Source organism: Tachypleus tridentatus, chromosome 10 (assembly GCF_004210375.1).
Source record: "Tachypleus tridentatus isolate NWPU-2018 chromosome 10, ASM421037v1, whole genome shotgun sequence".
Taxonomy (NCBI): Eukaryota; Metazoa; Arthropoda; class Merostomata; order Xiphosura; family Limulidae; genus Tachypleus; species Tachypleus tridentatus.
The window spans coordinates 37652633-37724721 of record NC_134834.1 but is presented as its reverse complement, the minus strand read 5'-3'; the positions used below and the strand labels follow the sequence as shown (position 1 = coordinate 37724721).

The 72089-nt window shown below is 33.1% G+C and overlaps 1 protein-coding gene across 1 annotated transcript; it reads left to right on the top strand.

Moving 5' to 3' along the window:
- The first annotated feature begins 40883 nt into the window (after positions 1–40883).
- Positions 40884–71807, top strand: LOC143228047 (zwei Ig domain protein zig-2-like). The gene is made up of 8 exons (XM_076459389.1): positions 40884–41018; positions 59567–59696; positions 62067–62103; positions 63932–64077; positions 65950–66193; positions 68278–68435; positions 70933–71055; positions 71440–71807. Exons 2-8 carry the CDS (start codon positions 59613–59615, stop codon positions 71443–71445), a joined length of 798 nt encoding a protein of 265 aa, XP_076315504.1. The 5' UTR covers positions 40884–41018; positions 59567–59612; the 3' UTR covers positions 71446–71807.
- The last annotated feature ends 282 nt before the right edge of the window (positions 71808–72089 follow it).

Sequence of the window (72089 nt, the reverse complement as noted above, 5' to 3'; positions counted from 1 at the left end):
CCTGTTGAGATACATTGATCAACTTCGTGGACGTCATTATCTCTGACGTCATCTCTGCTCGTCATCGATGCCTAGCAAGACTCCTTCTAGTTCATCTTCTTGAAAATATGACGCTTTGTCTGCCTGTCATGGCAGCTTAGCAACGTACCCTCTCTGGTGACGACACTTTACGGCAACATAGCTCTCATGGCCCGGCATGGCCAAGCGTGTTAAGGCGTTCGACTCGTAATCCGAGGGTCGCAGGTTCGAATCTCGGTCGCACAAAACATGCTCGCCCTTTCAGGCGTGGGGGCGTTATAATGTGACGGTCAATCCTACTATTCGTTGGTAAAAGAGTAGCCCAAGAGTTGGCGGTGGGTGGCGATGACTAGCTGCCTTCCCTCTAGCCTTACACTGCTAAAGTAGGGACGGCTAGCGCGGATAGCCTTCGAGTAGCTTTGCGCGAAATTCTAAAACAAACAAACAAGACATAGCCCTGTGATGACGGTTCGTGGATGCAATTGTTTCTAACACTTCCCTCTTACCTATTGCCTGAGGTCGATAAACGTGTTGCGCCTTATAGCGGCAGTTTCTGCCATAAGTATTTGTATAAGAACCTATTTCGTGTTTATAAATAACCTTATATAATAAACGCTTGACCAAACATACTATGTAAATCATTTTACACTTACCATATGGCAAACAATCCAACGAATTATATATATGTTTGCCTCCAAAATGTTTCTGGTGGGAGACAAAATTACAGGCAAAAAGAAACGTAATAAAGAAATATCCGTGCTGTTATTTTAAAATTCGAAAAAAACACACTATAATTAATAAAACAACTTCGGTAGAAAAAGTTAATATATTCAAAGACGTTTTTAAAAATTAGTTGTTTGTTTTTGGATTTCACGCAAAGCTACATGAGGGCTATCTGTGCTAGCCGTCTCTAATTTTGCAGTGTAAGACTAGAGGGAAGGCAGCTAGTTATCACCACCCACTGCTAACTCTTGGGCTACTCTTTTACCACTGAATAGTGGGATTGGCCGTTACATTATAACGCCCCCATTGCTGAAAGGACGAGTATATGTGGTGTGACGGGGATTCGAACCTGGTATCCTTAGATTAGGAGTCGAGTGCCTTAACCACCTGAGTTAAAAAAGAGTTTATTAAACTCTTTTCTATGTCCATATCTTAGTAAAATATCTAAAAATAAAATTCGTCCTGCGTTTTGCATCTACATTTAATCTATTTCTGAAATTATCAGCTATTCTATAAGAAAGTCATCTAAATAATGTGTCTTAGAAGTATTATTTCATTAAGTCATACAGGTTTTCGTCTGTTTTTCAACAATTCTATTTAGACTGACAATTTTTAGTTTAAAACTTGAGTGAGAAAAAAATTAAAAAGCAACTCAGAGAGAATAAGACGCTGATTTGTTTAAACACAGTAGAGGGAAATATCGTTCATAGAGAAGAAGTTCCGAATAGAGTCTTAGCTTGTTTGAGAGTAAATAATTCCGACGAACTGAAAGTACGTTAGCGCAAAGAAATAAAAGACAAATTACTCAGAGTTCTGTGGCGGCAAATAGCTCAAAGAAATTAAGGGTAATAATGGACAGATACGAAAGTTTTGGAATGTAGATAAGAAACAACAACTAATAAATACATATAGGCACAACTACTAGGAATACCTTTATTTAAGTTACTACAAAAATATTTTACTGTTTGGATCAATTTAGCAATTCAGCTTGTTTGTTTGTTTGTTAATTTTTTTAATTTCGCGCAAAGCCACACTAGGGCTATCTGAGGTAGCCGTCCCTAATTTAGCAGTATAAGATTAGAGGAAAGGCAGCTAGTCATCACCACTCACCGCCAACTCTTGAACTACTCTTTTACCAACGAATATTGGGATTGACCGTCACATTATAACGCGTCCACAGCTGAAAGAATGAGCATGTTTGGTGCAACGGGCATTCGAACCCGCGACTCTCAGATTACGAGTCGAACGCCTTAACATACCTGGCCATGCCGGGCCCGAAATCGGCAAAAAGATATTTATATTTGAGAAGGATCGAATTTCTAATTTATGCTTTCCGTTTTTTTTTGTTTTTTTTTAATTCGGCATGGCCAGGTGGTTAAGGCACTCGACTCGTAATCCGATGGTCGCGGATTCAAATCCCGTCACACCAAACATGCTCGCCCTTTCAGCCGTGGGAGCGTTATAATGTGATGGTCAATCCCACTAGTTGTTGGTTAAAGAGTAGCCCAACAGTTGGCGGTGGGTAGTGATAACTAGCCTACTTCTCTCTAGTCTTACACTGCTAAATTAGGGACGGCTAGCGCAGATAGTCCTCGTTTAGGTTTGTGCAAAATTCAACAAACAAACTGAGATGTCTTCTATTCTGATTATTTTTTCTTATTATTGTTTTACTTTTATTTATAATGAACAGCCACTTCCCCCACTTGTCGCAGACAGCGAAAGACGGTAAAGATGTGGAACTTTGTGGACTACCATGCCCACATCTTGGCCAGGTGGTTAAGGCGCTCAACCCATAATCTGAGGGTCGCGGGTTCGAATACCCGTCACACCAAACATGCTCGCCCTTTCAGCTGCAGGAGCGTTATAACGTGACGGTCAATCAAAATATTTGTTGGTAAAAGAGTATCCCAAGAGTTGGCGGTGGATAGTGATGACTAGCTGCTTTTCCTCTAGTCTTACACAGCTAAATTAGGGACGGCTAGCGCAGATAGCCCTTAGCTTTGCGCGAAATTAAAAACAAACCCAAACCTTTTTTTTCTCAAATCTAAGCGAACAATTTGTCGACGAAGGTTTAATTGATGAAAGTAACCTCCAGGATCCATATTGTTTCAGTATTTACGTGTTTTAGGAGTTATATTCCCTGACACGGAGTTAATCGCGAACATCAAAGTTTTGATCATTGATCAGAAGCTGACATTACATTAAAACTTTACAAGCGCTGTTATACCTCAAGAGCCAGAAGTGACGCATAAAGAAACTTAAATAATAGGCCATTTATTGTATTATCAATGTCTATGATTAATTCGCCACATACATCTATCTTTAATAGATGATTTATCTTATTTTATTACAGTTTTAATGAATTTGAAGATATTTAACAAATTCAATATAAGGAACTTGTGTTTTTCCGTTCCATCTTGTTTTGCTTTCCGGTGTGTTAGCAGTAAATTTGTTTGATTGTTGAACAAAGCTACTTCATACCAGCTATCTCTGTGTTGCAAGTGATAGACTAGAAAGAAGGCAGCTAGTCAACATCGCCCATCTTCATATATTGTTTACCAATAAGCAGCTAGTCAACATCGCCCATCTTCATATATTGTTTACCAATGAAGTTAGGTTGCTGACATATTATAATGTCCCCACTGCTGAAAAGTCAAACATGTTCAGTGACGGGATCCGAATCTGCGACCCACAAATTGCTAGCTGTGTACTCTAATTAACAGGCCATGCCAGACCCGTGATATGTTCAGACTTGCAGTAGAAAAGCTCGGAATTCGATTCTCCGTAGTGAACAGATTTTACTAAGAGAACAATAATAGCCTGTTTCATCTTAATGAAGTAATGGTGTGAACGAGCTCTTGGCTGTGTTATATTATAAAATCATTTTCTAATTATAAGTATCTAATAGTGTTACATTCTTTTTTGTAAACAGCTGGTTTTCTAGGAATTACATAAAAGAACAATAATTATCAGAGTAAAAATTTTGAAATCGTATAATATTTGCAAAATATTTCAACATTGTCATCTTGCGTGTGTTTATTTTATTCCTTGTCGTACAGTTACGTCAACACTTAAAAAAAGCTGCCGTCAAACCGATTATTACGTTTAAAGTAATATTCTGCAGTTTAGTATCCTTAACTTTTGTAAGGTTTACATACTTGAACATCGACATACCATTTATTCTAAACTTGTGTTGCAGATTTCTCGCGTCTGAATTTCTAAGAACGCTGAACTTATTATCTTGATTGTCAGTTCTCTCAGTTATATTAAATGAAATATCGATTGATCGCGCTTTTGGTTGAACTTCGAGCATTTCTGAGAAAGTTTGGAGGCTTAGAAGCCAGCTTTAAGAAAATATATATGCTGATTTTTTTCCTTCTTACTTTTAAACGCACACTTGTAGTCAACTAATTTATCTTTTCTTACTTTTAATATTGTACAATATTACCTGTGTGCAATCTCTTTTTACGATACTAAAAATGGAAGTAAACACGGTGACCAATTTAAATAAGATTAGATAAATTTAATAAAACAGAGAAATTTGAAAATATGTAAATGTTACATACACAACCTCGTATGTAGAAATAGTTATTTCTATAAAACATCAACATAATAATGTCACAAAAAATTCATATACTCTTTTCGTCAATTTGTCTCAGCAGTAAGTGTCTTATTCAATACTTGATTGACATTCACAGAAGCAAGGTTTTGATGACATTTTACGAATTCTGTAATGGTTATGGACTAGTTCCAAAGGATGGATACGTTTGCTACGTATAAGCTCAGCACTTTTTAGCATCTAAAAATCTACCTACACTGGAAAATAATAGAAAAAAACAGTTCTAATGTATATTGGTTCTTCGGGTAATATAAACAACGAGTTTCCAACAAGAGAGAGAACAGATATAGTGATAATAATTTAAGCATACAAGTATGAATATATATATATATCACTGGGCTGTGTCGTAGTAATGAAAATACTTCAGAAAATCAAACCTTTTCTAGAATTAGTGCCACTTGCAGATAAAAAATCTCATTGCGATAAATCTCAGCCGAAGGAATAATCGTTTTTAAGATTCTAAAGAGTTTCCTAAAAATTAGTCTTTCTCTAATAACTTTTACAATTGTATCTCTGCTTGAACATTCATAGAAATCACAGCTTCGTCTTAAAATCTGAAAGTAACTTCCCATGATATATCTAATCAGAGATGTTAGTCAATACGTCATTCACACTTAAAGTACTTACTATCAACGTAACAATCAGCATGTTAGTAAGTAGACAGATTAGGTTTAAAAATGGACGTTCATAGAATGACAGCTGTAGTGAAATTTGAACATCTACGTGCATCTTGTCGATTACTGTACGCATAAAAATTAGTTGTCATAGTTACTTAGATTTATTAGCATTCTTATTAGACTGGACGTGACTGTTAATTAGAAACATAAGGTTATGAGTTATTTAAGTGTGAATGTTAACTCATTCTGAGTAGACCAGTTGAGATTGTTAGTTACAATGGGTAACATTTTAAGTGACTTTTAATTCGATCAATTAAGGTTCTAAATAAGATAAGTGTAGCTGCTAGACAAATTGAGATTCTAATTGAGCTAACTGTGACTATTAATTAAAATTATTAAGATTCTGAATAATCTAGCTATGACTGTTAGCTACATGAATAAAGATTCTAAATGAGGCATATGTGACTGTTAGGCTAATTAAGAATCTGAGTGGGCTAGATATGACTTTTCGTCAGACTAGTTAAAATTATAAGTATTAATAATTATGTTAGATCGCAACTATTTCAACCTCAATATCTGTTTTAGGAAGCAAGAAAATTACATATTAAGCACTTAACAATAATAGAGAATTTGGAGTTAAATTAATACGGTTTGAAACAAAGTAATATTAATCACATTTTAGGACCACTAGTGTTTGCATGTTCTGGCAGTAAAGTACGTTCTATTCTATCTTCAATGTCACTGTCATTAACAGTATTGAGTAGCCTGTTTATTTTTTTGGTAAATTTTAATATAAATATTATATTGTGTAGTAAACTGATATAGACTGACCCAAACTTCCTAAGCTAAAAAGAACCTTGTGGGCTAGTATTGGAATTACGACCGAAAATATCAACAAAAGCGGAAGTAACCAATTGATGAGACAATGCATTCTAATTTTTGTACGCGAGAACATAATATTTAATTAGTTATATTCATTACTGGATGCCCTCCACTAGTACAGCGGTAAGTCTACGGATTTGCGACGCTAAAATCAGCGCGTTCGGAATCAGAAAGGCAAATACTGAAAAATAAATCAATCAAAATTAAACACACTTGCTAACCCAAATGGTTTCGGATTATAGAATTTTTTGCTTTTATAGTAGAGAGAACATGATAACTCCGATATTACCCGTAGTAATGTATAGCATATTTGCGTCATTCCAAGAATTTTCCATTTTAGTCTAAAATATTTTAAGGTTTTCCTTGGTTTGATGACTTACTTTTAATAATTTGTATTAATTTTACCAAATAGTTTCTGACACTGTTTTTGCATCAGATACAGTAAACATGTATTAGTATCAACATTTACGTATTTTTAATTTAAAATAGTTAAGCTTTTCGTTGTTCATTCACAAAAATACTCATAATAAAAAGTGCTTTTGATTTTGTTTCTTGCTTGGTAACTAGAAGAGACTGTAATTAGAAAAGTTCTAATCAATCCTAATCATTAGTAATGGAACTAATGCCGAATTGATTATTTTTACACTGATGTGTTTTGAGCCAGCATACAAAAATAATGTGCTACATAAACTTAAAATAAATTCCTGTTTATGTGTAGTTAAGCACAAAGCTTTTATCTTTACATCATAATATTATTTACATTGGAGACATAAACATTTTGATTTTAAAAATCTTTTAAATTTTGATTAATACCGAACCACAAAATATTATGTTGTTCCTTGCTGGAACAGTTGTTGATTTTCTGTATGAAGGAGTGGTGGCAGAAACGAGTGGTGCAGCTAAAGTTACATAAGCTACACCACATGATTAGCAGTACACCCGAGATCACATGTTATTTTAAACTGGGTTTCAGTTATTAACAAATGATGATTTATCTTTATGGTACTTTACTGCATCAGAATACTTAGTCATTTATAAAATTAAAAAACAAAAATACTTTTGCAAAACCTTTTCAAACCGGTGTACTATTTTTAATTAAAATATCCTAATTTGATAAAATCGTAATTTTATAGAGAAAATGATGTACCCGAAATTCTGCTGAAGCACACTGCTGTTGCTCTTTATAGAGAAGACCCACTGAAGTTTCCAGTGTACGTGACTTGCGTAGGCAAATATTAAACCTTGTAAAAACATTGCATTTATTTTAGACATAACAGCAGCACTCACTAAAAGACTTAGAAAACAGAATACTTGTAAGAGTTCTCAGTAAGACCAACAAGTGATAGTAAAACTTGTACAAAACATAAGAGACCGAGTGACTGATAGTTTAAACCCCTTTAGTGGGCTTTTGATCATAACTCGCTTACATGTGACTCAACAGTAATGTGTGTCTTAGATTTTAAAATATTTTTACACTATACAGTTAAAAGAAGGAAGATATACACACGGGTGACTATCTCGTCGTTTATCTGATGATGAATTTTATAAAGGTTTCGGTGGTAAAAAATATTAAGGGTAATAAATGACAAGGTCGTACACATGAGTTTTGACCATTTCAATTATTAGTGTTAAATTAAGGTTCATGAAATGTTTTGACCATTCTCAACAACCCCCTCAATGTTCATTGAAGTAAATAAGTACATATTACAGCCATATTAAAATTTGTGGACATTTCTGATCATAAATTAAGACTGTATTAGAGTTCATCAAATGAATCTTCCATCACTTTTGAGGTCACAATGAGACTCATGATAATTATTTACTTTTGGGAGCGACAATAAGGTTTATGATAATTACTGTCTACAGTAAGTTCAAGATAAATATTGACCTTTGAGAACCACAATAAGGCTCATGATAATTAGTAACATCTGGGAACCACAATAAGACTCATGATAATTAGTAACATCTGGGAACTACAATAAGGCTCATGATAATTAGTAACATCTGGGAACTACAATAAGGCTCATGATAATTAGTAACATTTGGGAAACAAAATAAGACTCATAGTAGACACTGATTCATGAGATTCACAATAAGGGTCATGACAGGTACTGACTCTTGATATTACAATAATGGTCATGACAGGTACCGACTCTTGATAATTACAATAAGGGTCATGAGATACAGAAATTGTCATAATGATGCTACGTATTATAATTTATCTCAGACGATTGCAAGTAACAGGAACTTTGAATTTAGAAGTTAATTAAATATTAATATGTATTAAATTTGTGATATTTGCTAACAAGATTGATATACATAATTTTCTTTTATTTTTTAACACAAATATATTTTAATATTAAAAAAACATTACAATTTAAAATAACGATTATTACTAATAATCGGTCCGGCATGGCCAGGTGGTTAAGGCACTTGACTCGTAATCCAATGGTTGCGGGTTCGAATCCCCGTCGCATACAACATGCTCGTCCTTTCAGTCGTGAGGGCGTTATAATGTAACGGTCAATCCAACTATTTGTTGGGAAATGAGTAGCCGAAGAGTTGGCGGTGGATGGTGATGACTAGCTGCCTTCCTTTCAGTCTTACACTGTTAAATTAGGGACGGTTAGTGCAGGTAGACCTTGTGTAGCTTTGCGCGAAATTCAAAAACAAACCAAATAAACAATTACTAATAATTATTACAAATGCTGGTTTCTATACAAGATTTTTACAGACTTACAAACAATACTGTGCCTTATATTTGGTCTGGAACTAAATCTTTTATTTACGGAGAACAAATTAATTATTTGTTGTTACACCTGCATACTTCTTTTGACGACTGGCTAAGGTTAAAGCACTCATAAGTTTTCACTAGCGACAGTATCTTATTTCCTCGTACAACTACTAACATACAAAAGTAATTCACTGAAGATGATCAGTTTGTAATGTTCAAAATCTATAAACGTTTCCTGGTACAATTCTGTTGTTTTTCTGATTAATAGGCATTAATCTAATTATAGCTTCCGGGACCTATAACACACTCACTATAGCTAGCTAACAGTTATACGAATCACACGAGCTTCTCAAAGTTTCAACAATGTTCGAAAACGCTTGCGCGTTTTCGTAAAACAAATGTTGTTGATTCTCATTCTCAACAACTTTTTACAAATTTCTAGAACAGGCGGAACTTGCGCAATACCCAGTCAAGAATATAGGTCACATGGAAAAAAGAAAACTATACTGAAACAAACGTTGGTATTAAAATAAACGTATAACGGTAAATCCGTTACAATGGGTACTGACTCTTGAAAGCTATAATAAGGGTCATGATTGGTACAGACTTTTGAGAACCACAATCATGATTCAGCTGAAGACTCAGTAATGGAGCCAACGTTCAATTGTTTATTTTTATGTTGATGTGTTAAGAGTTACCATATGAAAATAATGTGACACATAAGCAGGAAAATTTTTAAGTTTATGTAGCACATTATTTTCATATGGTAACTCTTATGTATAGTTAAGCACAAAACTACATAATGCTCTACTCACCACGGGTCGACAAACCCGGCATTTAGCATTGTATGTCTGCAGACATTCCAATGTGACACTGGGGAGAGGATTCTTTTTTAGTTTACCAGCTTTTGAGTTCTAACTCTATTCCTTTGGTTCTAAAAAAAAATTCATATATATACTTTAAAATGTTTCTTAATAAAGCAAATACAGTTGTGAACTATTTGATCTGGCCATTTAGTAATAAGAGATATTTTAATTAGTCAATTAATGTAGGTGTGTGTATTCTTATGAAACATATGTTCGTCAAGTGTATACAAACAGTGACTATCCAGAATGTTCTTTTGTTTCTACATCATGAAATTATTCACATACATTTTAAACTATTTACAGAAACGTCATAAAGATTTTGATCTCACAATTTTTTTAAATTTTTAAACTTTTATTAATATCGATATGATACGTAAGCCACAAAAATATATGTTGTTCTATTGTTAATATTTTATGTTATACCGCATATATCATTCTCTTATAGTATTTATTTCACATTCACAGAATATTTAGTTTCTTCCAAAGGAGTTGCTGACAAAACCATTTATTCTTATACAAATCAGTTAGCCTTGAGACCAGTCGTGGAAGGTCCCCAAAAACGTATTATTGACAGTAGGGTTAGACTGAGACTTTTGTGAGCAGTTTAAACAGTGAGTCATGCAGATCAGGATCCAAAGCTCCGAAGTATCATGTCAGACAAACCACTCATAATAGTTATAGATGAGACTGCGGTAGATTATCGCTATCTTTGTATGGCTGTTATCTTCACATCAAAAAGGTGCGGAAACAAAGGCTGTGGCAATAAAACCAGAGAAAGAGAGAGAGCAGGGATATCATCTGAAAAATAAAACGTTAATTTGTTAAAAGAAAAATTTTAAACACTGTTGATTTGGGTGAGGAATTTTGGAACGTAGCAGAAAGAGAAACTGAAACTTTTCAGTTGTTACTTAATTTTTGAGTTACACAAAATAAATATTATATACTAGCAGAATATCAACTCTAAAATATTTTTGAGTGAAAAATTGTTGAGATTGAGTTAGAATTATTATTTTTTACTTAGAGTTTAAAACATGATATGCAGATATGTATTCCATAGTCGTTGTATGGTTAAATTAGTGAGTTTTATTCAAAAACAAAAACAATTTTATATGAAGTTTCTTCATGATGTATGAAAGAGCCGAGTATGACTTGTGAAAGTATTTAAGTATAAGGTGAATATTTTAATTAATGCATCAGTTTCCACCATGTAAACAACCATTCTGACCAGACTCTTCCCTTGCAATATGGCAGTAGGTTTGCAGTGAATGAAGAAGTTCGTCTTTACATTACCACTAGCACTATTACTTAACATGCGAAAGTTGTCATCACAGAGTTTTGATTGAATATAAGCGTTTTCTGTTCAGATCCTACAGAAGTTATCTATGAATACATCAAATACACCAAACAAACTGCTGCTGTCTGATGAAAATATAACAAAAACAACAGACTACATAAGGTGCACTTTTTCAGACAATTATCTTTCCGAGGTTGTGGTTTGTAACTGTAGCAAAAAGAAGTAGAGATACTTGCTGAAACAGTTGTTGATTTGCTGTATAAAGGAATGGTGACTGAAACGAGTAGCGTAGTTAATGTTACATAAGCTGCACTGCATCAACATGCAACATACATGATTACCAGCACACCTGACATCACTCATGAACGTTGGGTAGTTTAGGCCGACAGAGAAAACTCGGAAAGTATTGTCAGAATTAACTAATGTATATTTTTTGAAACAGACAATTAGCAAAACTTACCAAACATGACAACATGATATACCAGAGGCCCCTCTCTATAACTTACCACCACAAAAGTTTCTTTGAAGCAGCAGAAATGTAGTTAGCAATGAAATAGATTGATTTATCAAAGAAGTAACCATTTAACCTACAAATGATGTTTAATCATCATCAGCTGTGATTGTATTAGAAAAAACTGTAGCACACCTTAGGTATGCGTGGACTTCGTGTGGGTGAGAGTAGTAACATACATTGATGCATTTCTATTACCAGACACAGAGTAACGTGTTGGTTTGTTGAAAACATCCTGCTCGTTTTGCCCATTAGACTTCATTTCCAACTAATGATAAGTGCCACTACATGACATACATGAAATAGCACTTGATTACGTCTTCATGTATATCTGCCTATTGCAATATGTTTTTGCAGGCTGATAACACATGGTCAAGAGGTTTGTAACAGCTACTTTATGTGGCTTGCAAAGGGAAAAGTGTTTTAATTACAATGATATCATTTTGTTGTTTAGCTACATGTTTCAGACTACGGTTTAAAACCTAGATACAATACTATAAACTATGACCAAGAATGAAGTTTCAAGCTTTCCAGGTTTTGTGCTATATTGCAGACGCTTCTTAACTAACGTTTCTTAAAAGTCTTACTTTGGTCACTTTTCTAGTCTTAGCTTCTAGATGCTGCTAACTGCAACAGTGGAATCAGAGAATGCCATCGCTAATATATGACAGGGTGAAGCATCTTAGAAAAGAGAAACGGTTGTCATTCTAGTATTATGCACTTTTTAAGTGGCTAGTAAACTTTAAAGTGCGATACAACAGTAACTGTTAGGCCCCACTATTTTATTATTTCGATTATACAAAAGTGGACTAATAGATTGTTGTGGATACAGTTCAAATTTAGGAACAACCAAGCTGCTTTCGTTTCGTGAATATCCGAAAAAAATAATAACAAAGAAACAGATTTCTTGTGTTATTGTATGGTAAAAGCTCGTAATATAACTTACTTTAATTCAATAGTCTAACTTGCCCTTCTTTTAACACGCGTAGATACGAAAACAATAAAACTGAATCAAGTGTTAGTGACTCCCACCCTCTCAATGGTTAAGTAAGGAGTCAGCAACTTATGAATTAAAAGTACAAATGACATTGCATCTTATATATAGTTCATCCAGTATGTCTTCTGCTCAATACGATTCTCTTGTTTTTAATTTCTTGTGATACTCGGTAGAATGCCATATGGAATACTGATTATCTTGATGCCTAACAAAGAGAAAGGGCTGATGTTTCGAGCTTAACGTGTTATAGAAAAAGGTACTTTATTTAAGATAACGCAAGAAACTTATATTTCGATCATATATTGTTGTTTTTGAGAAAACTTTAGTGTCAGTTGATTTGAGGGTTTCGACAATCATTTTTATAACGATGCTGAAACTTGGGATCTGGGTCTATTTCAGGACAGGTTGATTGTGCTGACATGACTATTTACATAATTTCTGATTAAACACAAGACACAATTAAAACTACAATTCTTACCTTGGCCTTTATTCTGTTAAGACATTTTCAGACTTTGTGCTCATTTGAAACTCTAATTTTAAAACGATGAAAGAAACAGGAGGATCTCAGGGTTTCCAGCGAACTTCAGTAATTACCAGCAGGGATTGGAGAGTCCAAACATGAATGATACAGGGAAACAGAACTTAGTTATAACCTGTTGCCCGGCATGGCCAGGTGGGCTAGGGCGTTCGACTCGTAATCTGAGAGTTGTGGGTTCGAATCCCCGTCGCACCAAAGATGCTCGCCCTTTCAGCTGTGGGGACGTTATAATGTGACAGGCAATCCCACTATTTGTTGGTAAAAGAGTAAACCAAAACTTGGCGGTGGGTGGTTATGACTAGCTGCCTTCCCTCTAGTCTTACACTGCTAAATTAAAAACGGCTAACGCAAATAGCCCTTGAGTAGCTTTGTGTGAAATTCAAAATCAAACAGTTATAACCTGTTGTCAAAACAACAACTGTGGGCAACAACAATATCTTGAAGTACACCCACCAAAATTCAGCTTAGAAAAACATGCGTGTGTATATATATATCATCTTTCTTTCTATTAAGTTCTGTACACTTTGTTGACGTTGTTATAGAAAGCATACATTTACTTGTTTGTTTTACAAAATATGTTTCTTTACTTTTTATGTTTTCCTCTTTCTTGTGTTTACTTTTATCTATTAGTAAATTGCATGTGACAAAGTTTTTACTTAAATACTTTTAAATAATTCGCTTGTGGTTCCGTTTTAGTTATCTTGAATTTAAATTATATTTTTAATATACATGAATAATAATTCATTATCATTATGTACTGAAAGTCTCATTGCATTTTACTGATTAAGGGAGTTTTCTATTATTTCCCCGAAAGAGACAGAAGACTGTCTAGAGAAGTTACCTATTTTAATCACTCGCAGTAGTGATTACTGTACAGTAGTGTGTTGTCTGTCAATCAGTCAGTAAATAAAATAACGTCACATAAGAGATGCTTGATGTTGTAATTTGTAGTGTCGTGATGTCAATAAAACATGCGCATGCCATGAATCACAAGAAGAATTGTGCACTCTGTAGGATACAACATGGCGTGGCATATGAACTTCAAAAACAAGAATTAAGAATATTTGTACCTCTTAATTTTGGTTTTATTTACTTTTGAAACAGAACACTTTTGAGAAACCTCTAGAAGTACGTCTCTATTATCTAATATCCTTAAATAACTTGTTTATGTGTTCTTGTAAATTTGTAATTTTAAATTTCAAGGGCATATTTTTAACTTTGTTATTAAATAGTTATTGTTGTGTTAACTTAAAGTTTTTGTTACATAATGCTAACTTCTATTTAGATCTGAATTTATGTCCAGTTTAAATATTTTGTTTCAAGTTTTCATTTAACATTTTTCTTTGTTTGTGTTTGATTCTTTCGTTGCATCCAGCATCTAACTAATGTTAAGTTAGAAATGATGTAAAAAACACTGTCATCACCAGTCAATAATAGGTCCAGAAACCAGGTCCCAACAATGATAGTGATTAGCGAAACCTACTATCTCAAAAACAACATTGAGTGGATGAATTGCTAGAGTTTTCCACGCTATAGATAAACACTATGTAGTTTACTCAATTTAAATTTGTAGATTAATTTCTACATTTATTTTACATTTCAGCTTTAACTCACAACACAATGACTCTATCTTTGGCTGATCAGTCATTCTCATGGGTGTTGCTGTTTTTTGTTAGTATAAGTGAGTCTCGTTTCTTTCATTGCACTATAATAAATCATTACATGTCCTCGAACTTTTAAGTACTGTAAAGATCAGGTTATGTGTTAGGCTTATCCTCAAATTATTAATATATTTTCAGAAAAGCTTAGGTAACTGTTCCTAATAATTTAGTCTTAGATATACGTAACATACTGTCACACTAGGAAAACTAAAATATTTGTAACTATATATTTTTCTGCCTCTGTTTCCTGAGGAATCAAACAGTAAACAAAATATACATAAAAACATTGAAGCAAAATATTTATTAATTTTGTTCAGTATTTCGAAAATAAGTCGATCAAGCGAAAAAATAATATTATCATCATTTATGAACAAAAATAACCATAAGAAATTCTAAGAAATTGATGAATAAATCTAAATTGCGAATATTTTTAGTAAAATTAGACAATAAATAACATCCGCATAGATAACACTGTTCACTCTTAAAGACAAAGATTAGTTAACGTTATTGATGAGCTAAGCTGTACTGGACATTTTAAAATATAGTTGAGTAAATATAAATTTCCAATATTTCAAAAGCACGTTTTCAAGAAATATTTCTACTCTGAGGTTTTCTTATCACTGTGTTTTTACGAAATTATAATCTAGTGTTACACTTCAATAAACTAACTAGAAAGTCGACTATCAGAAAACGTATGCATGGAGCGGGTGCGATGGCACCCTCTTAAATCCCATCATATTCAGTACTGAACAAAAGTATAAGGAAAATATAATATTTTGTCATTCTTTCCATTTTATGGAGCTAATTCTTGCATTCCATTTTAGAAAATAAATTTCAACACTAAGGTAATGCTTCACTGATTCCTGTTGACAATTAAATGAGCCAGGGTGAAAATACTTTTCATTCTTTAGAATTAACATATACTTGTACCAAGGGATGTCGTAAGGAATATACTTGAATGACAGCAATGATTAGATTTAGGGTCTGAAATTACTGTCGTTGTACCCCGTGTAGCGTGTTAACTATATAGCAAGGAGCTAGCAAATGTTGTCGGTATATGCTAGAAGAAATCAATTTAAAAACACTCCACGAATAAACCTTGATAAAATCGATGTTTAACACAATATATTAAGTTTTGTTGTCATGCTACGGCTCAAAACACGTAGATAATTGTCAGTAGAGTAGAGAGTTCGCATTAAAGCTCTACGTTATGCTGGCTGGACTCTCCGACAAATTGCTGCAGACTTGAAGTGCTTTCTAAACACTGTCAAGTACACCATAGATTGGGAGACAGATAAATTTGAAAATGGGAAAGACAGTGCCAATGATACTGATGTTAAGTATCTTTGTTTATTCAGTCTTCAGGACAGAAAGAAGACTGTCACTGATCTCATGCATGAGATGAACAACCATGTACCAAATGACAGAAACGTGTCCAGATATACAGTATCAAGAAGACCGAAAACAATGTCATATTTGACCGGGAAGCAGTTTAAAAACTCTTACATTGATCTCCAAATATTGTCAATAGACAAAAACTGTAAAATCTGGACTGATGGTTATTGAAAAAGGATGTTATGGACGAATAAGTCTAACTTTCAAATATTTGTTTCAATGTCTATGTTGTACATTTGATGGAAGAATGATGGAAGGTATCTTAATGCATATTATCTACCATAAAGCGTTGCAATATGATGGTTTAGAGGGTATTTTTCTAAGGTGACAGAAGATATTTGAAAAACAGATGGAATAATGGACCATTACAGGTAACATCAGATACTAATTCATCATGGTATACCAAGTGGTTTGTCTATTATGATCCCAAACATTCATATAACGTATATAAAAAATTACTTAGCTAAGAAAGAAGTTGCTGGAGTCACTCAAAAATGCAATGGTCCCCGTAAAGCTTCAATCTCAACCCAATTAAGCAGATCTGAGATTTTACAGACCAAAAACTTGACAAATGAAAACTTGTTTCTAAAGAAATTTTATGTAAGTGTATTAGAGATATTTGGAGTATAATCCCAAAAGACACTTTAATTAAATATCTTGTAACAATGTCTGAAATTATTAAAGCAAAAGAGAGACACACAAAATATTAACTATTAATAAAGTTTTGATGTTTCATCTGTGATTTACCTTTCACTGTTCTTTGAAAGTAGCCTGAAATCTAATTCATGACTTTGTCCTGATACTTTTGTACAGTACTATATATATTTAAAAGATATCTACAATGAATACCATCACAATGCGCTAGTTTTAGTAAAAACTTCAAATTTTTTTAAATGGATCATGCCATCAACCCCCCCCCCAACCTATTTGGATTCTGCAGTAATTTTCTGTACCTAAAAAGTAGCATTTTTCTTTTATAGATTTTTGCTTACTCTTGCAACCTCTTTATACATGCGTCCCTAATACAACTGTGGTGGGTTACTTCAAAAGAGAGTACTACAAAGTATATTTGTATTTACGAACGAGCTTGTACCTGTTTTACATTTCAATGTCAGAAAGTTCTAATTATAATTCGAAATAGAAACAAAACTTAAAAATTCATGCATTGACCAGAACTTCGAATATTAAATATATCTCCAAATGTATTTCTCATATAGTTCTGAGCTTGTCTTGTTTTCGTATATCGAGTTAAAATGTTATGACAAAATCATTATGTACCCATGTGATATAATACAGTAAGACGATAAATAACTGCTGACAAGTGATGGACAATTATGTGAAAATAAAGCAGAGTTTTGTCATATTCTAAAAATATTTAAAGTATTGTACACTTAAATGGTATTCAACGAAACAGAATTTATTCAAATAATACTCAATAAACTATTATAATCCTTCAAAGAATTCTCAATGGAAACTTTCAGACATTTACACAAGTCATTCAAGAACTGACAGAAATATGCTGACATAAAAATTTTGCGAACTTTACTGAATTTTAACTAAATTGTTTTTCCTGAATAGAAAGGTTTGTGGACTATTTGTGATTGATGTCCCTAATTTAGAAGTGTAAGAGTAGAGGGAAGGCATCTAGTCATCACCGCCAACTCTTGGGCTACCCTTTTACTGACGAATAATGGGATTGATCGTAACACTATAACATCCCCCGGCTCAAAGAGCGATCATGTATGATACATACTATAGGTACAGTCTATTTTGGAGTTCAACTATTCCAATCAGTTTCCTGCCTAAAACACATCAGAAAATGGTCAAAATTATTCTTCATTGTACTATTTAATGTCAACACTACTTCCAACCATGCTGAGTGTATATATATATATATTCTAAGCAACTAGCGCTTTCTTTGTCTTCCTCATGGAAAAGAATGAATGTGACTAGACACTTTCCTTCACAACATCCTCACCATGTTATCACCAGTACGAAGTGGATTTTATATTACAAACACAAGCACTAAATTACTTAATTTTTATCGAGAAATAAATAGTACATATTAATAAGATGTTGTTCTTACCATCTCAACCATTGGTTATGTATAACTGCATACTGTTCTATGGTCTATGGTCTATGGCTATTTCAGCAGTATATATATTCTGGTTCATAGGGACTCATCACTGATCCATCGCATATTAACTTCACCGTTTGGCGATATTTGGTTCATCTGCTGGTGAGATAACTTATGCAGATGGATGTCACCCATCAATGATACCTCAATTGGTAACAGAACTTGGTTGGGTTACTCTAACTGGCATGAATCTGGGAGTCTTATACACACTGTCCAATACTTATCTAAAACTCACCAGATGCTATACTACCATAGTAATATTTAGTCATCTGTTTTCCCCTCACAATAAAGTCAATCCTAAAAGGAATAGTATGGACAGCCTTTCTGGTTTCACTGTACATTGATGGTTCTCCTTACTAAATCATCAGTTGTAGTGAGATAGAAGTCATTAATCTTTACAGCATTTGCAAAAGTCAGATATCCAGAAGAGAACCTCTAGAGTCAATAACTCTCTGGCACAACTATCTACCATCAGTGTTCCGACTGTTCCTCTTTGTCATAATTATTTCTTGTTGTGTAAAATGTCATTGCCTTTCAGTAAATAGGCTTTTTTTTTAATTAAAGCTCAGTTGTTCAAGTAGTAATACACATTTTAGCATAAATATCAAATTCTCTAACATAAAAACATGTGGTAATAGTACATTTCATTCTTCCTATCCACACTGTAGTATATTCAGTTAAAACTGAATTACTCTTAGAGCAATGGAATAAGTCCAATTAATAATATGAGATTTAGTCACGATACAACTGACGAAATAATGTTGCATGACTAAGTATTTAAGTCATGAGAAATGATGAAATAAAGGGATTGAACACAAAGTGAAACACAAAATGAATAATATTCATTATATTAGACATAAAATACAAATACAATCCGTTAACCTGCTTTACTGACATAAAATAATCACTGTTTCTGGATTTTCTGTCTTAATTGGTTAGGCTGAATGTGCACTTATCTAAAGCAGCTGGTATTTCCCACATGACTGGATATTCTCATTCAAACATAGGTGAAGCTGTAACCTCAATGTATCATTTGAACGACCATTATAATAAACTGTTGTCGACGTCTTTGCACAATATGTAGTGCTGTAGCAGTTCCTTTACATTAGCATGAAGTCTATCAGACTAGAGAATAACAACAACAACAATAAAAAAGAATAAAATACATGGCATATTCCTAAATTAAATACTGTTATTATAATACAAACCCAAACATACACTAACACACTACACGGAAAGAATTTGTTCAACGTTTTCACAAAATATCATGTTTTCTTTTACAACTTTCTTGAAAAAATTTCCAACTTTGGTCTCGCTGTACTAGTATTTTTTGATGATTCTGTCAATATAAAATGAGTAAAAACAGAAAGTTCGGTCATTTTATTTTATTTTGTTTTAACCACAAAATATTTACATATCACTTTATGCTCATCTTACCTTTTCAATGTATATATAGTGTTTATAACATTCCCACAATCAAGTTTTCATTAGAAATTAGACGTTTTAAAACGTGATTTGCTAAATATTGTTTAATCTATTAACCATTCATACTTTTCACTGTGGCCTGCATCAGTCCGGCATGGCCAGGTGGTTAAGGCGCTCGACTCGTAATCAGAGGGTCGTGGATTCGAATCCCCGTCATACCAACCATGCTCGCCCTTTCAACCATAGGGGTGTGATAATGTTACAGCCAATCCCACTATTCGTTGGTAAAAGAGTAACCCAAGGGTGAGTGGTGATGACTAACTGCTTTCCCTCTAGTCTTATGCTACTAAATTAGGGACGGCTAGCGCAGATAGCCTTCGTGCAGCTTTGCGCAAACTTCAGAAGCAGTTCGGCTGCAATATTTGTGTTATTTCGTTTAGACATAATTCAGTGTTATTTTTTCAATCCGCTTTTTAAAATAAAACATTAAGGTAACTGTATAAAAATGCAAATATACGAACCTTTCTTAACAGTATTGTATATTAGGACAATAAACATATTTCTTAATTAGAGCCAAAGTCCTATAGATTAAACCGGGGGAACAAAACAAGTGAATGTCCAAGTTTTGAAAAATTATCCAACATGATAATGTGACGTAACTTTTAATTAAGCCTGTTGAAGTTTGAATCTTTGCGAAATCAGTCTGACAAGAAGACAAAACTGTATGCTAGCAACATAACAACAACCTTCGTTTTAAAGAATATATTGTTATTGTAAAGTACTTTTTACATACGACTGCAAATATATTTTTTATAAATTCGATTCAAAGAAGCCAAATTATGTCGGACGTACAAACTGATATAAATTTGTCTTACGATTGTCACTCGCATGTCACATCGTAGCTTAGCAACTCAATAACAATAAGTACAAAAGTAAGTCCGAAAGGCGATTCCAAAATAACTATAGAAGCGAATGAAAATAAAACTGGACTTGATCGGTTTCATACGTTTTGCAAAAATTTATTTTGTAGCCATAAATTCACATGAAGGACAGAAATATGATTTAATTTGATTCATTCCTTTATTTCTCGTTACTTTTATAAAGAAAACACAGAAGAAATATATCGGGTACAAATTGTGTTATTTTATAAAACGTCGCAAATAAGAAGTAAGTTCTAAGTGTTCACTATTTATAAGAGTAAATGGAGAATATTTTATAAATATGCTGGATCGAATATTCTTCGACTTGCATTACGACTTAAAGGTACTTTATACTTCAAACAATAGATAAGTTTCAGCTTGAAAGGTTATTTGTTTTTTCAATACAAATACAGGTTGTACACATTCAAAGTAAAAAGGTTTTCCAAAATTGTTTTTAAGTAAACAATTTTAAATTAACAAACTTGTCTCCTACATAATTCACTAAAAACAAAAAGAATCTCATAAAATTTCACACTTTAAAATTGTTAAATACTTTTCTCATGTTGCTAAGTTACATTCATAATGATTTGTTGGTTGGCGTTTATTGTTTGTTTTTGTTTTTTGAATTTCGCCCAAAGGCTACTTAAGGGTTATCTGTGCTAGCCGTCCCTAATTTAGTACTGTAAGACTAGAGGGAAGGCAGCTAGTCATCACCACCCACCGCCAACTCTTGGGCTACTCTTTTACCAACGAATAGTGGGATTGACCGTGACGTTATAATGCTCCCACGGCTGAAAGGGCGAGCATGTTTGTCGCGGCGGGGATGCGAACCCGCAAACCTCAGCTTACGAGTCGCATGCCTTAACACGCTTGGTCATGCCGGGCCCGGCGTTTATTGTCGCAAAGCAACTAGTATATCTGCGCCCACATTAATAAACTTACAATATTTCAACTCCATTACTGCTAATGTTCCCTATAGAAAAACTATTTAATGATAAACGTGGATCATTATTGTATAAATATTTTAGTTTTATTTAAAACATTGTGCTTTTCCTTGGTTAATTATTAGCTATAGAAGTTAAATACGGCCAGCGACAGGATGTGACTACAGCTTTTTTTTTTTTTTTTTAGGATAATCATACCAAGCTACATAAACGTTATCTGCACTGGACATCTTTTAAGTTTGGACTCATAGACTAGAGGGAAGTCAGACAGTCAACTCTTTAACTTCTTTAATCGAATAGGACCTAACATGATCAGATGATTAGGGCGCTCGACTAGTAATCTTAGGGTCTCAGGATGGAATCCCCATCGCTTCAAATATGCTTGCTCTTTAAGGCGTGGGGGCGTTATAAAATGACGGTTAATCACACTATTCTTTAGTAAAAGAGTAGACCAAGAGTTGGCGGTGGGTGGTGATGGATAGCTGCCTTCTCTTTAGTCTTACACTGCTAAATTAGAGACAGCTAGCACAGATAGTCCTCGTGTAGCTTTGCGCGAAATTTATAAACAAACAAACAAATTAATCGAATAAAGAGATTTCACCGTCACTATTATAATTCACTAAAAACCAAAAATTGCGAAAAGAGATTTTCTGCAACCGGACACAAACTTTGAGCTCTCAGAATTACAGCCCTGCAAACTAACGGCTAGGCTTGTATCATTACGGATAAACTTCCAGATTTCGAGTTATAGCAAAGTAGTCTGCCATTTGTCCCGAGAAAACTATGGAGCAGATACAGCTATCTGTTTATGTTTTTCTATCAATTATGCAACTTTTTAAATAAGTGTATTATAACAAAATTAGAATATAAGAAGAACCGGTGATAACTATTTATGATAGTTAGTTAGTTGTTATGTTTGTCTCTAGGTGCTATTTTACCAAGGCAGGTTTTTATTTGTCGTGTAGCACTAAAAAGACCAGAAGTAAATAGAATCTTTTGTATGGAACTACCAAGTTTTTGTATAAAGCATTGAATGAAAAGCATCTACAATTTTTCTTTATCATAGTTTGAAAAAAATCACAACCGAAATAAGCTTAAAATTTAATGATTTACTATTTATTTTATTTTAAGAAACGATTCCAGTGAAAATCTTCTCATGTTAATATGTTACACTTTTAATTGGAATTGAGGACCAGTTTCGATTTTGTTGGAAAAAAAAACAAGACACACAAATTATTAAAAAAGTCATAAAAATGATTAGATATGGGCCTAAGGTTGAAACAAAAAGTAGTCTATAAATCTAAGTACTGCAGTTTCTTAAAACTGGTAAGGACCTTTGTTGTTGCTTTTTTACGAAGAATTAAAATAAAACTTGAATTTTCAGCCTGTAGTTATGTTGCTTAAAAATACATTTTTATTTTCCAGAATACTGAAAATGAAAAATTATAAACAAAACATAGCCATCTGATGTAAAATTGAAATTACAATAGAAATATAAAGTAGCGTTTAAAATAATGGGTTTTCAGAAATGAGAAGAATATTTTATTAAAAATAAGATATCACACGACATTACCTAATTAATTAATAATGTATAATTTAAGAAGAGTTCCCATCAACATTTGAAAGAAATATGAAAATTATATAATTTAGTTTGTCATCTGTGTATGCCATAAAGATTAATTTACTCCAATTCTCCCTGAAATAATTTCAATTTGAGTGTAGACTGGCAGAGATTCTGATGAGAAATAATATTGAATCGGGTATATGCGCGTCCCACGCTTGATTATGCTGGCGCACTAAAATATAACTAATTAAAACAACGAAAAGGTGTCCTAGATAAATTTTCTCCAATCCCGCCTAAAATAATTTCAAGTAACGCACCTATCAAAGATTTCCTCTTGTTTATAAGTTCATTAGAGATAACTAGATAACTTTGAGGCATCCGTTAGCAATCATTAAGATTTCGTAATTGTTTAAATTATAGTTTCACACCTCAACTGTCGTATACACGGACTAATTTAAATTTCAGAAAAGCTTTGACAGCCATGTGAGTAATATCCACTCTGTTAGTATTATAATCACACTTCCAGTAATACTTCCAGATATCAGTTGTCTGTAACAACTCTGCAGTCTTGACAAGTACAAACATTCTGACATTTCTCTAGTACATTAACCTTCTACTCTCTCGAGAATGGCTTCAGTACAAACTTTGCAAAGAAAACACCTCTTAGTGACTGAAGGTAACCTAGATTCATGAGTGATATGCAGAAAGCTTGATTTACATCTTACTACACCATATTACATTGTAGCAGCGTGATCTGTGTTTTAAACGTTGGATATAAGATACAGCATGTACTTGAAAGTTCTGTTTCTATGTTCGAAAATATTCATAAATTTTCAAATTTTCTCAGAAGTAAATTATTACATATAGCACTTTCCTGTTTTTCTACGCTGTATTTTATAAGATGAAGTCAACTTTCACAATCTGTTTTTCTATTTTTATGGCGTTTGTTTTAGCTACGCGATAGACCACCTATGATCTGTCGTCTACGGGAAACTGAATTCTAGATTTTAACATTTTAAGTTCGTAAACTTACCGTTGACTCACATGGGAGGGGTACAACTCATTCCTCTTACACAGGTAAGACGGCAACACTAGTGAATCCCACTCTCTCCAGTGGCACAACGACGTGTCTGTGGACTTACAATCTTAGAAACCGGGTTTAAGTACCTCTGGTGAACAAAGCACATATTGCCCATGGTGTAGGTTTGTACTATTCATATAGTAATGAAAAATATTTTAACATATTTTAAAACCACAATACAGTAGAAATTTCGTTCTCTTCCTTTATTTTCTAAGTATATTTTGGTACAATTTCAATTTTTATTCCGTATTTTCTATTTCTAACCAGATTTTAATATAATTTCTTTGTATTTAATATTATTATTTTATAATCACATTCTAGTGTCACTTTTTTGTTTTAATCTAATTTTCTCTCGGATGTTAATCTACTTGTAAATTTTACTAAACTACAGACTTATCTTTGTGTAAAAGGAAACTAAATTACACAAATAATTAATTTTTCGGGAGTAACTTGATCAAGTTTATCAGCTTGAACAAGAAAACTAATTATATTTTAAAGCTTATTCAACAAAAGTATCTCACTCTCTTCATTATTGAATTAATTGTATGTGTATTTGTGTTTATAACACTTCATGCATTATAAAATAAACGACAAATAAAAACAAGTAGTTCGTTTGCTTACAGGTTACTTGTACTGGCAGTTCAAATATCACAAACAAGACCCATTTACTTCAGTTATTTTTATCTACTCACCTTTTATACTATGTAACGGATTTACTGTTATACACTGATTTTAATATGTCTGTTTGTTTCAGTTTAACATACAGTCAAATCTGTCTAAACGGAAACCTGTACAAGTCGGAAATATCAAAATTTTGCAGCATTATCTTAAGATTTATTTTATAAAAGGCCCTCTATAGGGCTGAACCTGCGTAACGAGGACAGAAAACTATCTTTCATTTACCTCATCTAATAGGATTAGAACCTGAGTAAGGCGGAAAAATGTTTTTGATTAAATATTAATTTCCTATTTAATTAATGATTTTTTAAATATTAATAAATTATTGTTTAATTAATAATTTGTTGAAATATTAATAAATTCTCGGACAATTTGTTACAGTAAGTATTGGTTAAATATATTCTCTGTTCTTTTTTCTGCCGTCAATATTTTTGCAGTTAAATTAAACTAAAGAATGGAACAAGAAAATAGGAATATTCTACTTTTCCTAGATAATGCAACTTGTCACTCAGAGGTTCAACTTTGAAAGGTTCGTTTAGTCTTTCTACCATCATGTACAAAATCAGTTGTACAGCCACTAGAAAATGGAATTATGCAGTATATAAAATTGATGCTCCAGCATATTATTGCAAACATGGACGACTGTAATAGAGCATCTGAAATGACCATGAAAATTGACGTGTTAGATGCAATTGCATTTTTAAGTCATTCAATCAAATGCGTAATAAAGTGATTTCGAAACTGTGGATTTATTCTTGGTAATGGCGAAGATTGTGGAGAAGTTGTTTGTTATGACGATTCTAGTGAAATCCAAACTTTGATTGAAAATATTGATGCAGATAAAACGCGGAAAGTTTTGTGAATGTTGACAAAATTTTTTAACAGAAACTGATGAAATTGACATAAAATCTATAATAGAATCACAAGATGGTAACATTGTGAGAGATTCAAAAGATGAACAAAATAGAAAAGATTTTGTTTGTTTTTAACAAACATTTTTTTTTGCATTTAAACAATGCTCGCCTTTTTGATTTTATACGCATGAAGCTAATTCATTTCCTTTTAATAATTAAGTAGTACTAAATTATTAAATATTATTTTTTCATAATTTGCAGTTTATTCATTTTAATACAACACAAACATTTCCAAATAAAAAATGACCCTTGCCACCCACTGGCACAGCGGAATGTCTACGATGTTTTTGTTTTGTTTTTTTAATTTCGCGCAAATCTACTCGAGGGCTATCTGCGCTAGCCGTCCCTAGTTTAGCAGTACAAGACTAGAGAGAAGGCAGCTAGTTATCACCATCCACCTCCAACTCTTGGACTACTCTTTTACCAACGAATAGTGTTTGTTTGTTTATGAATTTTGCACAAAGCTACTCGAGGGCTATCTGTGCTAGCCGTCCTCTAATTTAGCAGTGTAAGACTAGAGGGAAGGCAGCTAGTCATCAACACCCACCGCCAACTTTTGGGCTACTCTTTTACCAACGAATAGTGGGATTGACCGCACATTATAACGCCCCCACGGCTGAAAGGGCGAGCATGTTTGGCGCGACCGGGATGCGAACCCGCGACCCTCAGATTACGAGTCGCACGCCTTAACACGCTTGGCCATGCCGGGCCATTAAAAAAATAGTGAGGAAATAGAAATTCCTACTTCATCACAAGTGTTAAGTTATATTAACGCTATCAAACTGTATGTATAAATGAAGGGAGAAACAGACGTCATGAAAAGGCTGTAGAATTGGTGTTCTCTTTTAACCGCATGAGAAAGTCATTAAAAAAACAAAAAAGATGAAATCGAACACTTTCTTCATATAAATTTGATTAAGATTTTGTGTTGTTATGTATATTTTGAATGCCTATTTATGTTTTTATTCTAATAAATATAGCATAAACAGTATAATAACTTTATTCACAAATGTCTTACTTCCCTTGAGCCAAGCAAGATAACGTTCCGCTAAAAAATCATATATAATTAAGGAAATACATATTCACTGTGTCTGAACCGGAAAACCTGCTTGAGCTGGTAATTTTATTCGGTCCCATGCTATTCCGTCTTATACAGGGTTTACTGTATATTTAGAAATACATGTGACGTATATTGTTATAATGTTTATTGCGAAAGTTCCGCCTTTTCTCTAAATTTAAGAAAGATGACGTAGGAAGGCCGAAACTTTGTCCTCTCGTTATTAACCTGTGCTAATAGCCATACCAGCCGTTTTGAGAATACCAGTATTGTTACCATTACTGAAATTTCCAGAAAACCTCCACTCAAGCTTATAAAAGGTAACCAATGCAACACATGGGGAGACAATTTAATATTGTTGGGTTGCTACAGTCGGTATACTACAAGCTCGGAAGCTATAACTGTAATAAACGATAATTAATCCCGTCAGGAGGAGTGTGACAATATCAACAGAATTAATTCGATCTCCATGAACGTCGATAAAAGGTTCAGTTTCGGACCAAATAGAAGACTCAATATAGTTTTCACATTTGTAAAATTCTTGTACATAAACTGTTATTTGTCATAACTATATGCAATAACCGTTATTATAAATCATATTATTTTTTATATATTAAAATATACTTGTGTTCAGAAAAAAATTGTGTGCATTAATCATATTGACAAATGTAATAAATCTCATACATTTCTGTATTCGATTAATTTCTAAATTAAAATTAAAATTTCCTGCTTTTTGAAACCGTAATACGTAACGCACGTAACATAATTAATTGCAGACTCATCCGAGGTAATTTACAATACGTAACAACCGTTTGTTATGATATTGCATATAAGTTAATATTAAGATTAAATAGTGAAAACGTTCTTTAAAATTAACTTCTAGTTTGCAAAATACTTTTTAGATATTATGTTTTCAAATCCATTAATTTTAACTGCAAATCTTAAAATGTAATCTGAATAATAAAAATCCTGTCAAAACTTTGAGGTACACGGAATAGATGCAAGTGTAGTGATTAGCATAATGCATACTTGAAGATTTTGTTTACAGAAAAGCGGTATAATAACTGATGCTGGTTTTTGAATTTCGCACAAAGCTACACGAGGGTTATCTGCGCTAGCCGTCCTTACTTTAGCAGTGCAAGACTAGAGAGAAGGCAGCTAGTTATCACCATCCACCTCCAACTCTTGGGCTACTCTTTTACCAACGAATAGTGAGATTGGCCGTCACATTATAACGCCCCCATGGTTGAAAGGACGTGCATGTTTGGTGTGACAGGGATTCGAACCCGTGACCGTCAGATTACGAGTCGAATGCCTTAACCCACCTGGCCATGCCGGGCCTATGTATTATTATATCAAGTTCAACACTAACATAATAACTGTTATAGAAGTAAGAGAAATAAGAATACCGGCAAAACATTCTGACATTTGTATAATTTCGGGTCAACCACCAGTCAGTTCACCTTTCATTTTATGCAAGTCATTAGAAAGCACACAATATTTTTCGATCATTGTTAAGCACAAAACTCCACAATAGATTATTTGTGCTGTGTCCACCACGAATATCGAAATCCACATGAATTAATTATTTTATTTTAATTCTTATGCATTTATTAACCAGTGTTTTTTCGATTTTGTTTCCTATTAGAGTTAACTAAAAGTAGCCTTAACAGGGAGACATACCCGTGTATGAATAATACTGTATTTAATTTTATATCTGAATAGTACCTACTCAAATTTACATTTGAACATGAAGACGAAAATAGAATATACAGGATAGCAAGACACCCTGGCAAACTAGCTGACTGTATATATAATATAAAAAAGACTTTTCTTCTTCGGAGAATAAACTTGTTTGTATCATTACAATAACTGATTGCAGTGTGTTTCATAGGAATTGCTCAGCAGTCTTCACTCGTATACAGACCTAATATCACTAATGTATTCAAGTATACCATGTGAAAGTTGTAATTATATTACAAAGTTATTTCTAACGAACAGTCTGGTATTATTGATATTTGTTTATTTTGTTCACGCATGACTAATAATAATTATAATTAACCTAAAACGTGTTACTTTAAACGAAAGGTTCTTGTGTTTGAGAAAATTTGTTATGTTACAGACAAATATACCAGTAAGAAATAGAAAGGAAATTATTGGATAAATAATAAGTATTCTGATGAATCAGAGTAAATTATTTATTATTCGATTATTCACTATGCAAATACAGAAGATAATCTTATTAGAATACATTTTTGAATTTTAATTCTTTTGAAATTTCTCTTCCTTGCTGAGAGAAGTACGTTTTTCCTTATGCATAATATATATTTGGTTTCCAGGGGAACAAATGACGTCATTCTACCAATAGAAAACAAGCAACAGCCATTAAGAGCGTCTTTAAAAAAATACTTATTAATAAGGCAACTCTGACAAAAATTATTTATTGTGAAAAAGCTACTTTTCAAAATAAATTACACGTGTCATTATAAAAGTTGATTATGAAATTTGACTAATTCCGTTGATAGTGTTTTTCTTATTTTAATGAATTTTCATCTTCTATATTCAATTATCAGTCCACCACGGTCAGAGGGCTTGGCTCTCTCTCTCTCTCTTGTATAAGTATTTGGGTATAGATGTTTATCTACCCAGGAGGGTCAAGTTTCGTTAACCTCTTCCTCCTGCGCTCGGCTCCTAATCCGAGGGTTGGGAGTTCGAATTCCCGCCACACCAAAACGTGCTTGTCCTTCCTACCGTAGGGGTATTAAAAATGCGACGACCAATCCCACTATTCGTTGGTAAAAAGTTGGCGGTGAGTGGTGATGGCTAAGTGCGTTCCCTCTAGCCCCACACTGCTAGGGACAGCTAGCGAAGATAGCCCCCTCGTGTAACTCTGCACGAAATTAAAAACAAACAAACAAGCAGACTTAAATCGATAAACTTTGTTGTACAAAGTATTAGACTAGTAAAATCTTCTCGTTATGAAAGGAAATAGCATAAGTTTCGAATCCTTGTTTTTTTCAAGGAAGTAAAAGCACAGTAATTACTTACATAAAAGCCATTTAAAGACAAAATACATTCCTGAAATGAACATACTAGAATAGTTTAATGTATTCTTATCGACAAAAAAACAAAAAACAACACATTAGGGGGGAACATATATAATCACGAAAATATCAACTGACAAGTAAAGTTAATTAATTAAATATTATTAATTTCATAATATATTTTCATATCAATCTAATTAGATATTAATAAAAAAGTCTCACTGAAGTCGTAAACTGACTAAAGTAATTTAGTTGTTTGTTACTCAGTCATAAATATATATGAAGCTTATCAGCTACAAACGTCAGCAACAATAGGCAAATACATAATTTAGTGCTTTTAGACTTTATAGAATTTTCTTCTTTCGTTTGAACTAATAATGTCGTTTCAACAGACGTATTGTCTGAAATCAAGAAGTAATTAAAGTAGATAGGGATTATACGTAGAAAAAGAATTATCTTCAATTTTTAAACTAGTTTTCAAAAATATATCATACTTCTTATATGTCGTTATGTCTTCTCTTCTAAAAGATGTGATAAATTTTGTGCTTTTTCCTCCTCGAGTTGTAACTTAAAACATTAATTTTTATTAACTTTGATTGCCTTAGGTAACCCCTCCGCTAGTACAGCGGTATGTCTCTGGATTTACAACGCTACAATCAGGGGTTCAATTCTCTTCGATGGGCTGAGCAGATAGCCCGATGTGACTCTGCTATAAGAAAAAAACAAATAATAAAAAAAACCTTTGGTGGATGATTGAAGTTACAGACGTATTGCTTTTTTTCGACCAACGGAGCAAAAAAGTACCCAAAGAATAACGTTAGTGAAGACAAATCGTCTTCTCTGTTGGTTGATGGTATCCGTTACACAACAGTTAAAATAGTGATAAAAAGACAAAGATCCAATCTGAAGTTTGAATTTTTCGCAATGACGCCTAATGGGATTATCTGCGTCAGCCGTCGCTGATTTAGGTGAGATAGACTACAGTGAAGGTATTACCCACCGCCAAATTTTGGGCTACTCTTTTTACCAACGAATAATGAGTGTGAGCGTCAGATTGGCACGTTTGGCGCAACGTGCACTCAGTCCACGATCCGCAGATCTCGAGTCGAGCTCGCTAACCGCTAGTTCACGCCAGGCGTACAAGTAATTGTACGAAAAGGGTTTCATTTCCAAAACTGATGCTAAAATTTCAATCGATCTTTTGTAGAGCAAGTAAAACATCTAAACAAATAATGATAAGAAAAAAAACCGCAACGTTTTAGAGTTGTGCGTTTTACTAACAACGTAATTAATGAAACAAAATCAACGTTTTCAAATATGCGATGCAATTATTACCATTAAAAATTGTCTATCCCTTGTTAACGGAATTTCCAATGAATAAAATCGTCTGGGGCTACTAAATAATATTTGCCTGAAGATATGTTACGATTTTTAAAAATATTTATTTAAAATAAAAAATGATGTATAGTTCTTTATGCCCCATTAAAGCGATTTATAAGAAAGCTGCTAAATGAAATGTAAACAGTAGTAGATAACATGACGTGTGACTCTTGTATGACTTTTTTATACTATTACTATAAAAAACACAATATAGTTGTAGTCTTTAGAAAAATAAATTAGTGTGACTGTATGACATTTAAAAATGATAATACAATGAAGTATATTGTAGTATAATAGTATGTGATTTTATTGCAGCTTCAAAGATGTTACAGTTAGAAAGCTACAATATAACAATAGATTGTAGTATGGTAGCATGTGACTTTATGACCGCTTCAAAGATGTTACAGTTAGAAAGCTAGATTGTTGTATGGTAGCATGTGACTATGTGTGATCTTCGAAGCTGTTACAGTTATAAAGCTACAATATTGCGATATAGTCTGCAGTACGATAGTGTTATGTTTGGCTGACATCATTAGAGCTGTTACACTTATGAAGCTACAATATAACTACGTAGACAGTATAGTATGAAAGGGCAATGTGTTACTATTACGACTATCGGAATGATGTAAACAGGAGTACCGTATTTGACCTTACGTCTCTTACGACTGTTAAACTACAAACTATAATATATATATGTAGATACGGTAAGATGACAAGAGGTATGGTTGTGTTTGATGTTTTAGTGTGAATATAACTAAGCTGTAGTATAATAATATAATAGACTACAATATGTTGAAAAAACTCAAAAGAGACGTGCCTTTCATGTTTTAGAGTTTGGATATAACTAATTATATAGCAATGTATATTTTACATGATGTCAAGATAAATTACTTTGAGGTTTCAGCGTATGAATGTAACTAATTTAACAATGTAAGTTGTAGTATGATGACAAGACGAGTAGTTTTATAGAGGGCTGTGAAAACTAAGGGAATTGAGTACTTACTAGCGATAGTAGAGTATTAATAACACTATGTAACAGGAAGCGCTGGCCACAACGGACCGAGTTCTCTGTGTGCAGGCACAATGTCGAGTGTGAGCCACTAGTGGACCTCCATAAGATGTTGTTTCCACCATTGCACATAAAACTGGGTCTTATGAAACAATTTGTCACAGCGCTTGATAAGGAGTCTGTAGCCTTCAAGTACCTTCGAGACTTCTTCCCTGAGCTGTTTGAGGCAAAGGTCAAAGCTGGTGTCTTCGTTGGACACAAATAAAGAAGATCCTGGAGTCCACAAAATTTCCCAAGAAGCTCAGTAGGAAGGAAAATAAAAACTTGAAGCAGCTTTGTCGCAGTGGTTCAGGACTTCTTGGGCAGCCCCCCGCTAGTACAGCGGTATGTATCCGGATTTACAACGCTAAAATCAGGGGTTCGATTCCCCTCGGTGGGCTGAGCAGATAGTCCGATGTGGCTTTGCTATAAGAAAAACAAACACACACTTCTTGGGCAATCACAAGGCCGAAAATTATGTGGAACTGGTTGAGGCTCTGGTGAAAACTACAGCAAAATGAGCTGGAGGATGTCCCTGAAAATCCATATCCTTAATGCTCATCTTGATAAATTCAAGAAAAACATGGGAGAATACTCAGAGGAGCAAGATATACTGGACTTTGAACGCCGCTACCAAGGAGCGTATAACGAAAACATGATAGGAGACTATATTTGGGGGCTGATACGTGAAAGTGATTTACATTACAGTCGCAAATCTCGCAAAACTACTCACTTCTAAACATTTTTGTTCATTTTTGTATAACTTTAGTATAAATGCATGAAAATCTTGATTCGTATGTTGTTTTATTCAGACTTTATGTAAATGAAAATGTGCAAATTTGCTCGTTTTTACATAGAAAATAGATTAATTTCTAAATTTCATATCCAAGCCACAAAAGCAAAGTTTGAAGGGAATAATGGTCATTTTCTGTACTTTTACAAAATAAACAATTAAAAAATAACACACATTATCCAAAAACAAAATTTGTGTTACATAGTGTTATGTGTGTTGGTTCACTTGGAAAATGAAGATAATTTAAATCAAATTTTTGGTTAACATTTTTTAATCAGAAAAAGACCACAAAATTATTGCAGAAATTGAACCTCAGCTGTTGTGTTTAAAGTAATGTTTTGATGTATTTATATTTGTTTCAAAAATCACAGTCAAAATAAGAGTTTAAATATGTAAAACTAAAGTTTTTAAATTTTGAAAATTTGCAAAACATTTTGCTGTTACTTGTGATTTCTGCAATTTGTGTGTGTGTGGTGTTTTTATAGCAAAGCTACATCGGGCTATCTGCTGAGCCCTCCGAGGGGAATCGAGCCCCTGATTTTAGAGTTGTAAGTCCGTAGGCCTACCGTTATACTGGCGGGGAGGGCTATGTGAAATCTGTAGTTAACCCAAGTAAATTTAATTTTAGTTTTAGGCCCGTTGAGTAAGCCCAAAATACTTAACGCATGTATTACGTTTTATAGTTTATTTTACTCTCAAGACTTATTGTTTAAACTAACATTTATCATACTTTTCCGAAAACAATGTTAGCTCTAATCACCACAATAAAATTCTCAGATATAAAACATATGTAGCATTTGAATATATTTCGTGTAACACTGAACTTTCTCTGGAATGTTCTGTTTTATAGATTCTATGACTCGCCTAGTATTAGACACTACATATTCCTCCGCATAAAAAGGACTCACAAATTATTAAGTAATACTATGACCTCTCAATTTTAATAATTAAATTTGTAAACCTAAAAAGTTGTGTTTCCTAAGAATAGATATTAAATTACGTTTAATCTCAACCTATGGATAAAGTCTGTCTAACCTTAATTATTTTCTTTGTTATGTAATGCGGCTGTTGTCCTAAATACGGTAACACCATTACTATTGGGTTATTTACCACATGTAACTCAATATTTTAGGGGTGTTCAGTAAATTTAACATTATTATCAATTAAGGTACCATCAAAGTGATTGTATTTAGAAAGTTTATGGAAATTAGAATATAATTGTTTATAATCTTGTAAACACGATTCATAAATATTTTAACAAAAGTTATTTTGAAGATCTGGGGAAAGAAACATTTGAAATGTGCATAATCTCTTGAGTACGTTAGATAACGGTGAACAAACACATCCAAAATATATTGTCTGTTATAATCAAGAGTATTTAAGAATGACAATTTATATTTATTAATATTCAACAATATTTGTTTTGTTTAGACGCTCACTATTTAAATAATGCAATGCTTTATGATTGAAAACATCTGTCATCGACATATGTTCCACAATAAAATGGCTTAAGCTCTATATACTTCTTAAAATGCAAAAAAGAAAAATAATCAGAGTAGATGTAGTCTTATACCCCATACTTTAAACCTTAAATCTTTTAATGAATTCGTACAATCAACATGAAATACGATATTTTAGTTGTACTATACATTAGTTTGGAAAATAAGACATTTAGAAAGAAAATTCTCGAAAAATGAACAAGACAGTTCTGAATATAAATTAATAATTTTTTTTGCATAAAAAGCTTAGTATAAGGAGCGCTTATACTAAGCTTATATTTCATGTCATAGCTGGCCACAGACATATTTTAATTGAATATAATACTGCAAATCTTCCAAACTATCTTTAATAGTATATCCATTGTTCGTCTATTCACGCAGAAGATTAATGAAAAAAAAAAAAAAGACACAACTAGTTTATTAATGGAAGTGCTAATATTAGAAACTATTAATCTTACAGAAATGTTCTGTTTACGAACTTGCGCGAAACCATACAATATTCCAACATGAATACAATCTATTTATAAACGTTTTCAGTTACAATATTGTCCTTCATTAACTGTGACAAATATTGTTGCAATCTTATTTTACTCATAGACATTGGATCTTCATTCAGCCTCAGACTAGGAAGCACGTACTATATTTTGACATATTCTTTTGCATTTAAGATTGGTACTTTGTTTCCTTTATCTGCTTTTGTTTAATTACGGAAGTACATTTATCAAAGTTGAACTAGAGATTCGTGTTTTTCTTGGGATATACATATATTGTACAATTTCTTTCCAGAATTACAGTTGTAAGAACAAAAACAAAGATTAATAGACTAACTTACTAACATAGATTCTTATAGTATCAAAGTTCTTTTCATTGTGGAATATACCTCGAAATTAACAAAACAGAAAAGATCTACAACTAGCCATCAAAGTAATATTGGAACGAGCTTCATGTGCAAACGTTCTTTTATCATTTTATGAAGCTAATAATTACAAAAATTAAAAATGACATTGCGAGGTTTGTAAAAAAAATATTTATATGTGTGTAGAGCAAAGTAGACTTAATTTATATAATTGTTTAACTTTACATCGAATTAATACTTTAATGCATTTCTCTGCTATTAATTATCTTAAATAAATTAAATGCAATTTAGAAAAAGAGTAATGTAAGTTTGAAAAATACCATTTTAGTTGCACATTAAAAATTTAAGTCACTTATATTTCTTATTAATCTAATCTTTAAACATCGAGCTTTCAACAGTTCTAAAATTCATGGCAGTTTGATATCCATAACAACTACTTAATATCTGAATAAATTAATTTTAAGAAAATATAAGGAGGAAAACAAGAACTGAAAGACAAAAATCGCTAAAAATATTTGATGTGTCACTATTGCAATTTCAAATAGCCTGAAACCGAGTTAAAGTTAGAAATTAAATAATGTGTGTGTTTTCTTATAGCAAAGTCACAGCGGGATACCTGCTGAGCCTACCGATGGGAATCGAATCCCTGATTTTAGCATTGTAAATTCGTGGACATACCGCTATACTAGCGGGGGGAAGAAATTAAATAAGTGTTGATATGTATCCAATTTATGATACTTACCAAGAAGATTAATACACACAGAGTCTTTTTTATACAAATATATTTTAATATACAAAATGGTTCGGAACTTTTTTGATGCCTTATCGAGAGTTCGCGGTGAGCGAGTTAATATCGAGTCGATGATACAATTCACAAACACGTTAGAATTAAACACGTAGAAATCAATAGCTTCATGTCCTTTTAAAACATATTTATTATAGTTATATTAATTCATGTTCTGTTTCGATTCTGTAACTTTGTATTAATTGATAAATACATAATAATCTAAATTAAATGTATCATATCATATTCAAATGTTACTTACACTCATCTCGTAACACTAAACCTCACTTATAAACAAACGAAAACTTTTCATATTAGACCACATTAAAGCGTTAAAGCACACAGAGAATAACGTAATTTAAAATGAAAAATATATCCTCCCTTATATACAAATAGACACAATAAAAAACACAACTGTTAAATGATAATTAAATTATAAAGTATGTAATCCTAAATTCAATTTAATTTTACTCGAACAGAAACACGACAATTAGAACCGCCTATTTTATTCCGGTTGTAAGCTATTTCAATATATCTGAAAAATGGTGAATTTTCAGTTTAACCAGAGTTACTGTCAGGCAACTACTCTATAGTTAAAAAAAATCAAATATATTAAAAATCTATTTAAACATGGGACGATACTGCCGAATGTCGCTGATTAATTCTAAATCTCAGACTAGTAATTATCACAGTTTTCCAAAGTGAGAGTTTGCTGATTATTAGTCTTAAGTTTAGAATTAATAAAAATAATTTGGCAGTGCCACTTTTTATTATAAGTCATAAAATGAATAAATGTTTTTTGAACTATTTGATTTTTCAAAAACGTCCTTTAGTGTTTTTTTTTTTTGGAATAAAATACTTAAAAGTAATCTGATTAAATTTTAGTTTTCATATTTGTGGGAAGTAATGAATATGTTTTTTCAATTCACTATTTTCCCCTCTTAATCTTATGTCTTGTTTACTTATATAATGATGTTTACTGCTTCAACAATTTTTAGACAAATGTTTTTTAAGGCTGTATGTCAGTTTTGTTTATTTTGTGTTCATGTTATGGCTAAGCTATAAATGTGTTTTCGTTTTATTTTATCTTTAATTACTTGCATTTCTTATCATATTATTGGTTTAAGTTATCTTTACTGTGTAAAGAATGATGTTTAAAGTGGAAAAATCGGTAATGTATATAACAGTTCTTAAAAAAACCTCTGGTGGCTCAGCGATAAGTGTGTAGGTTTTATTGCTAAAAGTCGGGCTTCAATACCTGCTGTGGACAGAAAACAAGTAATCCGCTGTGTAACTCTCAGTTTAACAACAAACAAACAATTCATGAAATACGTATTAAGAACATTTGTTGATGAGACTAGTGCTATCTGTAGTCTCTGTAAGTATTAATATGGATGCAAGTTAGTGCAGTAAAATCTGCGTTATGAACACAAGACAATTTCAATACATGCATAAATGAAATGAAGAGTAGAAAGACCTTAGCCCGATGATTAATTGGGTCAAGGTTTATCTGGATATGATAAAGCTTAGATGACTAAAAACAGTTTGGGAAAATATACGAACACTATTTCAAAGGATGTAAGCAGGAAACGGGTGTAAATGTACTTTATCAAATATTTTATGCAACAACATATTAAAAGTTCACTAAATTAAAAAAATGTAACGGAAGGTCATGGAATAACACTGAAAGTGTATTTAGTGAGAGTATTAAATACGCTAAAGTTTATCCCTAACTGAACTAAAGTAAAATAAAGTACACAAGCTAGAATGATAACTTACCTTTTTATCGAACATAAGCCATGATTAAAAAAATACTTAACTAATGTTAGGCCTAAGACTAGTAGACTTATAAATTTTGGTGTCTGCGATTATAATTGTAATTACATTACTTAGAAATCCTGTATTTAAGTAGTGATGTTGCAATAAAGATATTAATTTGATTAGTTTAGGATGCCTACAACCAGTTTGTGACGGAATATTCATGTACTGTTTAGATGTTTTCGTTAACCTTCATCGAATAATTTATATAGACATAACCGCTTTCAAATGAACTTTTTTCTTCCAGTAAACTTATGCGTGTACTCTAAAAATGGTCCTAGAACAAACATCGACGTATCTTCTTTAAACTACTAAGTGCATATCCAACAAAGTGCTGTCAAGTAGAAAAAGTGCATTTACTTAACTTCTTTATCTATACTTTTCAAGGTGTACCTCGTATTCAATATAAAACTGGATCGTCAAAAGCAATAAAATGAAAATCTCACACACGTTTTTATCGGATTATATAGTAAAACTAACATGATTAGGTTAATGTATTCTAGTTGATTATATCAGTGTGTGTGTATTTTGTGCCAATTTTATCGTAAAAAGTATAGCCAATATACTTTTGTTGCTAAGCAACATAGCATAAAAGCCAATGTTGGAACGCATTGTTACCAAAACAGTGGCTTTTCTATTCATTAGAAGCTGTTAATAAGGAACTACTTCTTTTCCATGAGGTTTTTCTCTAGTTTGCCTTATTAAAAAAAGATTCACATGCGCATGCACTCATATGTTTGTCTGTCTCTTTTTGTGATTTCTATTTGTAATATGAGAAACCATTTCTTTTCAATGTGGTTTTTCACTACCTTGTCTTATTAAAAAGATTCACACGCGCATGCTTACACACACGTAGATAAGTAATAATACCCAGGTGCACACTCTCAGGGTATAATTAGTGTGTGTGCAAAATTTCAGGTTTATATGCGTTTTGTTCTTGAAGCTATGGCGGTCTCACACGCAGACACGCCATTTTATCATAATATATTATATTTCACCTGGTACTGCCAGGTAAACCTGATGGAACGTTAAGAATAAAATAAACAAAATTTTTATAAGCAGAACAGTTGAAAGTTTGTGCAAATTTTAAAAATTACAATTCTTTTTACTATACAAAACAAAATAGTACTGAAAACCATGTTAATACCACTGTTGACAGAAATGCCAGTTTTATACTAGAAAACATATTAAAGTTTCATGCGTTACGACTTCAGTTTCACTGTGTTAATTAAAACGCAAAACTAATAGTATGATGGATAAAGAATGCTGAACTCAAAGTGATTACGTGCATTTTACGTAAAATTAAAAGATATTTCTGGTCCTTTCTTTCGCCATTAAAGTTATCAGGCTAGGGATATATCTTGTGTGTTTAAGGTTCAACGTTGAATTGCTGACTCTTGTTATTTATCTCGAGAGCAAACAATTGTGCATGAAAAAAATGTAATACTGTAATACTTTCTAAAGTAGTCTTCTATAATCATAGTTACAATGAGAACATGAGACAGCTTACAAATATTTTTCATAAAACGCAATTCATTCAATCACCTCAGGAGTAAAGTTCAGAGTAAAGAAGACCACTGGCGACTTTCTCCATCTAGCTCAATATTTAGTAATTTGAGAACTGTGTTTTGTATTACGAAAGTAATTCATTTTATTAACCTTAGATTTGATTTTTAAACTTATTCTAGAATAATATCATATAAATTTGCGAATATAACTTAAACTACATTGGTAACTTTATTACTCTCAGTAACATGCGACGCGAGGTTAATAGTTTAGACCACATTAAATCGTTAGAGTCCAAGTAGGAATGTTAGAAAAACCTGTGAACGTAGCTCAGTGGTTTGTGTGTCGAGACGTGATTCCTAAACACGTCCTGCACTTTCATCAGTGAGCGCGTAATAAACGTGATAGTCCATTCCGTTATTCTGCTAAGATATAGTCGGACAAAGACCTTATGACGGCTGGTACTGCTGGTCTGTTACTTTACATGTGTACATAAAATGCCTGTTTGGGAGAAATCATCAGTCGATAATCAGGAAATATAAAATACCTGATATATCTATAACGCTATACAAGCTGGATAATAAATAAAATCACCTTTACGCAAACAATGATATCGAATGTCATATAATCCTACTACCTTATGGGTTAGAAACCCCCAATTTAAGGGTGCCATGCGCAAAGAGGGTCAGGTTTGGTAAAGATGAAATGAAGATACGTTGCATGACGTCATGTAAAGAAAAAGTACTCCAGCATATAAATATTTCATACGATAAGAAGCAGTATCTACAAGTTAGTTATTACTGTTCTTATATTACAGGTTTTTCACGTTGTAATATCCTTTACCTAATCCTTTTTACACAAAACCAAATGACACTGATCTGTAGATTTCCCGAGAGACTTCACTTACATTGTGTTTGCAAGGAACTACGCACACAGACATACTAAGCTATCACTCATAAAGTGCAAAGTGTGAGGAGTTATAACATTATTTTAGATTGTGCAAGTTGTTATAAAATTATAGAACTAGAGGTATTTTGTTCATTGCTTTTTGTTCGTCTTTATAGCAGATACTGGTGGTTATTTGCAATAAAAAAACATGGATGAACCACCATAATTATATACAAATATATATATTTGTTAGTAATTAAGTTTGTTCTTTGTTCTAACACACCAGTTTCTCATAAAAGTTTTCAATTAGAAAAGTAAGTTGGTCATGTTATAGGAAGCATATTTTTTTAATACTGAAAGCTGCAGGATAAAAAGAGCAAAAGTCAGGAAGTTTATAACAGAAACAAAAGAAGTTTTTTTTTATACTTATTTGCAGTGTGATGAATCGAAGAACTGCTGTTCTTAATATCTTTCTTCCCCAGTTGTCCGCACTTCTAGGGGTTTGTCCAAAGCTTACTTTTTTTATTGGTATCTGAAATCACAACTCCAGTTTTTAGTCATCAAAATACTACCCCACACTAGAATGCACGTAACTTGGACTAATGTCGCCCACACCTTTTGCGTGGGTGTTGAATTCCTGCTTAGCTGCTGGAGGGCGCCACCATTTATAAACGACAGCGCCCTGGATGGGAGTATAAGAAGACTTGATGCCCACAGTTATTGCTTAGAGAACTTTCAGTTTCGGTTGAAACACTGATCAGCACAGTTCTTTCAAAGGCACCGACAACCCTGCGTGAAGTTTAAAGCAAGAGCTTTACGACATACAAGTAAGTAATCTTTGTTTCACATTTATTCTTTATCTGTGCTCTTAAGAAACCCACACGAGCTAACAATCTCTTGTAAGGCACACTTGATTTTCTTTTTCCTTTCTGGTGAACTAAGTTTCAGTCTTCTTATAAATGAAACACCAATTCAAGATCATTCAAATATGTCTTAGTTACGTCGTACGTCTATTTGCAGAAGTAATCTAATTATAATATAATTTAAAAACTTCAAGTTGTTGATGACGTCTTTAGTCATTGAACTGAAACAGTTCTTCAAAGAAATTACAATTAAACGCCACAGAAGAGGCACTTCTTGATTGTGAACCTATTTAGTACATATAAACCACAGTTCTGTTAGAGCCTACAGAATATAGGCTAACAATATCTAAATGTGAATGATTCATTATCCATTAAACATACCTTATGTTTAGGTCTTTCAGATTTAAATAACACTCAGAACTTTCTAGGGGTAGTAGTCTAAAGAAACAGAATAATATATATATGTGTATACATACTGAATGAATAAAGAAGGATATATGTTTTCTCGCTGATGCCCACGTATGTTATTAAACCCATAAAACAGTTATTGTTATTCCTCCCAAGAACAAATAGTGCATATTGTTACTTAAATATATATCCTCTGATTCAAAAAATAAAGTAATCGATGCAATATTTATGCACAAAAAACACTAAATATCTGCAATACAGAAATAGTTATACATACGTAAGGACATTGACATATAAGTAACTAAATAGTAAATAACTACACGAAAGGTTTAATGGGAAAATGGTAATATTAGTTATTTTTGGTTTATTCTTCCTGATTTATTTAGGATAGTTTAGAGCAACAGTATTACTTTAGCTTGAGTAAAAATAAAATTACGTTTTTTACAAATGTTACTTCTCTAAAATTATGCATCTTAGAGCTTACATGTTTTATTAAGTACAGGCTGAATATAAGTGATCATTATGCAAAAAATACATTAAAAATTGAGCAGAAAAACAACTAATATCCAACATTTAAAGATTAGGTGTTTATTGTTGTCGTTTCAACAACGATTTAAACTGTACGTTTCTCAGAATTTGTGCTGAATACTGAAATATTTACAACTGGCGACGATAAAAGTTAGAAACACTTGTACTTCAGAAAAGATATCACGTTTAATAACTGAAAAATCAGGCCTAAAGCATGACGTTATTTTAATTGTTAAGAAAATTGTGAATCTTTCTTAGTTGTGCTATTATTCGGGTTTCAAGGGTTGTTGATTATTCTATTTTTTTATCGCGCTTTTCTATCATAAATTCCTCTAATATATATTCCAGTTAGCATCACTCTTTGATGTTTTTCATCTCCGTAAATTTTGGTTTTTATTCTTTCATTTCACTTTTCCATTATTTCAATAGACTATAATATTTCATTGATAAACGAACCGCTAATGGATTCTAGCTTCGTTGGGATCAGTTTTATGACTTCATTATACATAATACCTGCGCACGCCTATTGGAGAAGGTATATATTTACACTCCTTTGCAAAACTACTGCGCAAGTGTCTCTGTAAAGCAGTCGTACTACTGTTGCTATGTAACATAAAAAGAAAGACGCTGAAATTTCACTTCAACGTACTGCTGTTGTTATATTACATAAAAAAGAAATTTCAGACGTCTTCTACACATCACTGTTACTGTGAAACTCTACAATAAAGAAATGATTACTTCTTATTTCAACGTTCCGCTGTCACTATCTTATGTCACAATAAAGAAATTATAATAATCTCACTTGACGCATCGCTTTTACCTTGCGTGTGTGTTTTCTTATAGCAAAGCCACGTCGTGCTATCTGCTGAGCCCACCGAGGGGAATCGAAGCCCTGATTTTGCGTTGTAAATCCGAAAACATACCACTGTACTAGCGGGGGGCTTTACCTTACTACCACACAAGAAATAGACTATCCGTTTACTTCAACGTATCGCTGTTAGTGTGTTACGGCAAAAGGAATAAATTACAACCATTAAGGATTGTTATGGTGTAAATACCGTTTACTTGCTGGCGAAGCATGACTATTATTTTTTATATTTGTCGTAAGACATTATATTAGGGTCATTATAAGTTTGACACGACATTATTGATCTAGTCCTTTAAGAATTTTCAAGAGTTAGAAGAGTGTATATATTTGTAATACTTAAACCACACTAGAGGGCTCTGATTTTAGAAAAACTACATTTCCATAACTAGTACACAAGTTTTAATAGCAATAAAAGTTTTCACACATAAATTAACATTCAACAATCTAACAATGTATTTACATTTTAGAACTGATAGTGATTACTTTTGTGAACATATCGATATGTGGTAATTGACAAATTATTTATTTATAGCTGAACAGAAGAGAGAATCTAAAAGTATTTGAATATGAAAATGCGGACATACGTCTAATCAAAACATTTGGATAAGATTATGACTGTCTCGGGAAACAGCGATCAAAGACATAAAGATGTATCTGGGTATTTCACAATATGGAATTGATTCTATTACTAAGGCTATTCTGATTCTACTTCTGTTAATATGCTCATGTTTTAGTACTGTAATATTTCGTTCAGAAAAAAACTGATGTTATCTTTGTTCACTAGTTATGGACTTCGGAAGGTTTTTGGTATCATTTTAAACATATATTTAAGTTACTTCAAGTTTTTCCTTACGTAAAACGTTGTTGTTAAACATTTTTTTTTTGTAAATGTTTTCTGGTAGGGTGAGTTCTTTATATAATTTTTAACATGTGTTTTATTCTTATTTTAGGGGAAATTGAATCCAGTTTTTATGTTAAGGTTATATTTATGTGCTAGTTTGTTTTTCTTTAATATGTAATAGAGATATGCTGATATTTTCAAAAACAATCCATAAAACAAAGGGAATCTAATTACTTGTACTATTCTACGTATAGAAAATACCAGCTTGACTTTATTAGAAATTTGGAAAAGACAAGCACGTAAATATACGTTTAACGTACTGACTGATTTCGTTTTATCCCAAGAATGAGAATTAAACACGTGCTAATAACATTATATAATGAACTCACCACGCCGAGAAAAAATTACCAAATAAACTATAACAATTATCCATCTTTTTACATAGGTGAAACAGAGCGTAACTTGAACCCCAAAAACTCATTTCCCAAATCCATGAACGTACGTGAGAATGATTACATTAGTGATCGAAATGTTACACCTGTACTAAAATATTCTTTCTCAATGTAACTTGTAGCAAAAAGATTTTTATAATCAGTAAGGAAACTTAAAACAAAACTGTAGATTAAGCTCGAAGTGTCAAAAGTTATAATACATAATACTTTATTACAAGTATAATCAATAATAAAGTATAACCATCTGTTATTAGGTTACACCGCAGAAAGAAATCTCTTATAATCTTACTCTAATGATTATTTTGTGTAAGTGTAAAACTGTACAATGAGCTATCTGTGCTGTGCCTACCGCAAGAATTGAACCCTTAATTACATCTTTATAAGCTCTCAAGCTTACCGAGTCTATCCACTGGATAAGCGTGGAATATCTTAACGTGCCGCATTTATTACGTCATTACAGGAAAACGGTAGCATGGATACCGCTCTTGATAAGACAATAAACTTAGCATGTGTGGTATGAGTGAATTAGCAGTTCTGTTCTTCTCGGTGAATAGTAGCATATTTAACACACACCCGCACACATCGATGTACAGTTAGGTCAGTGGACTGTAGAATGAAATCTGTATTGAGAATCTGTCAACGTCTCTTTTACTTCTCAATTCTGTTATCTTAATGTCTTTTCGGATAACATTAATTATGAAAAGCATATTTGGTTATTAGTCAAAGCTGCACAACGAACCCGGCACGGCCAGGTGGTTTGGCCACTCGACTCGTAATCTGAGGGTTGCGGGTTCGAATTCTAGTTACACCAAATATGCTTGCCCTTTCAGCCGTAGCGGCATTATAATATGACGATCACCCCTACTATTCGTTATAAAAGAGTAGCCCAAAAGTTGGTGACGGGTGTTATGGCTAGCTGCACTGTTAAATTAAGCAGGCTAGCGCAGATAACCCTCGTGTAAATTTGAGTGAAATTCAAAAACAAACAAACTCCAGTCTTACATTGCTAAATTAGGCGAGCTAGCGCAGATAGCCCTCGCGTATATTTGGGCGAAATTGTAAACAAAGCTCCACATGAGCTATCTGCGCTTCGTCTGCTACACGAATCGAATCCTAAATCGTAACGTGAAGTTTACCATTAATCCATTAGGGAACGACATCATTAAACACATGTTTAGTACAACATGTACGATACTGAGACATGGCAATCAAAACAGGTACTCATTTGTTTAGGGTCAGGTGTAGTATAGTAGTCTGTGTGACTTCGTACTTTGGGCTATGGGTGCACTACAAGTGACGGTCAGATTTCAAAACTTGTTCTGGCAAGCGTTGGCGGTGTGCGTTGTTGACTTCCTGGTAAATCACTTTTTCAAAACTCAAAATAGAATGTAAAACTGATTAGACGCTATTGAGCTGTATTTTACTAGAGATTCCAAAGGGTTATAACAAGGAGAGAAATACAGTGAGTGTAAAAAATACAACCAATTGCAATACTTAAATGAAACATTAGTGGAACTAAAAACTTAGTAATGTTCTTGAAAAACTAGTTGGATCAGACACATCAATTGAAGGGACATGAACAACTACTTTTTAATACTTTAGAGTTCTGGAGGATTAAAAAAACGCTTTTGATGATAGTTTGTTAGTTTTTGTGTTTTAAGCGTATATGGTAAGTTTCGACCAAGAAATATATCTGTAGAGTTCTTATACAGACATAGCTTAACACTGTCTCATGTTTTTTTTTTTATTTCGTGCAAAACTACACGGAGGCTACCTGCGCTAGCCATCCTTAATTTAATAGTGTAAGCCTAGAGTCATCACCACCAACCGCCAACTTTTGGGCTACTCTTTTACCAATGAATATTGGGATTGACCGTCACATTATAACGCCCCCACGGCTGAAATTGCGAGCATTTATGGTGTGACTGGGATTCGAACCCGCGACCCTTAGATTACGAGTCGAGAAGGCCAGTTTGGGTGAGCTATATATTCCTACTTTCTGAAGTCATTAGTTAGTTTAAAAGCCATGCACTTTTATGGTAAAGGGAACAAAATAATGCAATATTAAACTGAGGCTTTTGAAATACTGTCACTCATGTGTAACGTACCACTATGCAGCAGTCATATAAGAGTATAGAAAATCGTATGTAATCTACATAATGTACACAAGTCAATATGCAAACTAAGCAACATGACGATACAGCATTCTGGGTAAAGAAAGTAATTTATGGGTATATAACAACCTGTAAGAAGTAAGGCAATAATATATTAAAAAGTTTTATCCTACTATGATTACTAATTTATGGTTATATAACAGCCTGTAAGAAATAAGGTAATAATATTTTAAAAAGTTTTATCCTACTATGATTACTAATTTATGGCTATATAACAGCCTCTAAGAACTAAGGTAATAATATTTTAAAAAGTTTTATCCTACTATGATTACTAATTTATGGTTATATAACAACCTGTAAGAAATAAGGTAATAGTATTTTTAAAAGTGTTATCCTACTATGATTACTAATTTATGGTTACATAACAACCTGTAAGAAGTAAGGTAATAGTATTTTTAAAAGTGTTATCCTACTATGATTACTAATTTATGATTATATAACAACCTCACCTGTTTCTATTTGCATAGCCAGAAGAATTACAAGATAATCACTACCAATATCTTTAAATTTATAATTAAATTTCTCAGTAATTTTGACTACACAGTGAACACATACACAGAAAAACAAAAGAAAAAGAAGTCTATAAACATATTTTAAGCAATCTTCTATAAACCTTAATTGCTTTATATACATACAAACTAAATTGCGAATATATTCACACGCTTAGTATTTGTAACAGATTTCTGCAAGTTGAGTAACTCATACAAGAACGAAAAAAAATTGTATTTTTCATAAGTTAATGATGGCCCGGTATGGCCAGGTGGTTAAGGCACACGACTCGTAATGGCGGGTTCGAATCCCTGTCACACCAAACGTGCTCGCCCTTTCAGCCGTGGGGGCGTTATAATGTGACGGTCAATTCCACTATTCGTTGGTAAAAGAGTAGCCCAAGAGTTGGCAGTGGGTGGTGATGACTAGCTGCCTTCCCTCTAGTCTTACACTGCTAAATTCGGGACGGCTAGCACAGATAGCCCTCGAGTAGCTTTGTGCGAAATTCAAAAACAAACAAACAATCAAAACAAACAAACCATTATGTTGCAAATGTACGAAAGAGCAAACAATACGTTATTCACTTTTAATTTCACGTAACACATTTGTAATTTTGTCTCTTGTTTTTGTTTAACAACGTAATGATTGTGCAAGTTTACGGAACGTATAAATTACAAATTTTTAACATTGCACAGATACGCTGCAAAATAATTATTCTTTATTTCTAATGATAACACATATTTAACTTCATATCAATGCTATACTTCAAAACCTTCATTTCGTATGTGCAATACACCAGCAGTAGTTAACAGACCGAACTGGATTCTGAAACTCTATTGGGAAAACATCATTGAGGAGGGAAAATTTCTCATAAAAATAACAGAAATACGTTCTTACGAATCATATGTAATTTGATGTTGAAACACTAGTCACACACAGTTCACATGATCAGTAATGTTGAAAAAAACAGAGGCCTTCATAAAGCAGGAGATAACGTCTCGATGAATATCATTATTTTCCTATTGTGCTAACAGAGTACCAATCTATTTGATTTACGTTCTTTTCCAAGAAGCTCACAGGTATTTTTATCGTCTTGTAATCAATTAAAGTTAAAAATGAAAAGAAATCGTAAAGCCACCAGTTTTTGAGTTCAAAGTTAGAGCACACAAAAAAAAATTATAACTTGGATTTGGACGAAGCGAAAAGATAACTACACCAACTTCATAGGTACGGTTTATTTTTAAATCAAACACAAACTTACAGCACAAACTTATTGTTTAGTCGCATCTTATGAAATACTAAAACAGTAATTTATTGTCAATGTGAATCGTCAATGTAAAAGTGAATCGTGATACAGCCCTTAAACAAACAAATAAATAAACAATAATTTTAGGTTATGTAACGTAATTAGAAAAATACATTATTGTACATGTGAAAATTGACGGAGTTGTGATATATTCATAATTTATAAGTTTATAAATAGGAGTTTGCTTGAAGTCATACAATGGGCTATTGATGCTATATTCATCACAGGTATCGAAATCCGATTTCTAGCAATGTAAATTTGCAGAAATAGCGCTGTGCCACTGAGAGGCATTAGAGTTTGATATAATTTTCATTCATTTATATAAAAGTCATGATTAAAATCTTATACATACAAAAACTTAGGTTATGAATATTTTTAATTGAAATTTAGACAATTCTGATTGATATTATTATTTACTGTTAGTTTTGTCGTACAATAAAACAGTCTCATAGTTTATTTTTAGTTTCATGAATTAAAACACAATTCCCTATAGACTCATAGTTTATTGCAGGTTCTTAAATATTAAAACACAATTGCGTATTGTCAGTTTTTATGGATTGACAGAATTTACCTTACAACCTTTAGCTCATTGTCAGTTTCATAGAACTTAAAAGATGTGTCGGTCTGTCTGTTCGTTCGGAGATTGCTATATTAATATATCATATATACACACATATGTATACATTTAATTCACTAGTCCTTGAAAATTCTTAAAATTATATATGTAACCTAAGTTTTATGATTTTGAACATCCCTAGAAGTTGGCCACAAAGTTTGTTTCTTTCTTATTCAACAGAAAACATTATTTCTTGTCCTTGTATTTCTCTTTGAGGTCAAGAGCTGACAATGGAGGTGTAGGCGTGTGTTTTTCTTTTAGCAAAGCCACAAAGGCTATCTGCTCAGCCCACCGCGGGGAATCGCACCCCTGATTTTAGCGTTGTAAATCCGGAGACATACCGCTGTACTAGCAGGGGGCGAGGTGTAGGTGTGACACATTATTTCTTGTCTTTATATTTCTCTTTGATATTAAGATCTGCCAATGAGGGTGTAGTTATGACGCACACTCACCTGTTTCTATTTGCATAGCCAGAAGAATTACAAGATAATCACTACCAATATCTTTAAATTTATAATTAAATTTCTCAGTAATTTTGACTACACAGTGAACACATACACAGAAAAACAAAAGAAAAAGAAGTCTATAAACATATTTTAAGCAATCTTCTATAAACCTTAATTGCTTTATATACATACAAACTAAATTGCGAATATATTCACACGCTTAGTATTTGTAACAGATTTCTGCAAGTTGAGTAACTCATACAAGAACGAAAAAAAATTGTATTTTTCATAAGTTAATGATGGCCCGGTATGGCCAGGTGGTTAAGGCACACGACTCGTAATGGCGGGTTCGAATCCCTGTCACACCAAACGTGCTCGCCCTTTCAGCCGTGGGGGCGTTATAATGTGACGATCAAATCCACTATTCGTTGGTAAAAGAGTAGTCCAAGAGTTGGCGGTGGGTGGTGATGACTAGCTGCCTTCTCTCTAGTCTTACACTCCTAAATTAGGGCCGGCCAGCGCAGATAGCCCTCGTGTAGCTTTACGCAAAATTCAACAAACAACATAATTTAATCCTCGATGTCGTATTTTCTAACAAGAAAGAGAGACAAACAGCTTAATGCTGAAAGTTTTAACAGGGAACAACACTATTTTATGACGTATTAATTAGATATCTCTGTAAAATAAAAATGGACACTGTGATAAGTCAAGAGGAACTTTAAGAAAGTGTAATGATATTATTCAAATATAGAACAATTCGAGAAATCTCTTTGTGGCTTTAATAATAAATTACTGTACTTTTCTGAAGGACGAATATGGCAAAGGTGAATTAGACTGGACTACAAGGAACTTTACGCCTTTTCTTGACATTCGTGCAGTTTCATTTGACTTCCTTACAAAAGAAGTGCTTTCATAATCTGGAAATTTCAGCCACTCATATAATCACTAACAGCTTGAAGATTTTAATGATGAGATCACGACTGTAAAAAGTGGTAACAGCAACGTATTCTTTAGTTTTCTACACAGCACAGAAGTATAAAAAAAGATGACTTTTAATTTAATTGTCTAGTCAAAATGAAAGTGATACCGAAGTGAATAATAATAAACTCAGCAGTTTGTGTCCCATGGTGTGACTTAACTACTTAACTTTACATTAACATGTCATCTTCAGAGTCATACATAGCCAGATGTTTAACATTCCCGAACTGTGAACCACTGTCGTTAGAGTATAGGCTGTGTTTTGGGGCTGTAGGTGCTCTATAAGAGTGGCAGTCTAATTCCATTATTACTCGATAAGACAGGAATAAGCCAAGAGCTGGTTCTATATGATCTTTATTGAGTAGCTTCCTTCCCCCTACTCTATCAATTCAGGTACTTCACATATGACTAACAGTAAATGAAGCAAACTACAAACATTCTCAATAATTTAAGTGTGTTTTTTTCTTATAGCAAAGCCACAATCCGGAGACATACCGCTGTACTAGCGGGGGGCCAATAATTTAAGATATACATTAAAAGTCGTTCCAAGAACAATTACGAACACTAAGTAATTACCGTTTTGCATTTTCATACTGAAATATTATTTGTATTAAGAAAGAAATATTTTGTTACATGTTTGCGGCTCGTATCATCTGTTTTGATTGCGAAAATGACCTAGAATCAGTATAGGATGTTATGTAATATAAACTCTGTATCTAAGTTCCATTTTTGATAGTATAGTTTATTCGTATACTGACATAGGTCAGTGTATTCTTTATAGGCTCACTCTTTTTACTTGGATATGTACGTAGAACAATTCACATTTCAGCAAGCTTCACAATGTAGTTTACGAATCTAAAATCTACAAGCTAAAGTACAAAGAATATTTAATTCCAATTAAACACTAATATGTTTCACAGATAAAAAAGAGAAAGATTTACTTGTTGTAACTTGGTTTGAAAATTGTTACAACGTTAATCTCTTGAGTTAATCCTTACAGACAAATGATATCTAATACTCCCTTTGTAAATGATATTTGGCATTTTCAACGTAACACAGATGTTAAACCAGTGATGTCGAGAAACCCACTTGTTGAGAAATTTATATGCAAAAACGGCTCGTTTGGGTTGAGAAAATATTTTACATAGAAGAGCGAACAACGTTTCGACCTTCTTCGGTCATCGTCAGGTTCACAAAGAAAGAGGTAACTGACCGGAAGCTGACCACATGTTTGAAAGGGGTTGTGTAACTGTGTGTCGAAATGTAGAGGGCGGTATTAGATGTTTGAATATATAATTTTATTTATTTTATTATATTAATATAGGTATAAAGGCGTTCCTTTATATTGGTTTATTTTGGGTTTAAGTTGTTGTATAAGTAAGGCTTCTTTAATTTTGCGTTTGTTTATGTTTGTTTCTTTATTTAGTATTTGAGTGTTTTCTATGGTTATGTTGTGTTTATTTGACTTGCAGTGTTCGAAAACGTGTGAAGGTGACTTTTTTATGTTCTTTGAATCTGGTTTCCATTTTCCTACTTGTTTCTCCAATATAGAAGTCGTGGCAGTTATCACATTGTATTTTATAAATAATGTTGGTGTTGTGTTTGTCAGTGTAGTTTTACATAGTATAGACCTCAGTTTTGTGCCTGGTTTTTGAATAAATTTGGTATTAACTGGAATGTCATATTTTGTTACTAATTTCTGCCAAATGTTGGTTATTTGTTTGCTGATGTCAGGAATATATGGTATACAGCAGTATATGGTTTCGTGGTTTTGATTCGTGAGCTGTATTTACTTTAGTTGGTGGTTGATTTTGCTTTTTGTTTAGGTGTGTGCGTATAATGTTTTCTACGGTTTGTGGAGGAAACTTATTGATATTGATGAAGTATTGTTTTATTTTGTCTAATTCATCGTTAATTTTATCTGGTGAGCATAGTTTTATGGCTGTGTTTATTTGGTTTCTTAGTATGTTGAGTTTTTGTTTTGTTTCATGTGCTGAGTCCCAAGGAATGTATAGTCCAGTATGGGTGATTTTTCGGTGGATTTCTGTTTTGAATTGTGTGTCAGTTCTTGTAATTTTGAGGTTAAGAAATGATATTTGATTGCTTTCTTCCTGTTCACATGTGAAGTTAATGTTGGGATGTATAGAGTTAATGTGATTGAAAAAATTAAGTATGTGTTCTGTAGATTTGAATCCCGCAACCATGTCATCTACATATCTGTACCAGTATAGTGGTGGATGTAATGCTGTGTTAATTGCTTGTGTTTCAACTTGTGTCATAAAAATATTGGCTAGAACTGGTGATACTGGGTTGCCCATGCTTAGGCCATTTGTTTGTATATAGTTTTGGTTGTTGAACATGAAGTTGGTCTTTATCGTGGTGAATTCTATGAGGGTTGCTAACTGGTTACTGGGAATTTCTATAGTTGGGTTAGGGTCTCGGATATAGAGTTCTAAGGCTATCTTGCAGGCTTCAGTGGTTGGAACTTCTGTAAAGAGGGATATAACATCGAAACTGGCCATTAAGGCTTTATGATTAAGTTGATTTAGATTAGACTTGAAATTAAAGGAGTCTTTGATGAATGAGCTGGCTGATGTTACATATTTAGAGAATGCCCATGCTATGTATTTACCAAGATTGTAATTAAACGATTCATATGTGGACATTATTGGTCGTAATGGACAATCTGGTTTATGAGGTTTGGGGATGCCGTATATTTGCGGTGTGCGTGAGTCGGTTTTACGTAGGTAGGAATAAAGTGTTTGTGAAATTGTGTTGGCTTTTTTCATTTGTAGTAGTAATTTGTTCAGTTGCGTCTCGTGTGTCTTTGTTGGATTTGTGTGTATTGGTTTAAATTTGTTCGTGTCTGATAAGATGTTATTCATTTTTGAATGTATTCATTCATGTTCATTATGACTATAGCGTTACCTTTATCTGCTTTTAGAATTTTTATGTTTTTGTCTTGTTTTAGGTTTTTAATGGAATTAATGTCTCTTTTTGTAAGGTTGTTTTTTAGTTTTCTGTTTTGTGAGAAAATTCTTTGAAAAATCGTTTAAGATGTTGTTTTTAGGTGTTTCTGGAAAATATAAATTTGTAATTTTACCTGGGAAGTTTGGCTGTTGGATGTCAATAAAATTATCTAAGTTGTCTTCTTTCTGTTGGTTGTGTTTGGTTGTTTCCTTGTTTTTCTTCTCTGTAGAAAGTATCACAAGTCTCCTGGCTAAGTCTTCTAAACATGTTTTGATTTCTATGGTTGGAATGTACCTAGGTGCTATTGCGAAGTTGAGTCCTTTGTTAAGTAGATGTATCTCGTCTGTGTTTAATTGTCGGTCGGATCTGTTAATTATGAGGTTAGTCAACGGTTCGTTGTTTTGTGTCTTTTTTGTTGTTTGCATCTTAGTTTTTCTAGTCTTTTGTTGTGGCAGATCTTTTTGTCTCTGTCGTTCTTAGTATTGATTTCGTTTATGTTTCGTTGTATAAGTCCGTAAATCTCTGGTTTAATGCAGCATGCCAGTTGATGGTCTAGGTTCATTTTTTGTTTTTGTAAGTCATGTAGTTCTTTGTATATTGTGTTTAACATGGCTTTAAGTAGTTTTTTCTGTAAATTTTTGATAATGTTTGTGCATGTATTAAAATTTTTTGAAAGTTTTACCTTTACAAAATTAGGGGTTAGTTGTTCTTTTCTACATTGTTGAATAAAATAAATGTCATTTCTTCTATTAATAATTCGTTGGTTTAAATTTCTTAGTTTCTTAACGATCGTGTGAGCGTGTACTGTTAATAGTGGTGTACGGTATGCTAGTTCAGACATAATTAACTTCACATGTGAACAGGAAGAAAGCAATCAAATATCATTTCTTAACCTCAAAATTACAAGAACTGACACACAATTCAAAACAGAAATCCACCGAAAAATCACCCATACTGGACTATACATTCCTTGGGACTCAGCACATGAAACAAAACAAAAACTCAACATACTAAGAAACCAAATAAACACAGCCATAAAACTATGCTCACCAGATAAAATTAACGATGAATTAGACAAAATAAAACAATACTTCATCAATATCAATAAGTTTCCTCCACAAACCGTAGAAAACATTATACGCACACACCTAAACAAAAAGCAAAATCAACCACCAACTAAAGTAAATACAGCTCACGAATCAAAAAACCACGAAACCATATACTGCTGTATACCATATATTCCTGACATCAGCAAACAAATAACCAACATTTGGCAGAAATTAGCAACAAAATATGACATTCCAGTTAATACCAAATTTATTCAAAAACCAGGCACAAAACTGAGGTCTATACTATGTAAAAACTACACTGACAAACACAACACCAACATTATTTATAAAATACAATGTGATAACTGCCACGACTTCTATATTGAGAAACAAGTAGGAAAATGGAAACCAGATTCAAAGAACATAAAAAGTCACCTTCACACGTTTTCGAACACTGCAAGTCAAATAAACACAACATAACCATAGAAAATACTCAAATACTAAATAAAGAAACAAACATAAACAAACGCAAAATTAAAGAAGCCTTACTTATACAACAACTTAAACCCAAAATAAACCAATATAAAGGAACGCCTTTATACCTATATTAATATAATAAAATAAATAAAATTATATATTCAAACATCTAATACCGCCCTCTACATTTCGACACACAGTTACACAACCCCTTTCAAACATGTGGTCAGCTTCCGGTCAGTTACCTCTTTCTTTGTGAACCTGACGATGACCGAAGAAGGTCGAAACGTTGTTCGCTCTTCTATGTAAAATATTTTCTCAACCCAAACGAGCCGTTTTTGCATATAAACAGATGTTAAACGTCTTGTTCAGATATCTCTCCGTTTAGGCATAGCCTTTCCTAATTTAGAAGTATTGTCCACGAGGAAAGAAACTGGTCAGAGGTTACTCTTAGTTGAATAACAGCATTGGCTATGTAGTGACATATTACGATTCAAACCTTGGACTCAGTCTGACATGCTAACCACTACGCCTTGGTTGGTTATTAATAACTATAACGGAACGGTGTAATTTTAATTGTTCTTGTTAAAATGTGGATCTTTCGTTGTTTCCGCAAGTCTGGCAACTTTTAAACATAGGCCTGACATGATCTGTTAGTTAGGGCATTCGACCTGTGAGTAGAGAGCTCGAATCCTTTCACCGCACATGCCCTTTCAGCTATGGGAGGTGTTACAATGTCACGCGCTATCCCACTTTTTATTGGCTAAAGAGTAGCTCAAGAGTTAACGGGAGATGATGTTGACTAACTATCTTCCATTTAGTCCATCACTTCAAAATTAGGAAAGGTTAGCGCAGATAGCTCTCGAGTAGCTTTGCGCAAAATTCGTCGAACACACACACAAACACATAAGCCCACAAAGTGTTAAACATATTGTGTTTTGGATTAAAATATTCCATTTTCGTATATGATCTAGATATCTTGTAAGTTACGTTAGAATGTCAAGATTATTAGATGGAAACAATACAGTTTTCGTGTGTGTGTGTTTTTCTTATAACAAAGCCACATCGCGCTATCTGCTGAACCCACCGAAAGTCTACCTTCCTGCCTTCTTCTAAATTTACACATCATTTAACTTCCGCTAAACCATTCATTTCCTTGTTTTTTAATTCTCCAAAGAAATACACAAAGTTATCAACTTATTGTTCTTAATAAAGAAATAATGAATCTAGCTCGTTAAGAATCGATTGTATTATTAAATTTGACTATTGTAATGAGAGTCAAAAGAAGACAATTGGTTAGCTGAATTGCGCCTACGATGTTTTCAAAAACTTTCTGGGAAAAGAATGGTTAACTATCTGGCTTCAACCAGAAGTGTATGGATTTCATTCCTATGTGGTGGATACTAGTTGAAACTTCCTATGGCAATTAGTTTAGAAATGCATATTGTACTAGTTACGACTGTGCTAAATATGCGGAGGAAATGAAACAAAATACCAAATGTTAAACGTCAACAACACCTTCTAAAGAGATGAAAGACCAGGACTTTTCCAAAAACATGCGGCAATCTTTGATTACAATCAGTTGCTATTACGATATAAGACAATATATTAAACAGATGCTTATAGGAAACCCAAAGGTGAAAGAGTCTACTGTGTTGTACAGATAATTAAAAACGCATAATCTTTGACTTTTACTTCTGTGGAACTTGGTATTTTCAGTCAGACTAGCACCTTAGACAGCAAATAATCTATGCAGCCTAGTCAAATATATTAATGATTAGATATATCCATTCTTAATTTTAAAAAAACTATTGGTCCGAGGTAGAAAAAACAGTCAGCAGCGTAAACGACTATTCTTTACCGAATAGTGGGAGTAACATCACTTTTATAATATACTCACAGCCTGAAGCGTATTCAGTGACATATCGCGGCTCGAACTCTGGACTTTCCGATTGGTAGTTTATGAAATTATCTTTTTCGTAGTAGAATTAATAATAGCTTGCAAACTACTGTTATAGAATTTTAGATGTAGTTGACGTGTGATGATCAACTGTAGAAGACTTAATTACCTGAAAAACTAATTAATCAACAAAATAGGAGTCGAAAGATAATATGAGGTTGAGTAACAAGTTTATGGAATGGAGCCGAAGAAGAAGAAACTTGAAGAAACGGCGGGAATAATCTAATTTGTGACCATTGAAGACAGACAGACCAGCAGTGTACACTTATATTTATTTTGTGGAGAGATAAGCTAACATAATCGGATTATGCTTCAAGATGTGAATGACTATGATGTTTTTAATATTATTTATTAAAAGGTCCTGCTGAAAAGCTTAACTTTGTTTTCAACACTAAAGTATAGGTTTACAGAGAAACGTAAGCCCACCATTTTGTCAGATATCGTTTTCAGAGTTAAGGATAACTTACTGTTAGAAAAACCCATTAGTATACTAGATATTCCAAGTCTAGAGGGATACATTCAGGAGTACTGAAAAATAAGAATGCTTCACCTAAAAGCTTTTTGAATACCATCTATCGAACCGTCCTTCGCCTTCATGCCCTTTACTTGTAATCTGTTATACTTTACTGATATATGTATATGTAACATATTTGAATGAACTAAGCCATATTAATGTTATATCCTCTTTCTTTCTTTTTGCTACATCTTTTCTAAAATGCGATAAAAAAGTGACTTTTGAACTTTGAAATTTTCTTTATGTTACTAAGAATGGTATCTTAAAAGGAAAAAAAAAAAGGGAATTATGAATTCCGGAACGTAATATGAAGTTAGCCTAACTAAAAATAAATATATTTAAAATTTTATAGCCGAATAAGAAATGACTGAAATAGTGACAACATGTAACACTGCGAGTGTGAGATTTTGTGGCTCTCTGCCTCGTGCCACATAAATGTGCTCTGCACTTTGGGGTCGTGCGTGCACAGCAAAAGTAATAGTCAACTAAAACTACTTAGTTAGACAAGAGTAGCCAGAAAGTTGGCAGTGGATACTGTCGATTAGATGCCTTTTGTCTAGTCTACTAATTTATAATTATCAATGGATGTATGCAGAGACCATTTGGACGAAATTTCTGAAACTGACAAACAAATACTTTGTACATTCTGAATGGTTTAAGCAAACATTTTTATTATAAATGTCGTTTGATAGTATAAATTAGGATGCCTTTGACCAAGCGTGGCCTAATGGTTAACGTACCAGGTTGCATAACTCAGGTTTCGTGGTTCGCTTCCCGTTACCTCAAACAAAAAGGGGTGTGGAGGTGGGCCGTCCTAAAAATGGCGATTCAATTCCAATGAGACTTCACACCCTTAGAGTTAAAAACAAATCACACAGCTTTGTATGCACAGGTGTGAATTTATAAACAGGAAAAGACTTCACGTAAGTAGCATGTGAAAATAAATTTAAAATTACTGTTAACAAAATCAATTAAATTAGCTTATTAACGAAGATACTTGTATGATTGATACGAAATTTTATAAACATCATTCTAATGGAAATTAAATTTTCAAATGTATATATCGACATTCAACTTTACTTGTATGAGGTGTATAAGTAATACTTTCTAAAGTTTTTATATTGTGGGTACGAAATAACTTTTCTATGATAAAGGGTATGAATTCACTTCAAGAAAAGTAGAAAATCACATTTTTACTTAAAGTGTAATATCAGTCTAAGACAGTGGTTCACAATGGAGTCCACTTCGACCCCCAGAGGAGGAATAATATCCAGGAAAAGAATTGAGGAGGACCTTCGAGTCCTCTGAATTATCTCTGAACATCTGCATGTTGAGTTAAACGACAGATTTACTGATCTCCAATAATTTAACTTTCCCTCTTCGATTACTCATACATTTCTTTTTAACTGCAAAAATAATGAGTGTCTGGCTATGTATGAACTCTGGTAAGATTGAGGAGTTGATGGAGTTACAAAACGATGACAACGTGAAACCGTTCCATGCCTCACACAAACGACTAATATGGCTGGATTTCCAAGCCAGTATCAAATATAACAAATTATCTACGAAGGACCAGCGAATACTTCTGCCATTTCTGACCATATACTTGGTTGAATGTCCCTTCACTGCTATTACATATATTTTTATGCAAAAAAGAGGACTATCAACATTTATGAACATGGCGATCTTCAAGCAAAATTGACTATCCTTGTTACTTTGTTTCTCATATAGTTTCTCAACACGAGGCTCAAAGTTTTCATTAAAGTTGTACAATTCGAATGGAAATCTGATATTAAGTTACAAACAAAGTTGTTTTTCTTCCTTAATTGTTTTGATCAAATAATCACCTATAATTAATTATTAAACAATAATGGTTTTATTTTGTAGACTAACTGATTTTTCATTAACTACTAGTGTAAAAATAAGGTATAATGATGACAATAATTTATTATTTCATGGTGATTTAAGGATAGGAGGATTTGGAAGTTCCTGGGAGGAATGGGATATGGGACGTTGTGAAACATTGGTTTAGAATTATACAAAATAAATTGCCCTTCTAAACATTTTAGTAGGTTTAATAAATTATTTCAATATTAATATCTTTAGTATATTGCATACAAAATGGCGACAATTGATCATCCTATGAGAATCTTAAAGTGAGTTAGAATTTGTACGATTTAAGAAAAGTTATAAACACTGAAAAATATATTAAGAAACAAAACAAACACTTTATATTACATATACGTTTACTACTAAATATGCTCTAAAAATTATCTGCTTTGTAAGATTTCATAGAATATGAATCACAATCAAAACTTTAACAAATAAATAAAAAACTTACACACAGACATGCGGCACATTCGTCCTTCTTATTCTTCCCATCAATTTTGTATGTATATGTTTAATATAACGACATGTACTTTTCTGTTTGTTTAGAAATCTTTAACATTCAATTATTCAAGGAGGGTTCCAGTCCATCGAAATGTGTCAGCGGATAATCTACGTGATTACCAAAATATCTCTTCTTTCATCACTTGCTCTTATCTGGCATGTGAAATCCGTGCAGGTATGTTAAACCGCAAAGTCGTTTTTTGTCAATTTAACTCACTTGTATATAAGGTTGAGCACGTTATATTTAAACGATTCGTTATGTGAAAATCGACACGTACGGCGAGTAACTTCTATCAAAACTCTGTTTCAACATTGTTTGCTATTGTATATATAGGCATTGTGATGGTATGGACAATTAATCGCTTTTGGGAAGGGTATGTATCCACCCTATTCCACGCAAAATAATTTTCACACTCTGGCCATAAAGGTGTTCAGGTGGGGAATTTTACATTTCCAAGACAGAGACAAACCTTGTATTACATGACATTGAAGAAGAAAGAAATGTAAATCAACGTTAGAAACAAAGACCATCGAGAAAGAGACTTGCAACAAGATATACCAAATTCATGGTAAGCCTAGAACAGGCGAAAATCTATGAACCCTTAAGTCAATAGCAAAAGCCGCCCAGGTGTCTTGGCGTACCCAACATAATCCAGAAGGATTTCAGTATGGAACTAAAGCCAACAAATAAGGCTTTCAGTTATATCTTCTTTTCAACCGTTGTACACATAAAACACTGAAGAATTAAACATACACTTATGTTAATCGATACGAAGACAGTGCTTCTAGATTTTCTTGCGATTGGGACTGCTAAAACTCACGCTGGGGAACCGTCGTTATCGCTCACTAGGTGCATTATTGAAATTTAACAATGAGCAGTAGTTTGCTTTGTGCATGACAACGTTACATCAGAGCATTTTTAAAAGTGCTAAGTCTTCAAGTAAAGCGCGACCGGATGTGGTAAAGCGTACTCCAACGGATCCAAAATCGTTAATATGACGTACTCATCCTTTTCTCATTATATTTATTTGTATGTGTAATATAAGTAGCATCAATTATATCTATCCCGATATGGTGTCAGTGTTAGGCAATCCTAAATTTATTTCCCCGAAAGTGGATCAAAGGTCCGCCTGAAGAAGTCACCTGTTTTAACCTCTCGTGTGTTGTCTGTCTGTCAATCAGTAGGTACTAAAATAACGTCACAAAAGAAACGTTTAACGTTGTCACTTCTACTATAGTAAGGTTAATAAAACGTGTGCATACCATGAATCACGATAAGAATTATGCGCTCTGTGAACTACAACACAGCATGACATATGCCTTCAAAAGCAAGAAATAAAATAATTTGTTAATCTTAATTTTGGTTTTATTAACTCTTGAAACAGAACACTCTGGAGGAACCTGTGGAAATACATATAGTATGCACTTGTTTCTAAAAAAAAAGTCAGTTAATATGATTGTAACTAATCAGTTATCTTAATCACTACTTCAACAAGAACTGGACAGAGCGGTAATTAATTCTTTTGGCTCTTAAGATTTCCCCAGCATAATACAGCGAATGTTATATTTTGTTTAATTACACATGAACGAAAGCGCAAGAACTTCTAATCATTTTAACTAATTAGTTGAAAGATGAATGCCACAGATAACAAATTTTCAAAGGTAATATTCATTCTATAAGTGATAATGTACTTAGTCCATTGGAAGGTATGAATTACAGAAAGTGATAAGATACTAAGTGATTTAAGAGGCTTCTTGTTTTAATTAAAATATTTAAATTGATTTTACAGCAGCAAATATTTAGAATATGAATGAATAGTAAATATAATATGATGTATACACCTAAAAAGGAGATTAACTTTTGTAATGTTTACATTAGAAAATACGATCTTACGTTCGGGAATGTTTGGTGAATACTTTAAGTGTATATTTGCTTATACTTATTTTACACGTTCATTTACCAATGAAGAAGCGCGTATTTTTACATTATTACCTTTAAATTACCTTATTACCTTTTATTTGGTGTCAAGTTTGCCGTGTGTATTTCAGCTCGTTCCTGTACTTGTCAAACAGTAAGAATAAAAAGGAAAATTAATTTACTACTGTGCATGTTCATTTGAGTTTATAACTGTATAATTTTGCTGGGAAAACTAATCCCTTATGGTACTGCTGTTAGAACTGAGGCGAGCACAGCACAAATAATCCATAGTGTGTAGCTTTGTGCTTAACTACAAACAGACAAAAATTTAAAAACTCATTTAAGCTTATAGTTTTTTCAGTCTAATGTCAATAGTGTTATAAGCGTGAACGATAAGAAACTGCTAATGATTTTCAACATTTACGAAAGTTATATGGGAGTTTGTCATTCATTGCGTTTAGGAAATCGAGTTAGTAACGTTATTTTATTGCGTTAAATAAGACAGCATGAATGTTTTAAAGGGTTTTCAAAGTTTTTTACCAAAGACTACAAATCTTGTTTACTGCTTCTTTTCATATATTTATATTTAGGATTTTAGTGAATTCACGTGTTGTGTTAATGTTTCAGACGGGACTTGTCTCTGCACTTGGAGCCTCAGAGAAAGGCAAGTATTATATTTGAAATTTTTTTTCAGGTTGAGTTGCTCATTTTTAAAGCGTCTCCAACTTTATACACACGTAAACTATTTGTATTTACTACACTAGGGCCCCCTACGTCCTCTTTGCATCATTTAAACAAACACAGCGCTAACGATAAATCAAAATTTATGTAATAATATTATAAACAATATTTTCACCAAACTAAAATCAATCAACCACTGTCTTCCTTCAGAAGTAATTTTGTTATACTTGATTAGGTTTAATACACAATCATAGCTATTAGAAATTAATCTATAATAAAAGCAGGTAGTTTAGGGGTGGAGAGTTTGGTTGGCCTTATAGTTAAGCTTTGGATTTTAGAGCTGGCAAACTGAGTTTGATTTCGTGCAATACAGCACACATTTTAAGCAGTTGGTGCGTTCAGTTGTTTCTGAAAGAGCTATCGAGCGAGTGCAGCAAACGAAAACCCTCCAACTGGGAGTTTACGGGAGTGCTGTACTAGACTGATATCTCTTCTTTCCCGAAAAAAACTTTATGAACTTCGACCTACGGTAGGTTATTCTACACCTGATTAAATGTTGTACAAATGCATAAACTCAATAAAATTTGAAATGGGGGCATGATACTTTTGTTTGCTTCTTCCCGGCAATTAGATGAAAGTGAGTAGTGAATGGTAAGTGTTGCTTGACTGGCTGCCGTTCCTTTGGTCAGGAGGACCCGGCATGGCCAGGTGGTTATGAAACTCGACTCGTAATCCGAGGGTCACGGGATCGAATGAACGTTGCACCAAATATGTTCGCCCTTTCAGCCGTGGGGGCGTTATATAGTACGGTCAATCCCACTACTCGTTTGTAAATGAGTAGCCCAAGAGCTGCCTTCCCTCTAGCCTTACACTGCTAAATTAGGTACGACAAGCGCAGATAGCTCTCGAGTAGCTTTGCGCGAAATTCCAAACAAACAATCCTTTGGTCAGCAGTTCAAAATCAAGAATGGCGGGAGATATCATTGGCACTTTTGCCACAAATACAAATACAGTAAATTAAGTTTTGACATTTGAAGTGAATTTGCAAACAGTTGATAGAGAGTTTCTGATAATTTCTTAGTAAATATCTATGAAATTTTACATTTAAATGGAGTAATTTGTAAACGTTATATTTTATCACTGATGTTCAGAGAATTTTAGTGTTTCTCGATTTGAGTTAACAGATAATTTTGTTAAAGAGTTTCGATCTCTTGAAAGTTCCAAACTGGCAGTTTGAAACAGGAGACACATTAACGTTAGAACATTATCAACCAGTACATTAAGCCTGCTCCCAGACGCATCTATTACAAGTATCATCTGTTCAAGATATAGTTCAACAACCCTCACCTTCAAGGTGTTAATTTATCCCTTCAGTATTCCGTACTCCACCATCTGAATTCTGAAAAGAAGTTACCAGAAAACTTCTCACACATGTACATTCTCACAACCAGGCATTTTATAGTTGGAGTTTCAGTTTTTTCCTTCTTTTCATGAGAGATGCGGCGTCCTCCCGTCAGTTAAAGTACTTTTTACGTGCATTTTATGGTAATTACCAATCTAGTACTGTGTAAGAGAGAACAAAGGAAGAGAAATAAAACCAACACTAGTTTGCAAGTAAAAAAACAACAAACGATATGGAGTGTGATATGGCTTCAAAACACCACATATCTTATCCTGATGTACTGCTGTTAGAAATTCTTTCTTTTTGAACAAGTAGATAAAGATATAAAGAGTTGATTTATTTTATTATAATAATTATGTACTTTTAAAGCACCTTACATGTGCTAAATTGACAAATTAATCCTATGCAGATGCCAGTCATCAATTACGTTTAACACAAACTCCCGACAGTGTTTTGTTGTTGTTGCCCTATGAGAGTGCAGCATTGTTGTGTCAAGCCGTTGGAAGTCCTCCTCCTATCATCCATTGGTTAAAAGATGGTCAAAGATTATTACAGGTGAGGTATTCAAATTACTTCATACAATGTATATATTTTTCGCCTACTTTGACCAAGCATTTTATTTATAGTTTTACATAACTAAGGTGAAATTGAAGTCTATTTTCCCCGTATAGTAATTATAATTTTTTTTTTCATTTCAGTCTCAGCCATGGTTTCAACTTTACAATTTTATTTTCACTAACATACATACAAACCGTCGCCGTCGTAACACTATTTTGTTATTGTTATCATATAATTAAAATAAAATATTTTTGTTACTTATAGATTTAACGATAGTGTTAAAATGTAATATTTTAAATGAATGTCTGTAAGTGACGGACGGCTAGCAATCCAAGGATTCCAATATTTTAAACACGTACTTTCTGCAGCTTTTTCTTAAAATAACAGAAAATAGAATATTAGTTGTTAGTCTACTTAAAGTTTTTGTAAAAAGTTTTGAAACTGTCTTATAAATTTCAAATTCAACAAATAGAACTAACTATTGATATAAAAATTTCATTTTTTTCAAGCATAAAAAAAGAAACTATAAGCTTCTAAAAAGAAGCCTAAACATTATAAAAATTCAGTTATAACATTATTTTTAAAGAAAATAAACTTACATTAAGTTGATGTCAATAATAATTATTAAAGTGTTTGAAACAAATATATTCATTTTCTGCTAAATATTGAAAATTTGAAATGTATAGTTTACAAAATTTGGTATTTATCATATTATCTGTCATTAATGCTTCATAACTGAACACACCATCTAACAAGTTTTATGGTACTGTTTGTTTCTTCAAATGTATCACAAAAGTGTTTAAGAAGTATTCTAAACTTACGTAATAAATATTCTGTAAATCTCTTCGAGTATTTCGAGATTACTACCAAACATTTGGAACTGCTCCTGCCATCTGTCGAGATACATTAGTTCTAAATCGGAAAATATAATGCATTTTGTGAAACTATTAAATTACGGGGATTTGCTAATTTACTGCTGTTATCAGCATGCTGATGATTAAATAAAATAAAATAAACATTTTACCATAAAATAAGCAACTGTTATAAATAATCCTGTAATTTGGATATGTTTCTCAAAAATTAAAAACATCAGCTTTCCAAATGTAAATAATAATATCATACCTAGGACGTCGTTACAAGGTGAACTAAACTAGTTTGCAATCCGACGTTAGAAATTAATCAATCCTTGTCAGAAAGAGACACACAGCAGGTTTTAATTCTGGCTTTGGTAGCACAACTGGATGAAAATGGGGACAGGAACAGGATGCTAGTTCAAAGTAGGCTAGCTTCCGTGCATTAGGTAACACCCTACAATAAGTTAAACTCAAGCAAATACTGATAAAGTTTCTCACTCAAGGATACGATGACTTGGCAGTAGCCAAATATGTAGGTGCAACCTTTCTGTTACGAATCCAAAACGCTAACCACTAGGCCACGCCCACTCCACTTCCATTCCTCCCTCACCTTTTTATTAAAGATTTTTAGACAAATCTCACTCTATCTTCCTCTTGTTACGCCCATCCGTAAAAAAACAACACACACACTCACATCTACTGGTAAAGAAAAAACCCTGCGAATATTAAAAATTGTAGTCCGCCACAGGTTCAAACAGAGATGTATGTAATTTATACAGTAATGTAAATTTTATGTGAGTTAATCTTATCTATTAGCAAACAATATGTGATATGTTCTTTTCGTGTACATTGTCATTCCACTCCCAAGGTTATATTCTGTACTACCCAGATTGAAAGCAATGATTAAATTTATTTGTTTTTAATGAGCAAACATTAATTGCAAACAACTATAATTATGTCTTAGAGAGAAGGAACTTGGTTGATGTTTTGTTGTTGTTTTTACTTTATTTCAAAGGGTTCTGTGGATAATATTCAGATGAAACTGATATATGATGGAAACATTGATACTTCACCACTGGACGGGGCAAGTCAAAGCCAGTCTAAACTATACATAGATTGCTTTACTCCGAAGGATGAGGGCACTTACACGTGTGTCGCAGAGACCCCCTACAGTCGAGTTAGCAGTGACACTGTAGTTGCAATGTCTAAGGAAGGACGGGTTGTGAAGGAACCCCTCTGTTTGAAAGAAATGTTTATTGGTTAGTCCAAATTTTTTAATATGAAAACTGAATTGATAAATGTACCTATCCTCTGCATGATATAATTCATATCTTAAAGGCGTGAACTTGTCTGAAAATAACCCAACAGAACTTATAATTACGATGCACGAAACTAAATTATCACTAATTTCTTAAATTGTTATGCCTTTCGAACCTTAATACATATCTGAACATTTTAACTTTAATAAAGAAGAACATTGTTGTATCGTCTTTGTATTTCTCTCTTAACTACTGTTAACCTTCTGTATTTTATTTCTTGAACCTCTATAAGAACCAAATATTTAAAAACAAATATGTTTTCATATTAGTATATTTCTGTATAAGTGCACAATATTCAAGATATAAAAGATATGTAAAATAATCCTTTTAATGTAAAGTCTGTGGGCAAACATTTTAGAAATTTAAAGATTTCAGCTTAACTGCCTAAAAGTTAAAAGAAAAGCATGCCATGGATCTTGGAAGCGAACCACATAATTTTCTACTGATTATATTTCGTCCACTGCTGGTACAGCGGTAAGTGTTCGGATTTACAACACTAAAGTCGGGCGTTCAATTCCCTTCGGTGGACTCAGGAGATAGCCCAACGTAGCTTCGCTATGAGAAAAACACACACACACACATGCTATTATATTTTATTTTGTGTAATGGAAGACAGGATTTAGAAAGTAAGTTTTTAAAAGCATCCATCCTATATGCAAGAAGGCAAAAAAATTGTTATCAGAAAGTGTTTATCAAATACAATAAGTACACGTTTAGAGCAGAGAGTTAATAGTACTTTGTAAGAAGGATCTACATACAATATTGTAGTGCTATTACAGATGTAAAAATGTTGCTACAGGTGACATGCTTATCAACTATAAATTTTGTTCAAGGTGAATTTCCAATCATTCTTTGTTAAGTACAGCTATGAAAATAGCATAATTACTGATCGTTTCGAAGAAGAATATTTATAAATGAGGAATGTTAAACGATTTAAAAATCCAAAGAACACAACGTTTCGAAGAAGAGAATTTTCAATGTTCTGGGAGATGAAAATATCTCGTTACCGTCCGGAGCAGCCAAGTGAAGGATATGGTTATGAATAAGAGATCTTCGATTTCCACAATAATAATAATAATGGCGATTAATTTGGGTATATATCCTGTTACCATTAACAGAATAATAAACAAGGATAAAGTTTACAAGCACCTCTAGAAATCAACAGCTGTTTTCGTAACAAAGATATTGGAATCACAGCAACTTTAGTTGACAACGTATCTTACAAATCACGGATGCAATTTTAGGTCTGATTAAACACACTTTGGAAAACAGAGTTTTGTGTATCAGGGATTCTGTGCATAGTTTGTTAAGATGTGTGACTTTAGATTTGACACCAGTGTTCTTCGTAAAAAATGTTGCAATAGAAACTGTGGTGTCTGGAAGTTGTACATGATCATAGCCATTAAACAGAGCACGATGGACAATAGAGGAAATACAGATCCAAGGATAGCGAGGAATGTTGGACATCATTTTTACATCGTGCGACCGAATTCAGCTGAATAAAAAGGCAATTACCAATGTTATCAGTTAGAGCATATAAGATGCGTTTGAAAGCAAGGAAAAACAACAAAACTTCCATGTATTTAATTGTCGTTATACATCTCAATCTATGTGATTAGTTTTATTTTGTCAAAAACGTGCTCATTCGTAAATATTACATTATTTTCAAATGTAACGCGTCTTCTTTTTGAAATAAACAAGACTTTATAACTGGTAAATATAAACAATTGTACGAGTTGTAGTAGTTTGAAGTACTTCAGCTGCTGCATGGAATATTGATAAACACTAGTTTATTAGCTATACAATAGACTATCCGTACACTGCCCATCCCGGGCTTCAAAACGTGGTTTCTAGCGTTGTAAATCTGTTCACTATAGAGAGTGAGCATTAGTCAGTTCATAAGTTTCATTCATGAAAACGTAACAATTTATTGTATTAAGCAATGAACTTAAAGAACGAAGTTAACTTTGTTTTTAAAGCAACTTTGGACTGTTCAAGATTATTTTTCTAATCTTTAAATGCAGGTTTGCCAGCAAGGATTTACATGTGGACACGTTTTCGTTTTGAAAGACAAGGAAATGATGTTCAGTTGTTCTGTCGTAGTTCTGAACTACCGGAATCGGAAGTGACGTGGTCTAGAGGTGAAGAAAGTGCACAGATAGAAAATGGCGAGAAGTATATGGTAAAGTGTTTGTCGGTTATGGAATAACGACTAGAAACTATATCAAGAAAAATAAATGTTTATTGTTTTAATTGTGCGCAAAGCTATTAGAGGGTTATCTGCGTTAGCTGTCCCTAATTAGGAAGTAATAGACTGGAGAGAAGGCAACTAGTCAACACGCTTAACTTGCAACTCTTGGATTACTTTACCTCATCTGGGTCGAGTTTTAGGTACAATATAGGATCTAGAAGGATCAGGTGCGCATTATATGTCTCACCAGTTTTCTGCAGCGGGTTTCTGTGTACGCTGAATCAGTGTTTATAGGCTTGTGGCCAATGGGTGTTTTAGGTATTCCTTGGACATCTTCCTTCGTATATATTGTTTCTTTGTACCTTCTTCACTGGTTTTTTTGGTAATACACTGTTGCATTCCTCACCGTGTATTGATACAGTGATGATTGCCAGCAAATATTTTAATTTAATACACCTTTTACAGAGCATTTCCATACATGAAGTGCTATTAACTTGTACATTTCACTAGACTTTACTTGTCTATGATTGAGCATACTGTCATCTGCACACTATACAGTTGCACGTTGTGCACACATTGATACACAATAATTCGATTTTGACGTAAGTACCCTTTTAAAACAGAGCTATGTCTACATCAGAGAATCAGCTTGCCTGGTATTATGTGGCGTTTCGAGCATATTATTATTAACAATACTTAGGGAAGAAAGGCACTAAGGACTAGATTTATCATGTATGATGTAGGTTGCTCATCTGGTCGTTTTTACCTATGTTTTTCTATTAATAATATTAATGCGAGTTACTCAAGACTCTGTGAGACAGTATGTTCGAATAGTTGTGCAGAAACGCTATGTTTATTGATCGTGAAACTCTGTTAACTTTAGTTAGTATGTAATTATTTTTTTATTTTTCGCAATTTGGTTATTTTTTGATACCTATAGTCAAACTGTACAGGCGTATTGTATAGTTGGTTCTTATGTATGTTTTCTATAAGTTTAGTGTATTTTCAGGTTAGGCTCCTTGGCTATTGCCCGTTAGAATCCTAAAATAATGTACTCTTTGTCGGATTTCAATTTTAATACTATTTACGTGCTGTTGCCAAGTTAAATTGGAATCGAAAGTAATTGCTAAATTTTGGGTAATACTGATACTTGGAGGAGAATGTTATGTAGATAAAACTTTGAAAGCATGTGTTTTCTGTTATTGGTGTTTGCCATTTTATTGTTCTGTTTTATTTGGGTTATTTCAATCGATATGTGAGTTTTTTTAAGATCGCGTAAAGCAAGTCGAGGACTATCCACGCTATCACTCTCCAATTTGAAAGTGATAACCTAGAGGGAAGGTATCTTACATACATAATTATTTAGTATATTTGCCGAATATTCCCAAAACAAAGTTTTATTTCTCGTGTTTATTTTAAATTTTTATATAATATTCAATCAATGATAAATAGATTCACAAGTGTCTCCGTCTTTTCCTTTATTATTTTATCATTGTGGTGAGATCACATGTGGTACTAGAATTTTTAAACCTGGAACTAAACAGCCAGGTCAGTGGCCACGAAATTTAACCATAACAGTCCTCATCTAAAGGGAAATAATCCTGTCAACAACATTCGTCACCTTAACTCTTAGAGATGAAAGAGCGAATCATGTATAACGATATGTAACGTTTCGAACTTTAAACCTATAGATCCGCAGTTCGGAACACTAACCATTAGACCACACAAAAGTCAAACAGCGTAAGCTCATAATGTTTTTTTTATTTAAATCAAAATTTCAGAAATTTCCAGTGTTCTTGTCAACTAAATACATTCATATTTTATTCGTATATTTCTTATGTAATGATTTACTTAAAACATTATGATACTATTATTTTGTAAGTTTAGTAAATTAATTAACTTCTTTTGTCAGATTAATCGTCTTTCTATATCAATTTTATTAGGCAGAGTACTTACTAAGTGCACTTGTAGCCTTTTTTATCGTTTTGTAGTGTCAATGCGGTGCTCTCGGAGTAGTGTTTGTTTCCAATTTCGCGCAAAGCCACACGATAGCTATCTGCGCTAGCCATCCCGACCTAATTTAGCAGCTAGTCATCACCACCCACCGCCAGTTCTTGGGCTACTCTTTTATCAACGAATAGTGGGGTTGATCGTCACATTATAACGCCTCCACGGCTGAAAGAGCGAGCCTGTTTGGTGTGACAGAGATTCAAACCTCCGACCCTCAGATTACGAATCGAGTGGCTTAACCATCTGGCCATGCCGGGTCGTCGGAGAAGTGCAAAAACGAATTTAAGGATACGTTAAGAGAATTTCAGTGAAACTCTACCACAAACATCTCGCATATTAATAATTATGGCCGGTGAAGGCGATGAATACGTATGATATACAACTACAAAATATTTATATTAAAGTAATTTGAAATCATGTTAACTACAATAATTAACTAAAGCAATATTTTAATGTTTTTTTTGGGATATCTTGTCAGATCTTGAACAATGGAGATTTAATCATTCGGGACATCAGCTGGGAAGATATGGGTATTTACACTTGCAATGCTCGTAATGCTTTCGGGTCGGATAGAGCTTTGGCATTTCTTTATCCAGTAAAGGTAAGTAACGTGCTGAAAAGCTTTATTTAAGATCCTTTCGTGTGGAACAGCGCGAAACTATAAGCTAGTATTCTCTACTCAAAATGTTAAAGAAACTTGTGTTTAAACTTTTCACCTAAAATGTCTGAAAGTGATATAGTTAAAGTAAGAGTTGATTTGTAGCCATGCTTTGCTTTTATGATAATTAATCCAAAAGAAGACGATATCAGCATTATCAATTATACTATTTTTAAAACATACTAAAATAATAACAGAAGTGAAAGCTCATCAAAATTATTTCTTTCCCGGTTTTAAAATTCAATTCAGTTACTTGTTTGATATTTTTAAGACAGCCTTTTCAACTGATTACTTATTTTTTGTACTCTTCGTTCTATAAATGTACAGATCTAGAGGAGGAAATGAAATTTACCAATGTTTTACGGAAACATTCGGGAAGTTTATACATTATGTGCATCTGGCGATCGTCTTGTGTCTTCGTTATTGTGAGAAACGTCTGGTATGGTATAAATATCTTAATGAAAACGTCACTTTTCCACATGTTTTGCTTGCTGTATATATTTCTTACAAGTGTTCATTATGTTACGTAATTTAACTATTAGTTTCATAGAGAAAAACATATTGTTTGTATATTTTGAATTGTTATATCTTACTGTATATTGCACTGAATATTAGTACATTTACTTTGTAAATATTTCTTTATTTTATGTTTTATTTCAAGCATCTATGTATAAGTTATTTTTATTTACTTCTAAATGTATATATTGGAAAATATCACTTTCTGGTGTCTTATTGAAACGAGATTGCATTAAAGTTTGTATAAAGATGCCTTATGTGATGTAAGATTCTTTTATTTCTGTCAGAAGCGTATTTCGGTCTAATTTAAACTTATCAAAATTAAACTACGATAAATTTGCATCAGAAGTTATTATAGTTTTAAAAAGTATACTATAAACTAAAAATTAGTTCGTACCGTGGTAAAAATAGAGCCAATTGTAGCATACGTAACGATAATGAAATAATTTTACCGCTTCGAT

Bases quoted from the DNA above. Each gene is read 5' to 3' on its own strand.
- LOC143228047 (XM_076459389.1), top strand. From the start codon at position 59,613: ATGTGTCAGCGGATAATCTACGTGATTACCAAAATATCTCTTCTTTCA. The intron at 64,078-65,949 runs GTGAGGTATTCA...TTTATTTCAAAG, and splicing joins ATGGTCAAAGATTATTACAG to GGTTCTGTGGATAATATTCA. The intron at 68,436-70,932 runs GTAAAGTGTTTG...ATATCTTGTCAG, and splicing joins AAAATGGCGAGAAGTATATG to ATCTTGAACAATGGAGATTT.